Source organism: Gossypium hirsutum, chromosome D09 (genome assembly GCF_007990345.1).
Source record: "Gossypium hirsutum isolate 1008001.06 chromosome D09, Gossypium_hirsutum_v2.1, whole genome shotgun sequence".
Classification (NCBI taxonomy): Eukaryota; Viridiplantae; Streptophyta; class Magnoliopsida; order Malvales; family Malvaceae; genus Gossypium; species Gossypium hirsutum.
Window position 1 is genome coordinate 30,321,056 of NC_053445.1, and position 69,592 is coordinate 30,390,647.

Below are 69,592 nucleotides of genomic sequence, written 5' to 3' on the forward strand. Positions count from 1 at the left end.
CATCTTTGTTGCTTCTACGTCAAAACCGCATCAGGTGCGCAAGGAAAACCTGAATTTCTGTGAACGTCGAAAGTTGGAATCAGTGGTTGTCGACGCCACACGGTTGTGTGTTAGGCTGTGTGCTAGGTCTTGTGGTAGGTCGTCTAACTCACTGTTTAGAATTAGAGTCACACAAGCCAGAGACACGGACGTATGTCCAGGTCGTATAACTCACCATTTTGGAATTAGAGTCACACGGGCTAGAGACACGGGCATGTGCTAGGCCATGTGGACCACATGGGGTAGCCACCCAGACCGTGTGAATCCATACGAGTGTGTGGACCAAAAATCAGGATTTGTTTCCTAGGGTTGTAATCGTTGTTCGAGTCAAACGTGGGCTTACTGCAAGACCTATATGATCTAAAACAAGCTATAAAACTTGATAATCGATGATTGATTGACGTATAATCCATTATCTGTACGTATGTCTAATATGATATTAGCTAAGTAAGTATGATTTATTAGCGTATAAGTTGTTTCTGTTTGGACGTGTTTAAGGTATGTGATTTATTCATGTATGATTCGTGCTTTGTAAGTTTTGATGATTCATTTTTATGTTACTGAGTTAGATGAGAACATGTGATATCCGAATATATTGTTGTGTCTAGTACTGATTCTGATATGTAACCATGCAAGTGACTTCACGGCAAATATGATATGATTCATTAATATTTGATCAATCTGTCTTGCAAAGCGTGGAATCCCATGCCTCATGTTTTTGTTATTGTACGACAACATGTCCTACATGCTGATCATTCTGATTCTGAATATGCATGCCATAACATATTACATGGGTTTCAAGATGATGTGAACGGAGGAAGTTTTTTGGCAGTGTAATGATCTGCATTATCCGGTGGGTTATCCACAATTCTATCTGGCAACATGTCTGCAATTATAGTGGCTTGACCACATATATCTGATTTGGTAGTTTTAACTGCAATTCTGGTGGCACTGTCCACAATTATTTGTTGGTGTGATTTGGTTGGATGAGTTATGGGAACTCTATTTTGGTGTGTAGTGGAGTTAGGTAGGATGCTTTCTGATAATCTGCATCCTGATTTTCTGAAAAATACCGCATTGGCATAATCATATATCTTCTATTCTGTTATAAAATTGTTATGAAAATCTCTGTGATACTCTGATTTGTTCCACTCCGATTATATGATTGATACGAAATTCTCTGCTTTGTCTGACTTGTATATTGTGTTTTGTTAATCTCCGTTTGAGTTTAGTTATATACTGAGCTTCATAGCTCACCCTTTTGTTTTATCTTTGTCTGTTTAGGTAAACTTCTAACTTAGGATCGGATGACGTGTGAGAGCTCGGATATTTTCATCCTTAATGTAAATATGGTTATTTCTGTTATTATTTGTTTTGAACTTTTGGGTCTGTAATCTGTAACATCTTTTGAACTCATTTTGGGTTTTTGTTAATTCATCAGTAACTAATATTTTCAAGCGTGAAACTGCAAAATTACTCAAGTCGACAAAATGAATTTTGGTTTTCAAAAATAAAACTCCGAAAAGATTTTTCGCTGCAAATTAAGTAGTTTCCTAAGTGTTTTTTGTAAATGAACAGATAGTTTTTCAATGGTTGTTTTCCATTTTCTTATTTGCTAAATACTTATTGGGAATACTTTTCCAAACGAGTCAATGTAATCTCTTCAGATTTGGCCACAACTTCTAGGCTAGGTTTGGGGTGTTACATTTAGTGGTATCAGAGTCAGATTGCAAAAGTCGAGCTATGACTTTTGGGTTCAAAAATTTCCCTGAAAAATGTTTCAAGTACAATGAACTTCTGGTTGACTTTGATATTTTCGTTTATGAAAAGTGTGTTCAGATTTTGATTATTTTCAAGTCTATAGAAAAAGAATCCAAGACTTCGACGTCTATCATGTAAGTACCTTTACTTTAGTTATATTAGATAAGCTAGCAAAACTTTAGTGCTAGGATTACTCTATCCTAGCTAAAGACTGTGGAAATTCTGTGAAAACCACTCCTAAAGCTTTAGGCCTAGGATTTTAATAAACCTAAGCTAACTCATAAAATATTCTGAAAGTGTAGATTAGTATAATGAGTACTCATGGTCATGATGTACAAGGGCATGCTAGACAGAGTTGAGTGACTCGAGCCTAATTGTCTTCTCGGCGCAATGCAAAACACAAATAAAATAACTAATTATTATTTAAACCTAAATGATTACAACTATTATTTACAAATTTTAAAATAGGAGTTTTTATTAGTTTTAATTTACAATCCCACATAATAAAAAAATTGGTTAAAAAAACAACTTGCTTTTTTTTTATAACAAAACTTTCCATTTTCAATCAAATACTAAATGTGTGTTTTTGTTTTTCTCAAGTTGTTTCCTTTTATGTAAGTTTTCTCTTTAACTTAACTTTAGATTTTTATTGTTGTCATATTTTTTTTATCTTTTAGGGTCGAAAATGTGGATTTTCCTTTTGTGTTTGTCCGTTCTATTTTAAAAGGATAAATATACATTTTGGTATGTAAATTTGGTCTCAAGGTTCAAATTAGTATTTAAGACTTTTTTTGTCCAATTAGGTACCTAAAGTTAGTTTTAAGGTTCAATTTGGTACCTCAATTTTTTTTTGGTCCACTTAAATACATAAACTTAGCTTTTTGGTTCAAAATGATACCTGAACTTGGTTTCGTAGTTCAAATTTGTTCAAATAACTAAGTACTAATTGGACGAAAAAACTAAGTTCATGTACCAATTTGAACCAAGAAGCCAAGCTTAGGTACCTAATTTGACCGAAATAAATTTTAGGTACCAAATTGAACTTTAAAGTCAAGTTCAAGTATCTAATTGGAAAAAAAAAACCCTTAAAACTAAGTTCAAGTACCAATATGTTAATTTACCCATTTTAAAATTATATTATATTATTTACATGTACAGATAGATATTTGTAGATAAATAGAATGATGCAACGTAAAGTTCAATATTAATGTTCCTCGTAATATCAAACACTGCATTTAAAATTGCAAATATAATTGTGAATTAAGCATTGATTTAATGAAAAGTTAATGTCTTAATTCTTTATCTCAGTTAAAATCTCATAGTACATAAATATTATGCGTTGATTTTTAGTCTGTATTTTATTTTGTTTTAAATTTTATTATGTGAGAATTTTCTTTAGATATATTCCGGTTTTCTGTCTATTCAATTTTTACATCATGATAATTATAGTAATTTATTTTGATTTTGGTTATTAGAATTTATTGATTATGATTTTAATTATAACTTTAATATATATATAATTTAATCATATATGTACTAATTAAATTATAGTATATTCACGAAGTGAATAAATAAAATATGTATCAAAATTATAAAAATAGATATTAAAATCAAATGAGGTTTTGATTGAAATAATAAAATTAAAGACATTGAAAATTATGATGCTTTAGGTTTGAATTTTACAATGTATATGTTTTTTTTAATTTTATATAAAAAAATACAAAAAAAAACATCCTTAAAATAATATTTATTACATTATAAAAATAATAGATTTTGATAATTTCACAATTAAATTAAGAGCAGATAATGTCAACTCAATCAACAAATATAATATAGATACATATCTTTATATCTTTAATAATTTCACATCTAACTTGATTTGAGTTATCGAGAAAAAAAAAACACCAACATTTAACTTGACGTTACCGAAAAATTAAGATTTGTTTAACTAGATTGAACAATTATTTAAACATCAACATTGAATAACTCTAATTTCAATATATATATTTTAATTTTTCGAATCAAATATAGTAAATAACTCTAGGCCCAACATGTAATGGACACTTCTACCCGAGTCTCGATCTTTAAATCCAAAAAGAAAAAAAAACAAAAGAAAGAGGTGTAACGCTAACGCTAACTTATCTGGTCTTTATATTCGTAATAAATGTAGATAATTGGGCAATTTACCAATAAAAATCCATTTTTATAAAAAATTACTGAAATGGGCCCTCTATTTAATTATTTACCGGAATTGACCATTTTCCGCGAAATCGCGTCCATGTCAGCGCGATGTCAGGGTACGCGTCAGGAAATCGCGTACACGTAAGCGCGAGATGCTTACGTGGATGGAAATCGCTCCCTCAAGGACACAATTTCCTTCCACGTAAGCATCTCGCGCTTACGTGGAGACGATTTCCTGACGCGTACCCTGACATCGCGCTGACGTGGACGCGATTTCGCCGTTTTTCCCACGTTAGGTTTTTTTGGCTTTTAGGGTTTAGGGTTCAGGCTTTTTAGGGTTTTTAGGTCCTGGAAGAAATAATTTCGAGTTGATGTTTCTGAGCAAATAGTATAAAATCGCTTTTAGCAGGATACTATTTGAGAAGAATTTGTGAAATCGCGACCTCGTGGACACGCTTTTGCTACAGTAGGTCATGTAAGAAATAATTTTTTTGACTTTTTTGACCAAATAGTATAAAATCGCTTCTAGTAGGATGCTATTTGAAAAGAATTTGTGAAATCGCGGCCTCGTGGGCGCGCTTTTGCTATAGTAGCATGTTTGGGCTGAGGCTATAAATTAGGCATATAATGTTCTCAGAATGCATAAGTCACAGCAGAAATAATTTAGAGAGGCTAAGAAAGTTAGAGTTTCAAATATGAGTGAACGTATTAGTGCTGTTATTTATTATGATGGTAAGGTTTGCCACACCGAGAATGGTGTTATTTTTTTGTCGGAGAATACGGTGCGACTGGTTTTTAACCAGAACATAGATTTGACAAAACTTCGTAAAAGAATTAGGCGTAAAATTTTCAGAACGACACCAATGAAAGTTCTGTCCATGACGTATTGATTTTGTTCTTCTGTTGATCCGGTGACATATGACTCGTTCGACATAAAAGGTGCTCGTAGCTTGGAGGCAATGGTGAAGACTCATCTTGCTAGTGGAGCACCTTATACTGAGTTATATGTAAAATTTACATCGCCAACTGATGTACTTGCGACCGGTGTTCGAGATGTATACACGACCCCTGGCCGACACTCAGTTAGCGGGTTACAAAATTCGGAACAGCCCATGTTTGATAGCGGTGTCGAATGCACATCCCTTGCGAGACACTCTATCGGTGGATGGGACATGTACGTCGGTGACTCGACGTTTGATGCTGGAAATACGTACTGGGGAACGGCATCAAGTTCTAGTGGGTGGCAATCTACATCCAATTGGGGACATTATGAAATGCCCAGAAGAAGGGATGACGTACTCGCTACGACGTCAACCGGTGAGGGGACCTCGTACGTTGCAGATGATTGTGGGTTAGAAGATGACTCCGATGTAGATCCACCTCGAGAGCCCGGGTCGGATGATGCAGAAGTTGGCTTATTTTCTGAATCAGAGCCTATTCCAACAGAAGCTGAAGATGCTGAAAAGAGTTCAGATCAGGAAGAAAATCTACCACTCCGGTCGTGTCTGCAGATGATGTGTTAGAGTTTCCAGATCTACCACACCAGTCGTGTGATCGTACAAGTTCGGGGGTAGATTTCGGTGAACTTGAAGTTGGTAATCAGTTTACCAACAAGGATAGTTTTATTGGTGCTTTGAAACAACATAGCATCAAAAACGGCGTTAACTACCATGTCGTTAAATCAAAATCTGATAAGTTTGAGGCGAAGTGTACGGTGCAAGACGGCACATGTTCATGGAAAATCTACGCCTCGTTAAGGAAAAAGACAGGGTTGTGGGAGATAAAAAAGTACAAAGGTCCATATACATGTGCTGCAGGTACAGTATTGACGGTATCTGAATAATACTTTTATTATGCAATGTTACATTATTTAATGTACTCCATTTATAGGTGTTTCACAAGATCATCCCAAAATGGATTCAGCTATGTTAGCTAGCTTGATACTACCCACAATAAAAGCAGATCCTAGGACTTCAGTGCCGGTGTTAATTGCCAATATCCATAGCCAAATGGGGTACACGCCCTCTTACCGCAAGGCTTGGATAGCTAAGCAAAAGGCGTTGGAGAAGATGCATAGTGGGTGGGATGCCTCATAAAATAAAATATGGCAGTGGTGTCAGGTGCTAGAGAGATACGTCTCAGGTGCCATCACAGACCTTGAAACGAAACATGCGTACTACAACAGCCGATTGCTACGTAGATGCCAAGTGTTCAAACGCCTATTTTGGACCTTTAAGCAATGCCGAGACGCATTTCCATACTGCAAGCCGTTGGTACAAATTGACGGTACCTTCATGTTCGGTAGGTATACTCATCGGCTATTGCTTGCAGTGGCACAGGATGGTAGTGGGAGAATTCTTCCAATTGCATTTGCAATAACACCGGGGGAGTCGTCTGATGACTGGGATTTCTTTGTCTCTAGGTTAAGGAGGCATGTCTGCCCCCAACCTGATATATGTGTTATTTCAGATCGGGGTGCCGGTATTCTAGCTGCATTTGATCGAGAGGGAAGCTTATGGCAGCACACACCATAAATATTGCCTAAGACACGTTGCTTCGAACTACTACAGGCAATATCCATCTAAGAGCGAACGACGACAAGTGACCAACATGGGTATTTAGTCTATATCTATGTTATTTCGTTTGTCAATTTGAATTAGTTTTATTGGTAGAAGTGGTATAAATTATTCGCTATGATCTTATATTGGCAGGGTATGAAATAAATAAAGATCATTTTCAACAGATGTTGTCAATTTTACGTTCAATTAACGCAGAAGGGGCGGACTACCTTTGTAACATACGTTTCGAACAGTGGTCACAATCATACGACGGCGGCCTACGATATGGACATATGACGTCGAACCTGGCTGAATGAATAAATTCTGTTCTTAAAGGAACGCGCCATCTACCGATAACATCGGTTGTGCAGGAGACATATTTTCGTTTAGCAGCGCTCTTTCCAAAGCGAGCAGCAGGTTATGCAGGCCAGATGCAGGGAGGCCATGTATGATGCAGTAAGGTAGTTCAAGAAATAAACAAGGCTAAGGCGAGGGCAAACATCATGCACACAGTTTGTCACGATCAAGACAATTTATGGTTTCGCGTGATAGAGTTTGACAGACCGCACCAATGTGTTATTGGTGGGCAATATCGTGTACACTTGCGAAATAGGACTTGTGACTGTGGGAAGTTTGATGCACTTCGTTATCCATGCGCTCATGTTATTGCAGCTTGTCAGAAACTCCGTCTGGATCCGATGAGTTATGTGGACGAAGTGTACAAATTGGAAAACATGCACAACGTCTGGAGACACGTTTTCCCACAGGTCCCAGATGAACGTAATATCTCTTGCTCCTTTTAAGCTGTTACCGGATAGAGAATTACGTCGCAAACCAAAGGGTCAACCTTGCTCGACTAGAATACGTAACAATATGGATATCCCAAAAACAGCCAGTCAAACGAAGTTGTGCGGATGGTGTAGGAATCCAGGCCATACAAGTCGATCATGCCCTAATTGTAATTAGTTGAATGTATTTGTAAAAAAATTAACTTTGTACAATTATTCATTGATAAATTGTATTAACTCAAATTATATAAAATTATTAATGGTTAGTAAAATTATCAAATTATATAAAATTATTAATGGTCAGTAAAATTATCAAATTATATAAAATTATAAATGGTTAGTAAAATTATCAAATTATATAAAATTATAAATGGCACTACTCCAAAACAGGCTTTTAGCGGCGCTTTGAGAAGCGCCAGAAAAAACGCCACTAAAAAACGCGTCGCTAACTTTAGCGCTTTTTCCGCAAACGCTGCTAAAAACCAAGAACTTTAGCGGCGCTTTTTCCACAAACGCCGTTAAAGACCAGGAACTTTAGCGGCGCTTTTCCCACAAACGCCGCTAAAAACATGACTTAAAAAAATATTTTAATTTAATAATATTTATTTCTATCATAAATATTATATTATGTTTTATTTTTAAAATTTAAACTTTAAACTATATACTTTTAAAGATAAAAAATAATAAATTAAAATTTCTATCAAAATTTTAAATTTAAAGCTAAATATAAAAATTAATGAATTTCAATTAAGAAAATTAAAACAAGTTACATTCTATATTAGAATTACATAAGAAATTGTTTACATTCTATATTAGAATTACATAAGTTCTGTTTACAAGTTAAATTCTATATTAGAAAATTGTTTACAAGTTACATTCTCTCATGACCAACTCTCAAAATCAACTCTTTAAGGGATCTTTTTTCCCTTAACTCGGTGTAACCGAGTTACAACAGGTGGTTTTTCCATACTTTTCTTGCCATCCCACATGTAAACATCACCTATAGCAGTAGCAGTTGCAGCCCAGTACTTACCAGCAGAATTGCTTACGATTGTTTTCTCACAAAGGGAATATAGCTGTACAAATTCATCCAAATGAAGTAAATAAAAGATTCACTCCAGGGGAAGTTAAAATCAACAAAGACAATGGAATAGAACCTGTTGGCATCTAAGATGAGGATCTGAGGAAACCCAATAAAATAATGCTCCATCTTCAGTAATAGCCATGCCATGTACCATCTCGGCAGCTATTGCAACCATAGAACCCAAGTACAGTCAAGTCCCAGTTGCACGTAAAAGTTTCCCGAATGTTGAAAACTTAATATGACCATGTTTAGCTTATGCCAATACAAAATTGAAAGGAAAACACCATTAAACTTTCCTTCTGAATACTAATATATAACTTCAGCCTTGCTTGCATAACAAAAATATAAATTGACATGATCTAAAGCTGATGAAAATTAAGAAGTTAAAATAAAATGGACACAAATTTAACATACAAACCTGTTATTTTATTTCTTCCTCAGATGCACGTTCTTGTTAGTTATTAATCAAAGAATATGCAAGTATTGTAGCATGCAGAATAAAAAATTTCATCAACTTACTACCAAGCAGCTCTATGATGGATAAATCATGTTATGATCTTTAACAGTATGTTTGTTCAAAATGTAAACAATGACAAGGACATCTTAGTGAAAAAGATGCTGGAGCAAAACTCGGTCTTGTTTAGAGGAATCAAGTAAAAAGGGAAAAGAAAACTGAGCATAGTCACCTGCTTAAGCTTCTCCTCTATTTCATAGAAAAGAGAAAGATTGCCAACATATGAATTTCTGCAAAGAACATAATACACGGATGTTAAGAGAAGTGATTTTTTTAATTTAAAAAAAAGAGACCGAACATGTCCTTCAGTGATTTTAAATATGAATAACATAAATGTTATATGAAGCACATGAAAGAGGGTGAATAAGTTAAATATACAAAATACATGCTTCTTTTTCTTTGCATTTTTGTCAAATTGGTTGATGATAAATAATCAAACATGAAGAAGAGAAAAACTACTAAAGACCCTATGAAACCCTCAATGAATAAAGCACAAGATAAGAAACATGGAATAAGCTTAACCTTGGATGGTCTCAAAAGTAGCTAATAATTAAGAAAGAATTACAGTCCCTATTGCACTTCTCTCTCTCTCTCTCTCTATATATATATCTATATCCATGAACCTTAAAGTTTATTACCATGGTTTACAAAATAGAATTATGAAATTTTAAAAATACAAATTCCTTCAACAAAGCACATGCTTAATTTTCAGGAAGCTTTTACAAATGAAATTGATATCAGCAGAGAAACCGGATACAACAGTATGGGAGCTGTCCACTCACCTGAAATCAATCAAAGGACGGATATAATTTTGACCAAACATATAGTAGTCAAATGGCTTTCGCAGAGCTTTGTGGTAGGGTTCAAAGACAAAAGGTTCCTGAAAAGTTACTGTCATATTACATGCAGAAATTTATAAAAATCTGTATGCAATGAATGAAAATAAAGTGCATATATTTTCTAAACAGCAGAATCATCTTGAAACAGCATTGTAGTACAATTACCTCCACACCCAAAAGCCAATAGTCAAATGCAACAGTCATGTTTGACAATACAACCCCAACAGCTGCAGGATCTCCACTTTGGAAAACCTAAATGTTGACACATGGAAAAGAATCTTCTTTAAGTTATCAGAGGTACATGTAAAAGGTAAGTGTTGAGTGACAAGGTTTCCCAAATATTGAAATCCTCAGGTGATAAACTATTAAAACCGTGCAGTTCAACTGAATACTGTCCCACCAACTTTTTAGTGCAAATGCACCATTTTTTTTTCCTTATCTAAATTCAAGTCCAAACATAACCCAAAAGAAACTAGTTTTTTTTCCCTAAAAGAAATTAACTTGATTATGGAGCCATGAAATGAATCAAGTTTGCATGGTAACTTCTGTATATGGGTATTTCCATTAATTAAAACACGTAGTGTCAACAAATACATAATTCATAGGAAAACTTCCACAAATAAAATCCATTAATTAAAAGGCCTATGCTTTGGATGTGTATTTTGATATGAAATATCAAACACGTCATAGACACTTAAAACTTCAAGATAGTTATACAGCAATGAAACCAATGAATTCTTCCAATGAAACCAATATCAAACACGTCATAGACACTTAAAGCTGACAATCCAATTGTAACAGCAATTTCTGTTCTATCCTTCAAGCATGTGAGTTTTATAAATGCCAAGTCAGGCATATTATTCATTTATAACTATCATTCAAGAGTATCAATGTGCTTTGGCTTTGCGTTTCTTTCTTGTTTCAATTTCCTAATTTACATATGTATGTGCCACTGGACTTGTTACGTGAAGAATGAGAATCAAATTTTTGTCAATGACTGCAGGACATAAGACCAAGAGCATCAAAAGTTTCCAAACATGAAACAACTAATCTATATTAAGCAAGTCAGAAAATCAACGAGGTTATTGTTTTAGCTAACATAATTTTCTTGAACAGGGGTAAATTAAAATTTTACCTTTAAACAGTCGCCTACTGCTGTAAAATAAACTTCAAAACAGGTCCTAACATGAATATGACATATACTGAATAAAAAATTATGTAACCAGCTAAAGAGCAGCTGGACATATACTGATTGTATGTATGTCCAGCTAAAGAGCAGCCAGAAAAACCCACAAGATATCCGCATATCAGAATTAAATCAATAGATGAAGCAAAGTAACTTAAGAGGTTGCATCTCCATTAGTTAGAAGACACCACAACAGTTAACGTTAAATAAATTAAACCAATTAAATGTTTCAATTTTAAGTAAAAGGATTAAGGCAAATTTCAATGATTAGATAAATTAAATTGAACTCTATTTGTATAAACTACATCAGCTGCTATTTCAGATTTATTAACGTTAACTTACCTAAATCCCATACTTGAAACTTGATGTTGTTGTATTGTACAACCTCTACATTAAACCCAATCGCTGCAAAAAAAGAGTTCAAAAAAATGGTGCATCGAAGCTGTCTGTCATTTAGAAAAAAAAATGAAAACCCAAAACAAGAATGATAAAGAAGAATTGAGAGAGTAGCCGGCAAAGGCAAACCTACTTGGAATTGTAGAGACTACTTCACCCATCTGAAGCCGATCTGTTGGTTGAGGCTTTTTTTTATGTTTTCTTACTAAAATCCTCGATTTTTAATAATAATAATAATAATAATAATAATAATAGAAAAATCATATCAATTAAAAAAAACAAATAGCTTTAATATATAACATAAAATGAACATAGTTATTAACTAATGTTGAAGTAAAAAGCTAGCAATAAAAATATTTTCCATACACACTTCTTCTCTTTGCTTCAGTGAGCAAAAACGATTAGCAAGAAAGTTAGCAAAAGTAGCAACTAACTGCTACCTGATGAACTAATCTCAGCTTAACAATTAGCAACTAACTGTTAGATGAATTAGACAACAGTATGACATTACCTTCCAAAGATCTTTCAAATACATGGAAAAACCTAAAAAAATGGTCAATATACCATGTTGGGCATAAACTCGCATTCAATGAAGTTATTTCAAGAGATTGAGGATCAATATCAATGCCAATAACCTACCTATTCCACGCAACAAAACGCCCACATTAAACAAATACAGATAGTTTTCCTCTTTGTTCTTTTTCTCGAATTCAGATCAAGGAATTAACAAAGACAAGGGAAGAAACAATGAGAGAAAAGGATTTACTTACTCAGCGCCCAAGAAAGCAGCAACAGCACCTAGAGTGCCACATCCACAACCAAAATCTACTACCACTTTGTTGCTAATATCATCAAATGAATTCTCAGCCTAAAGAAAGAAAAACCCAAAAACAAGAAACAAGGAAGAAAAAGCTCAATACTACCCAACTAGTCATTAGCATGTGAATAGGGGAAATAAAAGAAGATTACTGCATACAGTGTAAAATGAAACATAATATACTCCCCAACGCAAAAATAAATAAGAGAAACTCTTTGTTGGGTCAATTGATTTAAGACACTAGAGTGATGGAAAATATTGGCACATTCTTTGAGGAAAATCGGAAAATTTAAAGAATAAGGAACTACCTTATGTTGTTATTTTCGTAGTCTTCATAACATTTTCCAGCATCACCTAACATTTCCCCATTGACATTTCACGCGAAAAGAGGAGCGAGAGGAAGATAGAGAATTGCTGCCCCAAGCCATGCCTAGGGTTTTCTGTTTACTTTTCCTCTTCTTGTTGATATTACTTTGATTGTTTGAAGAATTTGAATTGAAGCTTCGTTTCAAATTAGAGGAATCCGCACTCATTTTTTTCTTAGAACTGAAAGATCGTGAAATCGTTCAAAAATAAAACCACCGCCACAACCAAGAAAATAAAAAATCAGGAAGAAGAAAGAACAAAATTAGTGTGTATGGGCTGCAAACGGCTGCCGATTTGGGGAAATTGGGGGGAAAAAATAAAAGGAATCGTTTTAGGGGAGAAATGGTTTGTGAAAATAAAATGAGGAAAAAAGAAAAGAGATTTCAGGAGGGATGGGGGGTCGATTTTGGGAAAAAAAAAAGGGGGAAAAAGAAGAGGGAAAAAAAGAAAGATTTTCATTAAAAAAATATAATTTTTCCATGTGTTTTATTTTAAATTAATGTTTTTAGCGGCGCTTTAATAAAAACGCCGCTAAAGCCCTGAGATTTAGCGACGCCTTTCCAAAAACGCCGCTAAAGCCCCGAGCATTAGCGACGCTTTTTTAAAAACGCCACTAAAGAATTGAGATTTAGCGGCGCTTTTTCCAAAATGCCGCTAAAGACCTGAGATTCAGCAGCGCTTTTTCAAAAACGCTTCTAAAACCCCAAGCATTAGGCGCTTTTTCGAAATCGCCACTAAAGAACTGAAAGGTCAGAAAATGACACCGTTGGGCTTAGGTTTTTTGCGGCGTTTTTCGAAAAACGCCGCTAATGAAAATCGCCGCTAATTCTCATTTTTAGCAGCTGCGTTTTTTAAAAAACGCCGCTAATGCTCAATCTTTAGTGGCATTTTTTATACAAACGCCGCTAAAAGTGCCGCTAAAAGCCTGTTTTGGTGTAGTGTGGTTAGTAAAATTATCATATTATATAAAATTATAAATGGTTAGTAAAATTATCAAATTATATAAAATTATTAATGGTTAGTAAAATTATCAAATTATATAAAATTATTAATGGTTAGTAAAATTATCAAATTATATAAAATTATAAATGGTTAATAAAATTATCAAATTATATAAAATTGGGTTAGGGTTAGGGTTTTTAATTAAGTTTGGATAGGGTTAGGATTTTTAATTGAATTGGGTTAGGGTTAGGGTTTTTAATTAAGTTAGGTTAAGGTTAGGGTTTTTAATTAAGTTAGGTTAGGGTTAGGGTTTTTAATTAAGTTAAGTTAAGGTTAGGGTTTTTAATTAAATTGGGTTAGGGTTAGGGTTTTTAATTAAATTGGGTTAGGGTTAGGGTTTTTAATTAAGTTAGGTTAGGGTTAGGGTTTTTAATTGAATTGGGTTAGGGTTGGGGTTTTTAATTAAATTGGGTTAGGGCTAGGGTTTTTAATTAAGTTAGGTTAGGGTTAGGGTTTTTAATTAAGTTATGTAAGGGTTAGGGTTTTTAATTGAATCGAGTTAGGGTTAGGGTTTTTAATTAAATTAGGTTAGGATTAGGGTTTTTAATTAAGTTAGGTTAGGGTTAGGGTTTTTAATTAAGTTAGGTTAGGATTAGGGTTTTTAATTTAATTGGGTTAGGGTTTTTAATTAAATTGGGTTAGGGTTAGGGTTTTTAATTAAGTTAGGTTAGGGTTAGGGTTTTTAATTAAATTAGGTTAGGGTTAGGGTTTTTAATTAAGTTAGATTAGGGTTAGGGTTTTTAATTGAATTAGGTTAGGGTTAGGGCTTTTATTTAAATTGGGTTAGGGTTAGGGTTTTTAATTAAGTTAGGTTAGGGTTAGGGTTTTTAATTGAATTGGGTTAGGGTTAGGGTTTTTAATTAAATTAGGTTAGGGTTAGGGTTTTTAATTAAATTGGGTTAGAGTTAGGGTTTTTAATTAAGTTAGGTTAGAGTTAGGGTTTTTAATTGAAATGGGTTAGGGTTGGGGTTTTTAATTAAATTGGGTTAGGGCTAGGGTTTTTAATTAAGTTAGGTTAGGGTTAGGGTTTTTAATTAAGTTATGCTAGGGTTAGGGTTTTTAATTGAATTGGGTTAGGGTTAGGGTTTTTAATTAAATTAGGTTAGGATTAGGGTTTTTAATTAAGTTAGGTTAGGGTTAGGGTTTTTAATTAAGTTAGGTTAGGGTTAGGGTTTTTAATTGAATTGGGTTAGGGTTAGGGTTTTTAATTAAGTTAGGTTAGGGTTAGAGTTTTTAATTAAATTAGGTTAGGGTTAGGGTTTTTAATTAAGTTAGGTTAGGGTTAGGGCTTTTATTTAAATTGGGTTTGGGTTAGGGTTTTTAATTGAATTGGGTTAGTGTTAGGGTTTTTAATTAAGTTTGGTTAGGGTTAGGGTTTTGATAAGTTAGGTTAGGGTTAGGGTTTTTAATTGAATTGGGTTAGGGTTAGGGTTTTTAATTAAGGGTTTTTAATTGAATTGGGTTAAGGTTAGAGTTTTTAATTAAGTTAGTTAGGGTTAGGGTTTTTAATTAAGTTAGGTTAGGGTTAGGGGTTTTAATTGAATTAGGTTAGGGTTAGGGTTTTTAATTAAATTGGGTTAGGGTTAGGAATAAACTTCTATTTTATTACATGAAATAATATCAAAATAACTCAAAAAATTTCTATTTTTTTACATAAAAATAATATCAAAATATTCAAAATATTTGTACAAATAAATTTAAATACGGTAATCAATGTCTATGCCCGGGGGATTCAGTGCCACATGGCGGCCGTCGACGGTTACGCGCTGGATTCCTTCTTTCTCTAGCTTCCGACGGCAGTTGTTGTTCTTCCAGTGGGGATTCTGGTTCTTTCGGTACGACATCTGGTTGTCGGACTTGGGACGATGATCTACCTTCAAAGAATAGTGTATGTGGAGGTGTTTGCATCAGGAACGGCGACGGTGTTTGAAACCCATACGTTGGTGGGGATTGGTAAAAAGGAGAGCTCCCTGACGGCCCCTCTTGCGATCCCTAGTGCGCCGCTGGCCTATGCATCGGCGATCAACTCGGCATAACAGGAAATGGAGCTGAAACGGGCATTTGGCTCAAACCTACCATAGGACTCGGAAAAGGATACATATAAGGGTAAGGGTACATATAAGGGTTAGGAAACGGACCTGGCATCATCTGAAAAGGCGGTTGCGTGGGTATCATCAGTTGATTTGCTGCATCGTGTGACTGACTCGGTGCACTCGTTGGGCCTGGTGATTGCATGGCCGTTGATGATGAGCCAGGTGAACGTCTGAGCCTCGTTGAGGGGCTGCTTTCGTCGTCTTGTCGTCTTGGATTTAGAGGCCCGCGCCTTTCCTTTTTGACACGTATTTGCTGCTGCCTCTGCTCTGGCGTCAGTAAATACGGCTTGCCATGGATCCTAAACCATGGCATGTATTTTGGAACGCACGCTAACTCCGGAACGATGATTACTTCCCAAGTAGGTATATATTCATGCCGATCTTCCCACATATCTATGTACCCGGACTAGTATCTCGGCCAATCCGTATTCAATTACCGAAGGTCGATTTTGTGTTGCTCGTCAAACTCCTTAGGATCTATGGGAATCGATTGTCTACATCCAAACTGTCGTAGCACTCTGTCTGACTGGTGCGGCTCCACGGTTGCGTAGTTAATCAACACGACTTTCACGTGCCAGGCATTCGGATTTTGTAAAAACTCTTCCGGAATTACTGCCCGAATTGTCGGATCCTCGTATGGTGTCCATTCAAACTATATGAACATGATAGAAATATTAGTTATATACATAATAATACTAAATACTAAATACTAAATATTAATCGACTAGCGAATGTATGGAAATATCTATTTGCAATAATACTTACTTCTGCTTCCGACCGTTGGTCAAATAGAAGCCGTACATCTTCAAGAGAGGACGGTAATCCAGCATAACTTGCCGGATAGTTCCACCTAATTAAATAAATTTTTAGCATACTTTTATTTTTAAAAATCTACATAATAATTGTAAAAATGTAATATAAAATTTACCTCGTTATGAGTGGGAATGTCTATGGGTGGTTCAGTCGAGGACGTAGAAATGGAAAGCGAAACCGTGCCCATGACTGCAGTAGTGATAGGCAACCTCCGATTTTGGCTCTCCTCGGTCGCGTCGCCTCGCACATCTTCCGATATAATGTAGCCAACACAGCAGACCCCCAACTGAATTCACCGGTTGCTCTAAAATCAACGAGTTTCAGCAGCCATCATAGATGTACGTGGCTCCGTGACGTGTTGGGCATCAGATAACCTCCAATTATTTGAAGAATGTATGCCTGAGTATATCGGATTCTTTCAATCTCGATTGAATCTTCATTCGGATCAGCGAATGTGTCACGTAACCAGCCCATCTCGACCTTACCTCCCTCAATTTTCTTCAGAATTGCGCCCAAAAGCTCGTAGCACACCGCCTCCCAATTGCTAGATTGGGTAGACCCGGTGACTGGGTGCCCGTCCACCGGCAATCCCAATTGCAGATGGACATCTTCTAGAGTGATAGTGCACTCTCCACATGGAAGATGGAATGTGTGCGTCTCGGGTCTCCACCTCTCAATGAACGCAATGATCAGTTTCGGGTACAACTTGCATCCCCGGCCTACCGTCGCCACGTGCCAAAAACCCGCTTCCCGCAGGTGTTCTCTACCAACGGTGATGGAGGAGCATGCATATTCCGGATATTGCATTCCAATACCTGATCTACCTCCTTTTATAACAAATAATAAATTAATAATTATCTAAAAATGCATAAATAAAAAATTCTTAAATAATATTTAAAAATTAAATTTAACACTTACCATTTTCATTTGTTCCACCGATATGTGATGCTTATCAAGACGAGTCAATGATCCGGCCATTGATGAAATCGGAAAAATTTTTACGATTTATAAAAATATAAAAAAATGTAAAATTATTTTAAAAAAGGAAATTGAGAGAAAATTGAAATCAAATATGGATTTGAGAGAATTTTGGAAGGAAATTAAGAGAATATTGAAAGGAAATTGAGAGGAAATTGAAATTAAATATGGATTTGAGAGAATTTTGGAAGGAAATTGAGAGAATTTTGGAAAGAAATTGAGAGGAATTGAGAGGAAATATGAGAGATGATTTGTTTGTGAAAAAATAAAAAGGGGTGGGGGTATTTATAGTTTTTTTTACCGTTGGGGGGGGCAACGGTCAAATTTTTGACCGTTGGCTACTGTTCAGGCGCGGGAGGAAATCGCGTCCACGTAAGCGCGAGATGCTTACGTGGAAGGAAATCGCATCCTTGAGGGAGCGATTTCCTTCCACGTAAGCATCTCACGCTTACGTGGATGCAATTTCCTGACGCGTACCCTGACATCGCGCTGACGTGAACGCGATTTCGCGGAAAATGGACTATTCTGGTAAATAATAAAATAGAGGGCCCATTTCGGTAATTTTTTACAAAAATGGGCTTTTATTGGTAAATTTCCCTAGATAATCAGTATTGTTAAAAAAGAAGAGGAAGATAATCAGTGTGTTAGAGACACTCAAGGCTCAAAACAAAAGTCAAAGCTCTTGAAAATGGCTGAAATAAAATCAGAACCAGCTGAACAATCCATTTACAATCGGATAAACGAATTGAAGGCTTTCGATGAAACATAATCAGGAGTGAAAGGCCTGGTAGATTCAGGTTTATCAAAGATTCCGACCATTTTCATCAATGAAGAGTACAAGCTTGAGAGAAACAACAACATCCATAACCAGAAATCTGGAGGCTGCACCAACAATGGCGGAATCCCGATCATAGACTTGACCGGCGTCGACGATGATCCAAATTTACGTCGCGAAATAGTGAAGAAAGTTGTTGAAGCTTGCAATAAATGGGGTTTCTTTCAAATCTGTAGAAAAAGAATCTGAGACTCCAACGTCGATCCTGTATGTACCTTTACTTTAGTTATAATATTAGATAAAGCTAGCAAAACTTTACTGCTAGGATTACTCTATCCTAGCTAAAGACTGTGGAAATTCTGTGAAAACCACTGCTAAAGCTTTAGGCCTAGGATTTTAATAAACATAAGCTAACTCATAAAAAAAATCTAAAAGTGTAGATTAGTATAATGAGTACTCATGGTCATGATGTACAAGGGCATGCTAGACAGAGTCGAGTGACTCGAGCCGAATTCTCTTCTCGGTGCAATGCATAACACAAATACAATAACTAATTATTATTTAAACCTAAATGATTACAACTATTATTTACAAATTTTAAAATAGGAGTTTTTATTAATTTTAATTTACAATCCCACATAATAAAAAAATTTGCTTAAAAAATAACTTGCTTTTTTTATTACAAAACTTGCCATTTTCAATCAAATATTAAATGTGTGTGTTTTTTTTCTCAAGTTGTTTCCTTTTATGTAAGTTTTCTCTTTTAACTTAACTTTAGATTTATATTGTTGTCATATTTTTTTATCTTGTAGGGTCGAAAATGTGAAATTTCCTTTTGTGTTTATCCATTCTATTTTAAAAGGATAAATATACATTTTGGTATGTAAATTTGGTCTCAATGTTCAAATTAGTATTTAAGTTTTTTTTTTGTCCAATTGGGTACCAAAAATTAGTTTTAAGGTTCAATTTCGTACCTCAATTTTTTTTGGTCCACTCAAATACATAAATTTAGCTTTTTGGTTCAAAATGATACCTGAACTTAGTTTCGTAGTTCAAATTTGTTCAAATAACTAAGTGCCAATTGGACAAAAGTTCATGTACCAATTTGAACCAAGAAGCCAAGCTTAAATACCTAATTTTTTCGTATCAACTATACTAAATAACTCTAGGCCCAACATGCAATGGACACTTCTACCCAAGTCTCGATCTTTAAATCCAAAAAGAAAAAACAAAAGAATCTGATCTTTATCTTCATAATAAATGTAGATAATCAGTATTGTTAAAAAAGAAGAAGAAGATAATCAGTGTGTTAGAGACACTCAAGGCTCAAAACAAAAGTCAAAGCTCTTGAAAATGGCTGAAATAAAATCAGAACCAGCTGAACAATCCATTTACAATCGGATAAACGAATTGAAGGCTTTCGATGAAACAAAATCAGGAGTGAAAGGCCTGGTAGATTCAGGTTTATCAAAGATTCCGACCATTTTCATCAATGAAGAGTACAAGCTTGAGAGAAACAACAACATCCATAACCAGAAATCTGGAGGCTGCACCAACAATGGCGGAATCCTGATCATAGACTTGACCGGCGTCGACGATGATCCAAATTTACGTTGCGAAATAGTGAAGAAAGTTGTTGAAGCTTGCGATAAATGGGGTTTCTTTCAAACTATCAACCATGGGATTCCAGTAACGACTTTGGATGAAATGATGGATGGGATTCGGAGGTTTCATGAACAAGATAAGGAAGCTAAGAAAGAGTTTTATTCTCGAGATATAACTAGGAAAGTGTATTATAATAGTAATTACGATCTTTATTTGGCTGAAGCAACCAATTGGAGGGATACTTTGAGTTGCGCTATGGCACCTCGTGGACCTCTTCCTCAACAACTGCCCGCTGTTTGTTGGTAATTCTTTATTATTATTATTGACGTGTTCCACTGTTTCATTTCGTTAAAACTCATATACGAAGCCAACTCAATTTGCAGAGATATATTCATAGAATATTCAAACAAAATGGTGAAATTAGGGCATACTTTGTTGGAATTGTTCTCGGAAGCTTTAGGTCTGAACCGCAGTTATTTGGAAGATATTGGGTGCGGTGAGGGACTGTTTGTGATGGGCCATTACTACCCACCATGCCCTGAACCGGACTTGACATTGGGTACCAGCAGTCACACTGATTGTGGCTTCTTCACCATACTTTTACAAGATCAAATCGGCGGACTTCAAGTCCGCCATCAAAATCAATGGCTTGATGTTAATTCTATACATGGAGCTCTTATTGTAAATTTGGCCGATATGATGCAGGCAAGTCCACCTTACCTTTAACCTTAATATGACAATTACAGTATTTTTGTCGGTATTAATTATAATTAAGGCTTTGAATATTCAATTTTTTCATATTTTAAGATAAGAGTTATGATTTTCATGAATTTTAAAATACGTAATTTGATATATATTTAACCTTCATACTTAAGTATATGTTAGTTATGGTTGTATAAACTTTTCTTATACTCCAGTATATAGATTTTGAGACGTTTATATATAATGTACATTTTATTCAATAGATTCTAGATTATTGTGATTTTAGAAAGTGAATACTTTTTAACATTTTTCTTATATCTATTCTAATTGTTTTTTAACTTTTATGCAGTTAATATCTAATGACAAATTTATTAGTGTTCATCATAGAGTGCTTGCTAATACAAGAGGCCCAAGAGTTTCTGTAGCAAGTTTCTTTAGAACACATCTTCTACCAGAGAATGCTTCGAGGCTTTATGGACCAATCAAGGAATTGATATCTCAAAAAAACCCTCCACTTTATAGGGAAACTACTACCAAAGACTTTGTGTCAAACTACTACTCCAAAGGGCTTGATTGTAAAACTCTTCAATACCTTAAGTTATGAGTTGCTCATGTACCTAATTGAACTATTTTCGAGCTTATATCCATCTTTTGTCGAGTTTTATATTTTAAAGTTAAAATTACTTGAAGTTGTGTTTACATTATAAGACATTCACCATGGCTTGTTGCACCTTCATTAGCCTAGTTTGTATAAACGATGCCACGTCCTTTGTGTTCTCTCTTGAGGCTTTTTTTTCCCATTGTCACAATGCCTTGATTCTCCATCATGCCCTCTCTGTTAAGCTAAATACCAAAAACATAAATCTTTCGTTCTATTCATTCATCAGCAGCTTATGCATTTATACACAAGTCAGAAGTAACGTACTTAACTACTTCAAATAGACTTCAAATAACTTAAACCGTTCAACCAACTATTATCTAAATTGTTGCCTTAGCAGTTACTCTAACATCCTGATTTTATTTAAACATTCAACTTTGACAGTCAACACCATCAAGAGCACTGGAACGAACTCGCAAGCTTTATCTAAAAACAGTGAACTGTTTTGGCGAAATCGACTTGGTGAGGACATCAGCAACTTGCTTTGTAGACGGTACAAAATTGACCTGTAAAACATCATCCAGAACCTTCTCACGAACAAAATGATGATCAATCTCCACATGTTTCATTCTAGCATGATGTGTGGGGTTGGCAGCCATGGTGACTGTAGACGTATTATCACACCAGACCACTAGTGTCTGACATGGTGCCAGACCAATTTCATCTACCAGTTGTTTTATCCACAACAACTCTGACACACAATTAGCTAAGCTACGATATTCTGCTTCAGATGAAGACCGAGACACAACAGCTTGCTTCTTGGAACACCAAGCAATTGGATTGGACCTTAGGTAAACAACATATCCTGTGGTTGACCGTCGATCGTCAACAAAAGCAACCCAGTCAGCATCAGAATAACATACCAGCTCAAACAGTCCATTCGTGAGAAACAAACCATGATCTATAGTCTCTACAGGATACCTCAATACTCGCTTAACAACTTTCCAATGAGTATCACTAGGGGAATTCATAAACTGACTTAGTTTTTTAACATAAAAAGCTAAGTCTGGTCGTGTAATACACAAATATTGAAGCATGCCAACAACACTCCGATACAAAGGACCATCAGCAAATGGTGGACTATCGTTTGACACAACCAGTTTGGAAGTAACGACCATGGGCGTAGGCATGGGCGTTGCACCTATTATCCATGTCTTATGAAGTATATCTAAAACATACTTCTTTTGACTAAGCACAATTCCCTTTGCCACATGTTGTACTTCAATACCCAAGAAAAAACTAAGTCTACCCATGTCTTTAAGAGCAAACCTATTGTGAAGTTGTTGAATCACTATGTCTACATCTACAACGGAGCTGTCTGTGACAACTATATCATCCACATCAGTCATGAGTAAAAGTAGCTGCCCAGACGAAGGATCAACTTTCGATGCCCGAAACCTCAAGTTATTCACTAGATACTACTTTCGTGTTTGAAACCATGCACGAAGAGCCTGCCTTAGTCCATACAAGGCTTTGTTTAGGCGACACACCAGTTTCTGACCATTGTCACCAGCTACTTCGAACCTGGGTGGTTGTTCCATATATATTTCTTCTGTTAACTCCCTATTAAGAAACGCATTATTCACATCAACTTGTCTCAATGACCAGCCTTTCATGACAGCGACGGAGAGAACCGTTCGTATAGTTTTTGCTTTAACTACAGGGCTAAAAGTGTCTCGAAAATCAAGTCATGCATGCTGATAAAACCCTTTAGCCACCAAACGCGCCTTATACCTGTCCACTGTCCCATCAGCCTTTTATTTCACTTTAAACAGCCATTTACAACCAATAAATTTCGATGAACAGGTGGAGAATAGAGAGACCATGTCTTGTTTTGAATAAGCGCTTGTAACTCCTTATGTACTACGACTTGCCAACATTCCTTTTACATTGCATCATGAATAGTAATAGGAACATCATCTGATGAACAGTCTGTTGCACTTAAGTATGCTTTGGGTTTAAAAATACTCGCCTTGCTACGTGTAACCATTGCATGTGAATTAACAGGAGCAGACGGTGGTGGAGGTGACATGTGTGTTGCAACCAAATTAGAAACGTGTGGTGCAACTGAATTAGATCACATGGAGTCAACACTGTCACTAGTAGATACTACTGGACTAGCAACTTGAGGCACATAAGTCGCATTTATTAAACCAGTAGAATTAACTACAGGTACAGGAGCAGTCACAACAACATGTGCTGGACGAGCTGGTGGCACGACAAGTAGCCTGAAACTAGACCGTAAGGATGACACTGGAGGCACTGACTTGGAATTGAGAATTTTGAAAGGAAACTCAGTTTCATGGAACGTCACATGGCATGAGACATATATCCGCCCATCATTAGCTTGACATCAATATCCTTTATGACACGAAGAATACCCCAAAAATGTGCATGGTGTCGACCTATATTGCAACTTGGACATGTTGTATGGTTGAAGATTGAGAAAAAATAGGCAGCCAAAAACTCTAAACAGTGAATATGCTGGTTGTTTCTAAAATAATTTCTCATATGGCGAAACACCTAAGGGAGAGGATAGTAGCCGATTTATCAAATGAATTGCACTACTAAAAGCATCATTCCAGTAGTTGACAAGCATGGACGCGTGAGCCAGCATAGAGAGACTAGCTTCAATGATTTGTCGATGCTTGTGCTCGACCAGTCCATTTTGCTCTGAGGTATATGGACACATAACACGCTGAACAATTCCCTGTTGAGACAAGTAACCCTTCAACACTTGAAACTCTCCTCCTCCATCTGTTTACAAGGCTTTGAATCTGAACCCAAGCAACCGTTCAACTTGTCTATGAAAAATAGGAAAAATATTGGAGACATCGAAATTTTTCTACAGAAAATATACCAAGGTATATCTAGAATAAGCATCGGCAAAGGCAACATAATAACGAAAACCATTTGAGAAAATCGGGGCTGGTCCCCAAACATTAGCAACCACTAGTTGTAATGGCATAACATACTCAGACAAAGACAGATTAAATGGTTGCTTATTTGCATCAAACATTATATTACACTGTCGTAGAGCCTTTTTAAGAGTTCCATTACGTGGATGACCCAATCTAGCATGCCAAATACTTAATGGCGTTGTGATTGTAGTATGGAAACATTAAGCTGAGTCAGAAGACACCATTGTTGATGCGTAATTACTCAAGCTTAACTTGTACAGCCCATCATGCACCGAGCCTCGAATAAGAACTTTCTTGGTCTTTAGATCACGAACTAAACACTATGTAGGATAAAACTCAAATATCACTTAATTATCTTTAGTAAAATTGGATACAGACAACAGATTTTTTGTTATGCCAGGTACAAATAATAAGGATTTCATGAACAAAGGTCGTGATCGAGTAAGCAACGATGATTGACCAGAGAACATAACTGGAAGAGCAGAACCATTGCCAACATATACTTTACCTGGACCATTGTAATTCACATCTTCACCTAAAGAAGCATAAGAATTTGTGAGATGATGAGCAGCACACGAGTCAGGATACCATGCACTGTTAGCCACTGTTGTAGGAGTTGCAAGACACGCCTGAGACGAGGGAGTTGATGAAGAAGAACTGCTAGACTGTGAAGCATTATGAAAAAATAGGTTAGACCAGCTGGTAATAGGTAGAGAAGGACAAGACCAACCTAATGAAGGACCGAAATTAGTAGAGGGTGCACTAGCCACGGAAGACATCCAAGGTAAAACTGGAGAACCAAACCCAAACATACAAAGATTTGCTTATGGAGGCATGGCTGGTCTATACCCTATATTTTTGTATGAAGAATCAAATCGATAATAGCATCTATCAACAAGATGACCAGGCTTCCCACATAGCTGACACTGGACACGAGATCCATACGAGCGACCACGTCCCCGTCCTCGAGCTGGTGTGGTACATTGATACTCTGGTACAGAACCATTGTCAACCACCAAAGATTGAGACTGATGAGATACTAAATTAGTTGAACTAGGAGTCTCAAGAACAGTCATCTGTTGTCTAGCTTTCGCATCAAGAAGTATAGTAGTGACCCCTTGCACATTATAAGGTACCTGGCTAGCAGTAACAATTGTAATCACTGATTCATATTCTGGTGACAGTTCATTAAGAATAATAGTAACGTGCTCATGATCACTGATAACCTCTCCACAGCTAGCCAAGTTGTCGCAATACCCCTTGACCTCATTAAAAAATCTTTCATAGAAAGATCACCTTTTTTCTGATAATGTAGCGCTCGTCTGTAAAACATTAACCTAGACATGGTTTTGCTGCCATACAAAGTAATAGCAGTCCAAATTTGGGCACTAGTATCCAACCCTATAAGATGAGGAAGAACAGCAGTACTTACAGATGAGAGAAGCCACGAGGCCAGTGCACTATCTTTTATTCGAACTGAGCAAACTCAAGATTCTCCTACAAAACACCATCATCATCTGTAACCTATCGAGGAGGAGGAATAGTGAGCGAGTCAAGAAAATGCTGAAGCTTGTACATTTTGATTGCCAAAAGCACTTGCTGACACTATAATAGGTAATTATTATCATTAAGCAACACGCTGACTCTTTTAGTCGAAAAGAAACGACTATCTACAACACCATCAAAGAAACTCAAAGCCACTACTGGTGTAGTGGATTGCATAGCAGACGAACTAGAAGGCAAGGCCTTTAAAAAAAACTCAAGATACTAACCCCAGGAAAAAAAATGGAACAACTGATACCATGTTAAGCTGAATACCAAAAACATAAATCTTTCATTCTATTCATTCATCAGCAGCTCATGCATTTATACACAAGTTAGAAATAATGTACTTAACAACTTCAACAAACTTTAACTAACCTAAACCATTCAACCAACTATTATCTAAACAGTTGTTTTAGCAGTTACTCTAACATTCTCTTCACTACCAAATAATGCCTCTAGATCCCAAGCTTCTTCATTGTTGGAAGTAATAATATTACTTTCCATAGGATTTTTCTCCGACCAGCAAGCTCTTGCCATGTAGCCCTTTTCCTACAATCATAAAAATTTCCTTCAAAATTTTTATTGTTGTTATGGTTGTTCAAAACTCCCCCTTCATGAATGTTCATTTTGCCTTGATAACCTTTTGACTTGTCATCATATTTCCTGGACCCGCCAATGTCATGCAGTTTAAATTTCCTTTTGCCATTGCTAACACAGGGTGCCACTTCTTCATTCTTTAGCAAGACTCCTCCAATTTGTTTAGCTAATGTTTTTTTACCAACTAACAAATTTTCAAATTCAACAAGTGATGGTTGATTTTACCATCCTTGTATAGCACCAACAAAACTCATGTATTCTAGCTTCAACTAATGAATGATGATTCATTTCATTCCAGCATCATTGATAGAAGCTTCAAGATCCAACTCAGAATTCTCTCGACGTAATGTCTTTACTTTGTGGAAATATTATGTTATTAACATATTTCTTTGTGCCACTAACAACATTTCGCTATTTAGAAACTGGAGCTTTATATCATTTTTTTAGAAAACGACTTGGCGAGTGTATCCCAAGCTCCTTCAGAGTTTTGGCATCACGTATGTCCTCTAACACATCCTCTTCGACTGTTGTTTTTAAGACGAACATTACCTTACCAGCTTTTATTTTCCCATTTTCTTAGTGTGTCACTTGTATCCTCAGCTTCCAATTGTGTCACTTCATTATCGTCAACAACCTCTCAAAGGTCTTGTCCTTGCATATAAGACATTATGCAAGTTGACCAAGTATTGTACTTGTTTTTATTAAGCTTCTTCATTCTGACAACAACTTGTAAGTCTGTCATCGTATCAACAAATCATTCTCACTATGGAATACCTAAATTTATAGTGAAAGTAGTTTGTGAACAATGAGGCAGGTAAGTTCCCAAGAAAGAGAGGTCAGTCACGATGGTCAATTTTAAGTATTGAGTCTTTCCTTAGCCAGAACCTTTCCTAGACATGCAATTTCACACTACCACACTTCCCTCCAACAACTAAGAAACCAAGGATAATCTTCAAGTAGCTATGAAATTTCTTCTCTAATGTGGAATATCAAACGATATTGCAACCACGAAGCATACTAAAAGAATTTTCACTCCTCCAACCAAGCTTTGATGTTCATTGTAGAACACTCACTCCCATAACACCACTAAACTAATATTTAACTACACCTCCCAACACTCCAAAATAAGAAAATAAAGGAGGAATTATAAGAAACCAAATAGAAAACTTGATATTTGGTTTTGGTGCAAATAATACTTACAACATAGGTCTTTATATGCCCAAAGTCCATTTTCTCTTGTTTTTTAAGCAATGTGAGATATGGTCTTTTTATAGACTTGAATAACCATATTGTCTTTTGGTCCCAAGTGACATAAGATTCATTCCTAAGACTAAGTTTAACTTTAATAACTGAAAACTAAACACAAAAGTAACTTTGTACAATAATAAACACTAACAAGAAATATAAAATTAACTAATAATCCCCCACCAAATAGTATTTATGATTTGGTTTTAAAATTTTTAATTTTACTATTTAAATTTTATTTAAAAATGTACTTTAAAACATATAAATATTTGAATTAATTTTTATATTAAAACATATAAATATTTCATATATTAATATTAAAGTATTTAATATAATTAAGATTATATAAAATTTAAGTTGGTGACGAAACGAGAAGGTAATCTAATTATATTATTAACTGTAAATTTCATTTTCATCTATATTCATATCTAAATTTATACATATAAAATATAAAAAATATATAGAAATGAAAATTATTAAATTATTTAATAATAATTAATTTGAATTAATATAGTAAATTCAAAATTATGTTTATAAATTTAAAATTTTTAAAATTTTATAATATTTATTTTGATTTCATTATTTTTTGTCAGCAATATTATTTAATGGATAAATTTTCTATAAAAAATTCCCTGATCATAATAATACGAACCAATTTACACCTGCAAAAGAATCTATAACTTAAAACTTTTTTTACCATAAGTTAATAAACAACACCTTAATATTATTAGCTCATAATCACATATATATATGTATGTATAAATTAAATAATCCAAAATATTTTTTAAACATACGAGAACAATTAACATCCAATGAACAGAAAAAGGGATAAAATATGTGAACCAAATTCAACCAAGGACTAAATGAAATTACGTGCTCAACGAGTGAACTGAAATGAACTAAGGATTAAACAGTAAAATTGTCAAACTTTGATGGGCCCAAACCGAAAATAAGCCATGAACTTCAAAATATACATATCCCCACATGTTTGATTCAAAATAGGCAGCAACTTTTCTCCAATCCCATTTCACTAAAATATAATTAAGAGTTAACTTCATCATTAGTCACTACATTATAGATAAGTATTCGTTTTAGTCACTTACTAAAAAAAGTTACAATTTAGTCACTGAATTTTTTGAAAATCTTCTTTTAAGTCACTGAACAATTGAAAAGTTTTTATTTAAGTCACTATGTTATTAAGTTTTTTGAATAAAAAAGTTCTTGCACTAAGCTCCAAGTGACAATTCGACGTTGGTGTCGGGACCTTGCCAACAGAATTCTCCCAAAATTGTCTAGCAGCATTGGTGTCGCGACTCTGGTCCTGATGTCGCGATTCTGGTCCTGATGTAGCGACTTTAGCTCCTTGAATAATTGGGATCTTTCTACGGTGGTGAGTGTCCTCGATGTCACAACTTTAGCATCATAGTGTCGTGACCTTACCACTTGCTATTGCGACACTCAAACATTGGTGTGACGATTTTGTTTTTCAATTGGTTTGCTCTTTTTTTATTAGACTAAAGACATGTTTAGGTTAGTGTAGTAATATAAGTTGTCTTTTGTATTACGATCCAACCATGTAATATCGCTTAGTATTAGTTAAACATTAGACAACTAATGAGCTAATATTTGCTTCTATTTTGCTTTTCGTGCAAAAACCACATGATGACCATATACAAAGGGTATTAATGTAACCATGGATAATTTTATTAGTCATTGTAATACCCCGAAAATTTCTACAATAAGGAAAGTAAGATAATATCTCTAATATAGTAAAATAAGGAAATAAAGTGATAAAAAGGGTAATTTTGAGTTATGTCAACATTAGGAAGTATATTATGACATATTAATTCAAGAAAAGATTAAATCACAAAAGTGAGAAAAGTTTTGTTGCCCAAGAGTAAATACTCAAAATTTGAGGGGTTAAACTGTAAATACAGAAAAGTTGAAGGACCAAAGGTGTAAATATTTTAAGGGTGGAATGATCTAGAAACTAAGGAAAATGGATGGATTAGAACCAAATTAAAAAATGTGAAGAATTTTGAGGGACTAAATCGTAATTTTACCAAATTAAATGATGACTCAATGATGGAATTTTAAAAGATTATAAAGGGCAGAATGGTCAATTAGAGAGAGAGAGAGAACTCTAGAAGGTAATGATGATGTTGGTGATATTTTTATTAATTAATTAGATAAAAGTTATTTAATTAATATTTTATTAGGATTTTTAGTATTATCTTATTATTAAATGATTAATAAAAAGGAGGAAAGATGAAGAAATCATCATCTTTTCCATGCAACCAACGTGAGAAGAGAGAAAAGAAAGAAATTTTCCTTTCTTTACAATTGGTCCTTTTACCAAAAATTCACTATTTTCACTTAGAAATCAAAGAATCTTCATAGCTTCCAAGAGAGAAAAATAATAAGGAGACAATGGGGAGCTAGAATATCAAGTTAGATTCAAGAAATAGAAGCTGAAGGAGAGAGAAAATTAAGTTAAAGATCGAAATCAATAGCACAAGATAAGAACATCAAGATTTCAATATATTTTTGAGTTTGATTTTATTGAAAAAGTAGGAAATTAATGTTATAGTAGAGTTTTCTTATATAAGGTCTTGTGTTCTTGATATATTAGTGAAGGGAAATAAGTGAAAGTGATGAGAAATATTATAGAGAAAGGGAATAAGGGAGTTATAAACTTAGTAATCAATATCTTGCACTAAAACAGTTTTGGATAGCAGCAGTAGGTTAACTTTGAAAAATCACTATAAATATTGGAAATCGAATTAGAGAATGAAAAAATATGGAATAGAAGAAACGATGTAATTAATGGAATTGTAAATCATGAGATATAATAAATTTTGTGAGACAAGGTCAGAATGAATTTGGGTTCCCCTGTTCTGACTTTGGAAAATCATAAAAAAAATTGAATAAAAATAATTAGAGGCTTAAATTTATATTTTTAAAATCCTTAATTAGTCTATTTTCAATAGAAACAAACGATAACATCATCTAAATTCTGTACAAAGAGATAATTAATTTTTAGTGAAGAGGGGTCAAAACTGTCAAATAGTGAAACAGGGGAACTTTAAAGAATAAAATCTACTTATTGGCTAAACCAAAAATTCTTAAAATTTTATGGAAAGAATATATGTGAGTCTAGTTTCAGAGAAAATTTACGGATCTCAATTCAGAGTTTTGTAGCTTAAGATATAATTAATTTAGTGACTATGACTCAAGTGAAAAGCTTGTTATGAGTAAACAAGTAAATAGTGGTATTATGTATATATCAAGAATGTGAAATGGAGTGGAGGAGGAGGAAAAATATATGTGAATATTCAGCTAATATGAGTTTATTTTAAAATAGCTAATTTACATGTTTTAGATTCAGGGACTAAATTAAATAAAAGTGAAATTTTAAGGGTAATTTTATAAAAAATGTCAAAATGACCAAATTGTATGAAATGAATTTTTTTATTATAAATTGAATGAAATATTAATTTAGATCAAGATTGGGTGGAAATTCGAGGAAATGAAAATTACCAAAATGTCCTTAAATTTTGGTATTTCTGCAATTTAGCCCGATAAGTTCATGTAACTTGAATTATATTCTTAAATGCTTGAAATGTTGTTATTGATGTGAATATGATTTGAATGTTCATTGTATGAAAATTGATGAAACATTGATATATTTGATAAAAAGGGGAAGAAATCCCGGTTGAATGGAAAGAAAATTCGATGGATCTCTGAAAAGGAATTGACGGTAAAAAGGATCTAGCCCGAACGGGTGATCCTATCCTAATATAGCACTCCCAAAGAATATGTGGAAAATGGATTTAGCCCGGATGGGTAATCCGAATTAGGTTCTGAATTTAGCCTGGACTGGTAATTCAGATCCAAGCTCATTAAAGTAATTGTCATTGCAGGGGATTTAGCCTGGACTGGTAATCCAGCTGTAAGGATAAGGTTCGCGGGTGTGTGCTCTTTGAAATGAAAATGTGCGCACATGAATATGAATTAATGGACCTGGATTTGCACACTAAAATTGTATCTTTGAAAATCCATCGAATTTTTGAGAAATTCAACGGGATAAAAATGGAAAATAATAAGGGTAATAAAAAACATGGAATTAAATTATTATTGGAAATATATTATCGAATTTAATACCCAATTTTGATTGAACGCGGGATTGAGTACAATCGTTCTATGCCAAAGGATGAATTGACGGATAAGACCATAACTGAGTTATGGCATTACAAATGTGAAGGATGAATTGACGGAAAATTACCCAAGTAAATCGAGGTTCAGCATTTGTTGCGGACTTTCGTGTTTACTATCTGTTTAGCTCTCATGAGCTTAAGTTTAGCCTTCGGGCTTTTGAAAAAGATGTACTCATGTCCGTAAGTCGTTCTTCGATACAGAAAGAAACGGTAAAAGACATATGTGGTTGAATTGAAAGATTTATAGATTATTATTGGTATTGATCTAAAATAAAAGTAACCATTGATATTTAAATGATATAACGGGTAAAGTTCTGAAGTGAGATAACATGAGTTTGAAATGAACTATTACCGGTATGTACGCGAAATTCATGAAAACTATGGTACATGAAATATCGAAATAATGAAATGAATGATATATACCTATGAAAAAACGATAAGAGAATGATATGTATCATGACATGTAAATGTATGATTATCTTTAATATGTTGATACAAGAAAATTATGCATGATGGGTTTATATGTAATGTGTGCAAGTACACTAACTAGTGTTGTTGCTTGATGCTTAGGCAAGTGCTAAGCTATCGGTTGAATAGTAATATGATTATTTAATGGAAGCATTGAATTGATAAGTATTTGAGGGAAAATATGCTAGTGTTCATGAAAAAGTGGTATGGTTTAAATTATGTAATTTCTTATTAAATGACTTATCATGTGATAAATTCGGAAAAGGCTTTAGTTAAATGCACTAGCTTGTGACTATGATTGAATGATATGTTTATGACTTGTGTGTCACGCATATGGAATAAGTGTTGAAATTAAAGAAATGCAAATGAAAATAAAGAAATTATGAAGAGTTAAAGTTATATAAAGTCCTACTAAGCTTGGGATAATATGTAAGTGATACTGTGAATTTATTCACCTTGTGAGTTGATGAATATAGCTTCACGGGTACTATGGTATTAATATTGGATTATTCTTGATATGTATAGATTTTATATTTTAAATGAACTAATATGATTAAAGACTACACGAGCTTACTAAGCATCCATTGCTTACGTATTTATTTTTTTATTTATTTACCTTACAGATTATCGAAAGCTCGATTGGGTTGGAAGCTTGTCAGATATATATCACACTATCCATTGGTTCTATCGGTAATTTTAGATGATTTGATTCTGGTTATAATGGCATGTATAAGTTAATTTGGCCAACGTTGGCTCATTAATGTTTTGATTTTGGTTGGTTTCAAATATGAATGCTAGAAGAAATGAAATGTTTGAAAATTAATTTGTAAATTTTGGTAATCCTCTGTAACCCTATTCCGGTGACGGATTTGGGTTAGGGGTGTTACAACCAATCTGTTCGAAAATATTACAAGTGTACATAGACGAAAATACTACACTTAGGACACCAGATCCATCAAAATACTACACTTAGGGCACCAGATCCATCGGAATATGATGCTTTCTAAACCCAATACATAAGTTTGAGATCATAATCATAGAAAAAAAAAAGGGGTTCACCAGTATAATCAACTTATTCTTTTTTTCAGTTAAAGTAGTATGCTTAACCTCATTCTCCCAATTCTATGACAGATTTGGGTGCAAGAATACTTCTAGGGGGAGGAGTCACTGTGATAGTGGAGAAAAACTGAAATGCAACTCAGGGGTGATAATGGTTGTTGTGATTAAAGATATCATTAATAACTATAACCGTTTTCTCCTCGACTTGAGTTTTAGCTTTTTCTCCACCGTCATAGTCACTCCTTCTTGAAAGTTTTCTTACCCCCACCTTTGACATAGATTTCGGACGATGAGGTTAAAGATACTACTTTGATGGATTAAAAGAATAAGTTAATAATATTGGTGAGCCTCTTTTTTTTCCTATGATTATGATCTCAAACTTATGTATGGGGTTTATAAAGTATCCTCTTCTGGTGGTAGGAAACTTGAACCCACAACTGCATAACCACCGTCAACTAGGGGCGAGTTATACTCAAACCCTATGATCGTATAACCACCGTCAACTGAGAGCCCTAGTTATACTTCTACTTGTAACCGTATAGCCACCGTGAATTGGGAGCCCAAGTTGTAATGCGATATCTTCTAAGGTGATGGTGCACTCTCCATAAGGCAAATGAAATGTATGGGTCTTCAAGCGCCATCACATTACTGTGAATTCAAACATACTTTAAAATTATCACAATTTCTCCCTAAAACATAAATACAAATAAATATTTTTCCCCAAATTTTTAACTATTGAGTATCCTCATATTTCAGTCAAATTTGAGAGATGGTCTCTTAATTAAACTCTGTTTATTTGTTTCAATCGAACTCTGATTAGACTAGATTATTTTATTATTATTGAACCTACGAATTTAGCCTATAAGTAGGCTCTTTTACAACCTTAGAAAACACGCCCATTAAATATTAGAACTCACAACACTTCTAGAGAAATTTGTGTTTATGTTTTGAGGGTTCTTTGTTTCGGGTTTCGGGGTGTAATTTTTATCTCCATTTTTTTGTACTATTCGTTCTTTTTCCATTATAGTAAGATTATCTTTGCCGGTCATTTTTATCCTATTTGGAAGGGTTTTTCAACTTTAAATTTGTGTGTTCAATTTCTCAATTCTTCTACTATTTTTATTTGTTTGTTGCTTAATCGGGTCAATCCTCAAGAAGTGATATTAAAGCTAGTTTAATTTTTGTAGATCAGCCTGTTCAAAGATTGTAGCAACAAGGTTTGACATTGAGAAGTTTGATAATGTCACAAATTTCAATCTGTGGCAAGTTTATGGCAATTCTAGTTCAGACCAGTCTTAAAAAGGTCGTTATAAAAAAAGCTTTAGAATCTAAATTAGACAGAATGGGAAGAGCTTGATGAAAAGACCCTATATGCAATCCAATTGTACCTCTTGAATAAGGTATTGTAGGAGGTATTGATAGATAAAATCTCATCCGCCTTATGGAAAAGGTTAGGAACTTTTTATGCGACTAAGTCTCTGGCTAACCATTTAGTGTTGAAATAACGTTTATTTACGTTTTTCATGAATGAATGTGAGATTCTTGGAGATCACATTAGTCAATTTATTACTCTTTTGAATAGTTTAAAAAATGTTGAGGTTAAGATTAACAATAAAGATCAGGCTATGCTATTATTGTGCTCTTTACCCTCTTCATACAAATCTTTTAGGGAGACCCTAATTTATGGCAGAGACAAACTTTCGTTCGAGGATGTAAAGGATCATTTGTTGAGTAAAGACAAACTCAACAATGAGTTTAGTTCGAATAGCAAGGCAGATAGACAAGCTTCTATTTTGGTAGCATCAAAGAAGCAAGACAAAAGGTGTCGCTATTGTAAGAAGTTAGGTTATGTCAAAGCAGACTGTTATAAACTGTGAAATAAAAGGGCTGTTGAGAGTAAGAAGGAAGATGTAGTTGGTGCTAATTTGGTCGATGAAAGTGGTGATGATTTCTTGTTAGTGTCAAAGAGAAATAGCTCTAAGCTTACATCTGAGTGGATCCCAGATTCGGGATGTTCTTTCTACATGTGTCCCAACATAGAATGGTTCTCCATATATAGTTCGGTTGAAGGTGGACATGTGCACATACGAAACAATTCATCCAGTAAAGTAATTGGTATTGGTACTTTTAAAATTAGGATGCATGATGAGACGATTAGGACACTCTCAGATGTCAGGTATGTACCTGATTTACGAAAGAATCTCATCTTATTGAGCATTTTTTTACTCAAAAGGTTGAAAAATCAACATTGAGTCGAGCGATATTAAGATGTCTCCTAGGGCTCTTGTTTTGTTAAAAGGTAAAAGGACCGATGGTCTTTATATTCTAGAAGGTTCTATAGTGGCCAGTGAAATCGAGCGTCCTTCATCCATTACAGAGTCGAAGTCAACTCGTTTGGAGCGAAGACAACTTGGTCATAGGAGGGAAAAAGGTTTGACTGTTTCATTGAACAGAGGTGCTCTTTTGGATGCATGTTTGAAAAGTTAAGGCACTGTGTTCATGAAAATCAAACCTGGGTTAATTTTAATTTGGTAGTGCACAAGTCAAAGGCTAGAAGTCTTCCAGCTTCCAAGCACAAATTCAACTCAATTAATTCTCTGCATAGTTCAAGTTAGGCCTGTGGCGTGCTTTGGCAAAGATTGCGTTGTGGAAATATGAGTCAAGGTGGAGATTTGTTGAGTATGTCTCATATTTCAGTCAAATTTGAGAGATAATCTCTCAATTAAACTCCATTTATTTGTTTCAGTCGAACTCTGATCAGTCTCAATTATTTTATTATTATTTGACCTGCAAATTTAACCTATAAATACACTCTTTTACAACATTAGAAAACACACCCATTAAATATTAGAACTCACAACACTTTTGGAGAATTTTGTGTTTATGTTTTGAGGGTTCTTTATTTTCGGGTTTCGAGGTTTAGTTTTTATCTCCATATTTTGTACTATTCGTTCTTTTGTCATTATAATAAAATTATCTTTACCCGTGGTTCTTTTATCTTCTTTGGAGGGGTTTTTCCATGTTAAATTTGTGTGTTTAATTTCTTAATTTCTTCCGCTATTTTTATTTGTTCATTGCTTAATCGGATCGATCCCCAACACCAACACCCAACACAAAAAAATATTTGGAAGGAAGAAAACGCGACCTGCTGAAAGCGTATTCTGTTTCTCTCTCCAAAATCGACCTATTCCCTTAAATTTGAGAAAAATTGCCTAAATCCCTAATTAAGTTTTGAAAAATGGCATTTTCTGCTAATTTTCCCTTCAAAATGATGTTTATAAATTTTTTAAATTTTATAATATTTATTTTGATGCCATTATTTTTTTAGCATTATCATTTATAATATTATTAAATGAACAAGTTTTCTATAAACAATTCCCTCAATCATAATAATACGAACCAGTTGACACAAACAAGAGAATCTATAGCTTAGAATTTTTTTTACCTTGAGTTAATAAACAACTCCTTAATATTATTAGCTCATAATCACCTATATATATGTAAAAATTAAAAATTATGTAAACACAAGAGAACAATTAACATCCATTGAGCAGAAAAAAGGATAAAATATGTGAACCAAATTCAAGGAAGGACGAAATGAAAGTATGTGCTCAACGAGTGAACTGAAACAAATTGAACGATAAAATTATGATGAGCCCAAAAATTATTTAGTTGTTGGATGACATCTCTTCCATTCAAACACCGAGTCCACTTTGTAAGACCATATTATTTCCCAGCCCATAAATAAAACCAATATAAATGCAAAAAAAAAGTCCATTTACATAAAAAAATTCCAAATTACAATTACCCAAAACCCAAACCTAAACTATCAACCCAATTACCCTAGCCCAGACAGGCCCAAAATCAACCCAACTTCCAGCCAAAGAAAGACCAGAAAACCCTAGCATTCAACCTCAGCTGCCGCACGCAACATGGAGCCAAGTCCCTCCATGCGTGCTGAGCCCCTGCCTCCACGTGCGCCTCCGTACACGCCACGTCCATCGCCTCCGTAAGCCGTACCTGCAAATAGGATGAAAACAACGCAACAAAGAAAGAGAAAAACATTTTATTTTTTATTTCATCTGTATTTTTTCGAATATTTTGCTATAAAAAAAATAGAAAGCCATTGTATTTTTTTATGGGGATAGATGAAAAGCAATAGAGAAATAATTTTTTTTTCAAAAACCAGTAAAGAACAAATCATTTCAGGTGGTTTTCTGACTTCGTTTTATTATTATTCTTTCGTTTTCTTTGATTTGTTTTCATTTTAGATGCAAAAAATATAAAAGAAAAAGGGTGAGTTACCTTTGTGTGCGCCATCTAAATCTCTGCTTGCTCCGTCCCAAATCAGAGCTGAAAGTGGAGGGTCTCGAGTCTATGCGGCGGCGAGAAAAAAACACAGAAGTGGCTACTGGTTTTAGGGTTTAAAAAGGGCTATTTAAAGTAGGGAAAATGGCACCGTTTAGGGCTTGTGTCAATGGCTCTAAAACGGTGCCATATTGAGCCATACCCGATGACCCGACCCAAATGAGACTAGATCCACGCATTTTGGCAGGGGGAGGGATATTTGCGCATCAAGTCCTTTTGCTTTTGTGCCGTAGTTCAATCTAGTGTTTTTTTTGTTTTGTTACTTTAATCTTGGCCATACAATTTTCTGCTGATTGCATTTCGATCCCCATTGGAACGTAGCATTTTGGAAGGCAGGGATTAATTTCCCTTTTGACTGCTCTCTGTTATGCGTGTGTTCAATGGGGTTTGCATCTTTGTATTTATTTCGAATTGGCTCTCAAATTTCAATTTTGATTTCAAAATTAGTCTTTCTGTTGTTTTTGTACTATTATTATTATTATTATTATTATTATTATTATTATTATTATTACTCTTATTTCTTCTTTATATTTTAGATTATGTCTTAATTCTGGCTTGGTCTTTAATAGCATAATTTTAAATCGAATTAGTACTTATTTTAATATATTTATTTATAGCCTATTTTAATACTTAGTTTGACATTACTTTTAAACTTATTATTAATATAATTTTAAGATGTAGTATGCTATTATTTTTAAATTATCATTAACATGTTTTAAATTTATCATGCATTATTTTTAGTCTATTATATACTTTTATTTCCAAACTTAACATGTTATTATTTGATTCATTATTTATTAATATATAGTTTTTATAAGAATTTGATATAATTTGTATATATTTTAATGTTTTCTTTTAGGTTATATCTTAAAATTCATTTTTGTATATCTATATGCTAAATTTTTGCATAATAGTTTTTCTTTTTAAATACTATTATTCAATGTTGTTATTTTTCTCCTTAAGTCTATTTGGAAGTCATGCATATAATTTATTGTAAAATTTTTATATATATAATATATTGATTATATTGCTTTTTTTTTTGTCTTAGTATACCTTTCAAAATAGATGATAGATTTATTTAGATTTCGAGTTTTGATATTGTTATTTGTATAATGTGATTAAAATCATTGTTGCTATTCTTATTTGCATTTATCTATTGCTCATTCAACCATCTGTACATCATACATCGACATTGAATCATATTACATTTGTTTTAAAAATGGTGTTTCATTGAAGCATTCAAATCATTTTATTTCCATAAATTTTTAAAGTGCTTGTTTTTCACGATTCTCGAGAAGGTTGTGCCCTAACTTATTGAGATTCAATTCTTTACGATAAATTTAGATAGCCAAGTATTTATTTTACAATAAAACCATACAAATTTTAAATAAAAGTTTTTCGGGATTTCAAAATGTTGGATCCTAACTCACTGGATATGACATTTTGCTACCTCGAATTAAGGATTTTAAAAATAAAGGCAATATTCGATATTTAGGAATTTCAAGAAATTGAACCCTAACTTACTGGGTTTTGATTTTTCATTTGACCCAAATAACCAAATATCCTTCTCAAAATGCATGGGTTTTAAAAGTCAAAAGATAAACTTAATTTTGAAGATTAAAAATGTTGTGCCCTAACTCACTGGGTATGACGTTTTATTTCTTTGAAATAAGAGTGTTTTATTTTTTTATTTATTCAAGTTAAAAGGATCGTATTTTAAAATATTTTCAAAATTTTGACACTAAGACATTAAACAATCAATTTGGTAACAATTTTGGGCGTTACGAGGGTGCTAACCCTTCCTCGTGCGTAACCGACTCTTGAACCTTTTTTCTCAAATTTCGCAGACCAAAATCATTTTTAAGGTGAGCCGATCACACCCCAATAAAGGATCGGTGGCGACTCCAATTTTTGTTTTTAAAGTCGACAACTAACTTTTGTTTCAAAAAAGTGGTTTCGACAGCTTGTCGACTCCGCTGGGGACATTTAGAGAGTCAAGCCGTAAAATTGATTATTTTCTGTCTTACTATCGAAAATTAAAAATTTGATTTGAAAAATTACCTCCTCTCATTGCATTTATTTATGGTATGATTACTATAAATTGAGTTTCATATCTTGGCATCATATTGCATAAGGACCATTTGGTCTTACCTTTTTAAGTGGGAGTGGGAAACTATTCCTTCGTGAGGTTTTCACCTCCGTATAGGATAGTGGATCGCTTCCGAGATACATCCGTACCTATGCCTTTGTGAGATTTCATCTCCGTATAGTCATAGAGAAATGTATTCCCCTGAACCGAACTCAGTTCGCATGAGCCTATAATGGGTGAGGATCGAGAAATCTGCTGGTTCAGGTACCTTTGTCCTAGAAGCCAAACCTCATGTAGTGAACCTTAGGAACTCACCCTAGATAGAACTGCTCCCAAACTCTAGTAAATACCCGAATAAGTGTTGTATTATTTATTGATTGTATTGGTTTCTATGTTTATACATGCTACTGACCTTTGGTGTTTTACTTTAATTGCATGGCATTTTAACCACATGGCATTTCATTATGAAAGGCGTTGGTTCATATTCGGTTGCTAGATAGAAAGCTTATCATGGAAAAAGGGTTTCTTGATAAGGTAGAGGATAATACGGCTATCCGAACTTGGCCCGAGGGGACACAACATGAGAAAGGTGACAGTTTGGCCGAAGGATATGTATCACAATTATGGGACTTTACCCGTATTAGCGTAACTCAGAATAGTCTACAGGAGTTGAAGGAAATCTGGGATTAGTGGAACGATGAGGTTAGACAGCTATTCTACTCTAAATATGGAGATTTGTCTTATCTGTTTGATATGAAGGTAGACAAGAGTCTGTTTCGGGCTCTCACCCAATTTTGGAATGCTGCCTATAGTTGTTTCACGTTCGGGAAAGTCGATCTAGTGCCTACGATAGAAGAGTACACGGCTTTACTTTGGTGTCTGAATATTTAAGTCGACAGAGCCTACTCTCGAGCCGTAAGTGTACCGACCTTTTTGAAAAAGTTAATGAACATAATCAGGATGAGTGAGCAATGGGTTGCAGCCCGAATCAAACACAAAGGGGATAGCAAATGCATTCCTTGAAAGAACTTGAAGGATCTAATCCTAGCACATCCAGATACGAAGAAGAAGGTAGATGTCTTTTCTTTGAGTATATACGGCTTAGTTGTTTTCCCCAAGGCTTTGGGACATGTGGATGAGGCGGCCACTGACTTGTTCGACCGACTTGATAAGAGGGTTACGCCAATTTCAACAATTTTGATAGAAACATTCAGGTCACTAAATGCCTACCGGAGAGCGGGTAAAGGCAGATTCATCGGATGTGCATACTTATTACTCGCATGGTTCCACAACCATTTCTGGAAAGTTGATAAGGTTTCGTATTGGGGCTTCTCTGAAAACTATTCGCCACTAAAGGAGATAGTAGCTTCACCGAGGAGGGACGACATCTCAGAGGAGAAGTGGATGGTCATTCTTCAAAATTTGTAAGAAGAGGACGTTGAGTGGAGAGCTCCGTGGTTGCTTCCGGATATGATTTTGTATCGATGCGGTGATTTTGACTAGGTCCCTTTACTTGGAATTTGGGGAGCTATTGGTTATGCCCCGTTGCTAGTGCTTAGGCTGTATAGGTCAAGGCAGTTTATACCCACAACTCAGGGACTAGATGAGTGTAAATTCCCGTACAAGGGTGATGGTTGCAAAAAGAAGATTCGAGAGATTTCCAATGCTTGGAACCAGACTCGTCGGATGAAGAGATTAGCCGTAGGTCCAATGATGACACCCGAGTATAATGAGTGGTGGGTTATAAGAATCAATGAGAATATCCCCAAGCAAAGTCAAGAAAACAGTTAGTTAGTAGAGGAACATTTGTGGGTTGTCTCATTTGAGCTAGAAATCATAAGACAAGATTTTGAAACAAGAAATGCAGAATTAGAAAAAAAAGATAGAACAAATGGAAGAAGAAAAGATGGACTTGAGGTTAGACATAGATGTTTAGAAACTCGAAGCCGAAACTTTAAGAAAAGGGAAAAATAAGGCTGAAGAGGATTTAGATAGCTTGAAGACAGATTATAAGAAGCTGTGCCTATCAATGAGAGCTGTCGGGTTAGGAAAAACTTCAGAGCAGTGGCATGAAGAAATTCAAGAGGAAAAGGCTAAGGTTGATAGATGGGAAAGGAAATTCCGGGGAGCCTAAACGCGAAATGAGACCCTAGAGAAAATTTTGTCAGAAAGCTAAAATGGAAAAGGGGAATTAAAGGCCAGAGTGGCTGAATTGGATCATCAATGCTGAAATCGTAATTCCACAAGGGAGTTGAGAGCGAGCTTAAGTAAGATGGAAGGAATGAAAAGAAGAATAGAATAATTAGAAATGATACTACAAAGATATGAAAGCAAGATTGAGCTCCTTGAGGCAAGCGAAGAACGTCAGAATGAACAACTTCACTATTTTCAGAACCAAGTTAGAAATAGGGATTAAATTATGGAAGAGGCCGTGGTTCAGATTTGAAGGGTAGCCAATCACTTGCAGACCTTGGCAGTACAGGCCAAACGCTGAGTGTGAAATATGAACTTGAATTAGATTGGGGGCAAGAACTAGCTTCATTACTTAGGAAGATTAAAGTTTTGAGCATTAGGGTAAAGACTTATTTGTAGTCCATCTTATGTAAAGGAATTTGATTTCTAGTAAAGTTTTCTAAATGAAATTGAATTAGAATCGATGCCTTTTTGCATTCATTTCATGCATCGCATCATATGCATTACATACCATTGAAAGAGCCTAATTGAGTAAAATATTTCAGTTAATTTGGAAAATTAACACCCTTACGGTACCCAAGCAAAGACTAGAGAAATGGACCAAAGGTTGGAGAAATTAGAACGAATGCAAATATAGATCCAAGAGCAATTGACCAAATTTCAACAAGATATGAAAGACCAGATGCTAGAATTCTAAGGAAATCTGATGAGCCAGTTAACCCAGTTATTGGCTGGAGGGCTGAAAAAAGGAAAAAATCCATTGGTCCACTTTGGGTAGGATAAGGAATACCCTGCACATCCCCCAAGTTTTACCCCAATAAGTGTCCAGGTCCAGCCAGATGCGCGTCCACAAGGAGTACCCCTTACTATCAAACCCCAACAATATCATACCGGTATTTCAACACCAGTGAATTGCCTGACAAGCCCAAGATCCAAACTGAGGGACAATTTAGCTTATCCTGTTGCTCTTGATAATCCAGTAGAAATAAAACAGGCGAGGGCAAAGTACCCAGATACTATAAAGGCCCCAAAGAAGAAGGGGAATAGGGGGGATAATGCAGGCAGATATAACAAGGGCCACTCAAAACAATCACGGTGGGTCGGCCAAAGACAGAAACCACCAGCCATCAGATCCCTTTAAAGCAAAAATCTTACACGAAGACAAACACTAAGAAGCTCCAGTTCACGCTAATTCCGATGTCATATAAGGAGCTATATCAAAGCTTATTCGATGCGCACGTTGTTGCCCCTTTCTACTCAAAACCCCCACAACCTCCGTACCCCAAATGGTACGACACAAATGCACAATGCGATTATCATGCGAGAATTATGGGGCATTCCATAGAAAATTGCATTGCCTTTAAAAAAGTGATTGAAAGGCTTATTTCATCTAGTGCAGAAAATTCGCTACCCAATCACATTGATAATGGGGTGAATATGATGTATGAAGAAGTGTTGGGAAGCGCTCACATCAATGTTGTACATGAAGGCAACTGAAAATGGGCCTTGTTAGATATCCACCCTTATAAACTTGGGAGTGTTCTAAATAATCAGATTGTAGAAGAAATCTCTGTAGTATCTAGAGCTTACTTAGAGTAATGTTCAGAACATACTTGTTGCTTTTAGCCTAGAGGCAATAAGAATTCCTTTGTGAAATAGGATCATGTCTGAACGCCATTATTTTAATGAAATATATTATTGCGATCATTTTGGAGCCAATATTCTTTCATTCTTTTCGAAAAATTATTTGATTCTTTCATTCTTTTGGATTTTCTTCCGCATCATTCTTTCATTCACTCATAATCATATTGTAAAAATAAGTATTCATAAATTCATACATTCTTTTTTATATTCTTTGGTACCTACTATGAGTTCCCAGATATCAATAACATGAGCGATGCTGCTATAGACTCAAAATCTCCTTTTGAGTGAGACATGTGTTTAGAAGGATCTCATGACTTTGAAGATGACATAGATTGTAGTTTTTCTCCGGACTTGTTGATGATGGTAGAACAAGAGGATAGACAGATCCTACATCACAGGGAATCATTAGAAATTGTAAGCTTGGTAAAGATTGGAATTTACATGATCGCATAGATGAAGCGAGACCTCATTGAGTTACCCCAAGAATTCAAGGATGTCTTCACATGGTCATACCAGGATATGCTCGGGTTAAGCACTGACATTATAGTGCACCGCTTTCCTATAAAAGAGGATTGTAAACCATTTCAGCAAAAGCTCAGGAGGATGATACCTGATATTATGCTAAAAAAGAAGTCAAAAAGCAATTTGATGTTGGGTTTTTATAAGCAATCAAATATTCAGAATGGGTAGCCAACATCGTACTAGTCCTTAAAAAAGATGAGAAAGTACGAATGTATGTGGATTGCAGGGAATGCCTTTCTCTTTGACTTATCATAGCTTTACCCTTTGAAGTCGATTGCTCCGTATTTTTATTGGATTTCATCCTAATTGAAGAGGAAGATCCAAAATTTTTTCGTCACAGTTAAATTTCACCCCTGAATGCTCTATGAAAGAAATCTGATATCAAAGAAGATTTTTTGCATATAAGATGAAAATAGAAGATCTTATGTGGAAGACTTTATATAGAAAAACATTGGTTCTGATCGAAAGGGATAACAAGGACTTGCCTAATCCTATGAGTGTAGATTCAATCACAAAAAAACAAAAAAAACAACAAAAATAAATAAAAACCTCTACCGGGGCAATGCCTTTCTCTTTGGCTTATCACGGTTTTTCCATTGAAGTCAAGATTCGTTCTCTCCAAATTTTGTTAAAACTAAATGAGGCAGAATGGATAAGGTTGAACTTGATTGAAGAAAAAAGGCTAAGAGTTATTCATTATGGTCAGATGTATCATAAACGAATGATGCGAGCCTATTACAACAAGGTTCATCCTAGAGAATTCCACGAAGGTGACCTAATGTTGGAAAAGATCCTTTCTCTACAAAAAGATTTTAGAGAAAAATGGATACCAAATTGGGAAGGACCTTATGTTGTAAAGAATGCATTTTCCAGAGGAGCTTTGACTTTGAGTGAGATGGATGGAAAACCCACCAAATCCTATAGACTCAGATTAAGTCAAGAAATACTTCACCTGAAGAAGGAGAAGGGACCAAGGTGAAAACCCGCAAAAAGGCGCTTTGAGCTTCAAAAAAAAAAGATCAAGGTGAAAACCCGCAAAGGGCGCCTTAAGACCAAAGGGGATTTGAGTTGAAAACCCAAAAAGGACAGCTCAAATTTTGGATCAGAATGGGGCACGAGGCGATCAGAGCAACTCAAAATTTGATCAGGTTGGGGCATGTGGTGGTCTTGCTATACTTGAATCAACAGGAAAGGGTATGCGACATCTTGGGGCATCGACTGAGCACTGTAGATCTCCTAAACACATGTCAAACTCAGAATGGTCTTCAAAAAGTTTGCACAGAGAAGTTCAAGCTGCGATATCTGGGGCACCTAGTTTTCATACTATTTATATTGAATTTTTTGTTCTTGGAATACTTCATTCTTTTTCAAGATACATGTTCCTAATTAATTCCTCTCTTATTCATATTATCCTTGATAATGTATTCATTTCAAGCTATGCTCTCAAATCAATTCTATTTTATCCATCGTTATGTTCTTTTCGCAAGCATGTTGCATTAGAATAATGATTAATGGACTAATAATACTTTCACAAGGGAAGTTTTGCATATTACTCTGGAAGTTTCTAAATAATACGGAAACCTGAAACAGGACTATAGTTTAGAACGCACAAAGTTTAAAGGTTGAAAATCTAAGAGGGAAAATTCTAAATTAAGACTATCTCATTGGATTTTGTTGCCAACACATTGATTGAACAAAATGACAATGTGTCATGGTGGTGATAACCACGCAACGAGAAGAGGTTTCCTCGGAGAAAAAACTTCTTCATTTGTGCATGAGCATTTGGTATGACACCCTGGGAATGGTGTAAAAGACCAAAGAGTTTCACATTCTGTATCCTTGAATTATGATGGGAGAAGTTTGAGAAAAAGCCATATTTTTCTACCCTTGGGTTACAGTGGGAGAATGATGGTACAAATTTTGCGTCCTAGTGGATTAAACTTTGAAGTTTACAGTGGGGGAAATCTGACTAAGTGTTTTTTTGGAGATGCCAATCAAGCAAGAAGGTGTTATAGTACGTTAGTGATAAAGCCTTAATAAACTTCGAGAAATGACAACCTAAGAGATAAAGAAAGAGCATCCTCGAAAAATGACATTTTGCATCCACACAAACATCATTCATATGTGTCTAGTTAGGAGCATTGGATTCATTTTGATCATGTCATCCTAATCACTAGGCATAATTAGGTTCATAAAGTGGATTATACAGGTCATGTTCCTCAGAGAATAGATCGGTGAAACCACAAATCGTATCTCCCTGAACAGCAGTGGAATAGGTTGAAGATTGCAAGTCCTATCTCCCTGAACAGCAGTGGAATAGGTTGAAGATTGCAAGTCATATCTCCCTGAATAGCAGTGGAATAGGTTGAAGATTGCAAATCCTATCTCCCTGAACAGTAGTGGAATAGGTTGAAGATTGTAAGTCTTATCTCCCTGAACAACAGTGGAATAGGTTGAAGATTGCAAGTCCTATCTCCCTGAATAGCAGTGGAATAGGTTGAAGATTGTAAGTCCTATCTCCCTGGACAGCAGTGGAATAGGTTAAAGATTGCAAGTTCTATCTCCCTGGACAGCAGTAGAATAGGTCGAAGATTGTAAGTCCTATCTCCCTGGACAGCAGTGGAATAGGTCGAAGATTTTAAGTCCTATCTCCCTGGACAACAGTGGAATTGTAACACCCCTATACCATGTTCGACTTAAGGAACCTGATATAGGAATATTACATTTGGTGCCAAAATAATTCTTAGCTAATTACTAATATAATTGAACATAAAACTAATACTTAAAACATACCTAATATTTTTTCCTAAGTACATGCCATTCTAATAAAAACTTTAAAACATACTCTGTTGTTTGAAGATGTGATGAGATGAAAACTTGCAATCTCAAATTCAACTCTTCAAAAATTTCTGTACCTAATCTGCGCACGGAAACAAACCGTACGCTGAGTATACACCCAGTGGTATTACTAAAATTCAAATACTTAAAGTAAAAACATTATATATATATACATTAACTCTTACCACTAATTACCATTAATAAACCATTCATGCATTTAAACTTAATTTTTATTTTAATAATATATATTTTAAATAGTTTCTCTTCATTGTAATTTATATATCTTCTTACTATATCAATATCCATTTCATGCATTTCTTCGATAACTATTTCATTAAATCATTATTTCATATATTTCATTTCTATATCTCAATTTAATAACTTATTCTATTTCATATCCAAAACCCTATAACATTAGTCTTTCGATGACTATTTCACATTCATTTCAACTTCCCATTCCATTTTAATAATTCATCCATCATTGATTTCCATTGTAAATTCGTTCTTTTATACTCAATTTACAATTGTAGTCTTTAAATACTCAATTTATACATTAAATCCATAAATATATTTCAGTAACTTGTATTCAATTAAATTCAAGTATTATTTCATTATTTCAAATCATTTTATTTTCACTTATCATTTATACATAATTTCATGATATCAAGAACTATTTCATAAAATTTATCATCATCTATTTCTTGAACCATAATTCTCACATTCCATTATCACATCTCAATTCAATGTCTCATTTCAAATCAATTTAGTTCAATTCAAATCGCTTGAAATTTCCAATTAATATACCTTCAAATATTCATATAATTCATAATTCAATTTCATTTCTTACTTCGATTCTTTTATTTTCCCCTATTAACATGACTCGCACTTTGACGGATACACGGATCCAACCATACACACCAGAATATCCAACCAAACACACCCGGACTAGTATAAATCCTCCATAACACACCAATAAGGCATTAAATGCCTCTTTGGATAAACCGAAGCAATAATAACATAATCATCTTCTCGACCGAATTACAAATCTCCTCATCACATTACAAATCTTATGGCATGCCATATATATCCAACTCAGCCCGACTAGTTAATAGGGTATTCAAATCATTTCTCTATTTGAAATTCACTTTCAGTTCCATCACAATTCAATTCAAATTCACTTTCCGCTTTCTAATCAATATACAATTCAGTATCAATGCATATTCCAGATATTCACATGTAATCATACTTCTATTCAATTCATACCAATTTTCAATCAATACTCAATTCACGTATTCACACTTATTCCTAATTTAATTCACTTTTATTCAATTCATATATATATATATATATTATTCAATTCAATTTAATTCAAATTACTTAATTCAAATCATTTTTAATTTCTAATTTGTTCACATTCAATTTCAATAGTCATAAACATTTTTGAATCAATTTCGTTCAAATCAATATTATCTTTTCAATTGCTTACCTAATTGTACCTACCATGCATTTTAATTAAAATATAACATTTAATAATAAATAGATTTGAATCATAATAATACAAACCCGAATCTCGCAATTACTCCTCGACGACCTTCTCCTTCCTTTTTGTGTCGATACCTCGAATTCTTTATTAGCTACGAAAATTAAATAATTTAAACTATTAATACAATACTAAATTATATTAAATAATTGAATTTCTATTCAATTTCTACCTTAATTTCAATTTGGTCTTTATTAAATTTACTTACTTTTCTATATCAATTCATACTTTATTTCTACTCAATTTCCTACCAAATTCAATTAACTATCTAATGCTCATGAATAAATCCTAACTCCAAATTTCTTTCAATTTAATCTTTCAAACACAAAGCTTATAGCTTACTTTGCAATTTAACCCCTTTTATCAATTCTAATTAGAAATTCTATCAATTAAACCCCCAATTCAACAATTTGTTCAACATAAATCATATTCAAAAATCTAAAAACTTTCATAATTTTAACTTAAATTCAACTAAACTTTGTTTTAAGACCTCTAAAACATCAAAATTAAAAGAAAAAGACTTGATTGACTTACCAAATTAAAGCTTAAAGCCTCAAACTCTAGTTTTTCCCTTTTCTTTTCTTTCCCCTTTCCTTTCTTTCTTTTTCGTCTGTTCTTTGTTTCTTTTTGCCTATTCTATTTCTTTTACTTCTTTTCTTTCTTTTATTTCTTTAATTTCCTTTACTTACTTTATTTTATTTACTTGATAATTTATATAATATCTTATGCTTAAATATTAAGTAAACCAATTATTTAATTACACTTGTACATATTTATATTATTACACTTGTATAAATTTTGTACCATTTATTTGTCAATTATCTTATTTATTCAATAAAAATATATTTAACAACAAATAGTAATATTACAAATGTACATATATTTTATTGATAAATGTACAATATCATCTCTACCATACATTTGGCACAATATAATATCATGATAATAATATTAATTAATATTATAAATATCTTTTTACTTAAATTTTAAGCAAATAAATAATTTTAATACAAGTGTATATATATATTACACATGTACCACTTATCACCCTACATTTGTTATGTCTTAATTTATTTATTTATTTTATTTTAAAATGTAATAATTAATATAATTTACAATTTAATAATAAATAAAACCTTAATAATAAAATCATATAAAAATCTTAGATTTTAAAGGCTTATGCCGCCTCACTTATGCTAAATGGCTTATTTGTCATTTTGGTCCTTTTTATTTTCTTTAATCTATAATTAGACTTTCATTCTTTATTCAATTTGATCTTTTTTCCTAATTACTTTAAATTAGGCTAAATTCACTAAATAAAAATCTAATTAAACACACCATTAGACTCATAATTACTCCTAATATTTATTTACTAACTCAGTTTACTAAGACAGGGGCCCGATATTGCACTTTTTTCGATGTCCGTGAATTTTGGGTCATTACAGGAATAGGTCGAAGATTGTAAGTCCTATCTCCCTGGACAGCGATGGAATAGGTTGAGGATTGTAAGTCCTATCTCCCTGGACAGTAGTGGAATAGGTTGAAGATTGTAAGTCCTCTCTCCCTGGACAACAATGGAATAGGTTGAAGATTGTAGATCCTGTCTCCCTAAGCAGTAGTGGAGCAGATCAAAGACGGTGAATCTTATCTTCCCAAGGTAGTAGGGAAGCAGATTTAAGTCACCAGTCCTATTTCCATGGGCAGCAGTGGAGTAGGTTAAAACCACAGATCCTATCTCCCTGAAGTTGCAGTGGAGCAAATTAAAACCATAGATCTCATCTCTATGAATTACAGTACAGCAGATCGCATCAAACCTCAGTGGAACAAGTTGAAGCTACAAGTCTTGTCCCCTCGAAGTTGCAGTGAAGCTGACTGAAGATAACAAATGTTCCCTCGAAGAGTTACAAATCCTATCTCCCTGTCGTCACAATGGAGTGGATCAAAGCACCAATTCCTATACCTCTGAAGATGCAGTAGGCGGAATGAGGCTATTTGAAGAATAGAAGCACCAAGAGAGGTCAAGACTCAGCAAGACCAGGCAAAATTGGCTCTTTTTAAGTCTTTGCTCCATTCTCGTTTCACGACAACGAGTAAAGAGGGGCAGCTGTAAGGCCCAATTATTGTCCGGCCCATAAATAAAATCAATATAAAAGCAAAAAAATTAAAAGTCCATTTACATAAAAAAAGTAGTCCAAATTACAATTACCCAAAACCCAAACCTAAACTATCAACCCAATTACCCTAGCCCAGACAGGCCCAAAATCAACCCAACTTTCAGCCAAAGAAAGACCAGAAAACCCTAGCATTCAGCCTCAGCCGCCGTACGCAGCATGGAGCCAAGTCCCTCCACGTGTGCCAAGCCCCTGCCTCCATGTGCGCCTCCGTACATGCCACGTCCACCGCTTTCGTACGCCGTACCTGCAAATAAGATGAAAACAACGCAGCAGAGAAAGAGAAAAACATTGTATTTTTTATTTTATCTGCATTTTTTTCAAATATTTGGCTATAAAAAAACAAACAAAAAGCCATTGTATTTTTTTTACGGGGACGGACGAAAAGAAATAGAGAAATAAAAAATTTTCAAAAACCAATAAGGAACAGATCATTTTAGGTGGTTTTCCAACTTCGCTTTATTATTATTATTATTATTATTATTATTATTATTATTATTTCTTTCATTTTCTTTGATTTGTTTTCATTTTAGATGCGAAAAATATAAAAGAAAAAGTGTGAAATTACCTTTGTGTGCGCCATCTAAATCTCTGCTTGCTCTGTCCCAAATCAGAGCTGAAAGTGGAGGGTCTAGAGTCTGTGCGGCGGCGAGAAAAAACACAGAAGTGGCTACTAGTTTTAGGGTTTAAAAGGGGCTATTTAAAGTAGGGAAAACGGCACCGTTTAGGGCTTGTGTCAATGGCTATAAAATGGTGCCGTATTGAGTCATACCCGATGACCCGGCCCAAATGCGGCTAGATCCACGTGTTTTGGCAGGGGAAGGGATATTTGCGCATCAAGTCCTTTTGCTTTTGTGTCGTAGTTGAATCTAGTTTTTTTTTGTTTTGTTACTTTAATTTTGGCCATACAATTTTCTGCTAATTTCATTTCGATCCCTATTGGAATGCAGCATTTTGGAAGGCAGGGATTAATTTCCCTTTTGACCGCTTTCTGTTATGCGCGTGTTCAATGGGGTTCGCATCTTTGTATTTATTTCAATTTGGCTCTGAAATTTCAATTTTGATTTCAAAATTAGTCTTTCTGTTGTTTTTGTACTATTATTATTATTATTATTATTATTATTATTTCTTCTTTATATTTTAGATTATGTCTTAATTCTAGCTTGGTCTTTAATAGCATAATTTTAAATCGAATTAGTACTTATTTTAATATATTTATTTATAGCCTATTTTAATACTTAGTTTGACATTACTTTTAAACTTATTATTAATATAATTTTAAGATGTAGTATGCTATTATTTTTAAATTATCATTAACATGTTTTAAATTTATCATGCATTATTTTTTAGTCTATTATATACTTTTATTTCCAAACTTAACATGTTATTATTTGATTCATTATTTATTAATATATATTTTTTATAAGAATTTGATATAATTTGTATATATTTTAATATTTTCTTTTAGGTTATATCTTAAAATTCATTTTTGTATATCTATATGCTAAATTTTTGCATAATAGTTTTTCTTTTTAAATACTATTATTCAATGTTGTTATTTTTCTCCTTAAGTCTATTTGGAAGTCATGCATATAATTTATTGTGAAATTTTTATATACAGAATATATTGATTATATTGTTTTTTTTGTCTTAGTATACCTTTCAAAATAGATGATAGATTTATTTAGATTTCGAGTTTTGATATTGTTATTTGTATAATGTGATTAAAATCATTGTTGCTATTCTTATTTGCATTTATCTATTGCTCATTCAACTATTTGTACATCATACATCGACATTCAATCATATTACATTTGTTTTAAAAATGGTGTTTCATTGAAGCATTCAAATCATTTTATTTCCATAAATTTTTAAAAGTGCTCATTTTTCAAGATTCTCGAGAGGATTGTGCCCTAACTTACTGGGCTTCAATTCTTTACAATAAATTTAGATAGCCAAGTATTTATTTTGAAATAAAACCATACAAATTTTAGATAAAAGTTTTTCGGGATTTCAAAATGTTGGATCCTAACTCACTAGATATGACATTTTGCTACCTCGAATTAAGGATTTTAAAAATAAAGGCAATATTCGGTATTTAGGAATTTCGGGAAATTGAACCCTAACTTACTGGGTTTTGATTTTTCATTTTACCCAAATAACCAAATATCCTTCTCAAAATGCATGGGTTTTAAAAGTGTTGCGCCCTAACTTACTGGGTATGACGTTTTATTTCTTTGAAATAAGAGTGTTTTATTTTCAATTTATTCAAGTTAAAAGGATCGTATTTTAAAATCTTTTCAAAATTTCGACACTAAGACATTAAACAATCAATTCGGTACCAATTTTGGGCGTTACGAGGGTGCTAACCCTTCCTCGTGAGTAACCGACTCCTGAACCTGTTTTCTCAAATTTCGCAGATCAAAATCGTTTTTAAGGTGAACTGATCACACCCCAATAAAGGATCGGTGGCGACTCTAATTTTTGTTTTTAAAGTCGACAACTAACTTTTGTTTCAAAAAAGTGGTTTCGACACACTTAAGTGAAACTATTCTTTGTTTGTTTATTTTCTTTTTACTCTTATAATGATGCGAAAACTAAAAATTACTTTGTTGTGTAATAAATAGATATAATAATAAGAGAGGTTGGAAGGTTTAGGTAAATGCATTCTCATGAGATTGATGGGTTGTAAGATTTAGGTTATTTTACCTAAATAGTCTAAAAAAATATTATATTTATCAAAATAACACAAGTTTAAAAACAATCACCAAAATAACCTGAAATGAACAGTAAAATGAGGTTGTGGCCTGTCAATGGCCGGAACCAACTCGTATTTTAGACCCATGATTGTCTGATAATTGTGTCAGACTTAAAAAAATGATTTTTTTGGTTTTGGCCTGTCAATGGCCGGAATCAGTGTATTTTTTTTAAATTGTATAATACTGATATACAAAAATGAAAAATAAAAAAAATTTTGAGTTTTGGCCTGTCAATGGCCGGCACCAAAATACGAAAAAACTAAAAAAAAAAATTTGGTGGTGGCCTGCAAATGGCCGGCACCACCTTTTTTGGAGGAATGTTTTTTTTACTTTTTTAGTGTCAATAGTAGGTATTAGTATACGAAAAAAAAATTTTGGTGGCCTGCCAATGGCCGACACCACCTTTTTTGGGGAAAATTTGTTTTTTCACTTTTTTCGTGTCAATAGCAGGTATCAGTATACAAAAAAGTAAAAAAAAATTGGTGGTGGTCTGCCAATGGTCGGCACCACCTTTTTTAGGGAAATTTTTTTTTCACTTTTTTGTGTCAATAGCAGGTATCAATATACAAAAAAAAGTAAAAAAAAAAATATTTTTGGTGGTGGCCTACCAATGGCCGGCACCACCTTTTTTGTGGGAATTTTTTTTAACTTTTTTCGTGTCAATAACAGGTATAAGTATACGAAAAAAGTAAAAAAAAATTTGTGGTGGCCTGCCAATGGCCAGCACCACCTTTTTTGGGGAATTTTTTTTTCAATTTCTCGTGTCAATAACAAGTATCAGTATACGAAAAAATTTAAAAAAAATCCCCAAAAAAGGTAGTGCCGGCCATTGGCAGGCCACCACCAAATTTTTTTTTTTACTTTTTTCGTATTCTGGTGCCGGCCATTGACAAACTAAATCTTGAAAAAAAAATTCCGTGTACAGGAGTGCCGACCATTGACAGGCCAGCACCCAAAATTTTTTTTATTTTTTTTCTTTTTTATATATCAGTATTATACAATTTTAAAAAAATACGCTGGTTCCGGCCATTGACAGGCCAGAACCAAAAAAATCATTTTTTTAAGTCTAACACAATTATCAGGCAATTATGGGTCCAAAATACGAGTTGGTTCCGGCTATTGACAGGCCACAACTCCATTTTACTGTTCATTTCAAGTTATTTTGGTGATTATTTTTAAACCTAGGTTATTTTTGTAAATATAATATTTTTTGGACTATTTAGGTAAAATAGTCACCCTTTTAATTAAATAAAAATTACATTTTTAGTCTCTTCTAAAATTAGTAAATCATTTTTTAAGGACAAATAAAGTGAAATAAATTGAATCTTAAATGAGTTAAAATGTTTTTAGCACCTGTTTTTCATCTTTAAAATTTAAACTCGAAATTTTATTAAATTTTAATCTGTTCAAATAATTTAATTTACGCTTTTAAACTCCTTGATAAAATGAAACAAATATATCATTGGTACCTCTGAAAAATAATAATTACATTAAACTCTTTCAATACAAAATATTTAATTTTAACTCTAAAGTTATATATATTTTGTCTATTTTTATTCAAAATCTCTAAACCCTGAAATCCATTTTGAATTCACATTCTCTTAAATGTTTTAATAACTATAATACCAATTAAATTAAAACTCGATTTGTTAATCCCAAAATTTTAATACAAAATAATTATTGTGTTATATTTATAAATTATTTGGCCAACAAATTAAAACAGAACAAAGTGGATAAAAGTATTTTGCAGGATCTTATACTATGAGTTAGATTGCATTTTGCTCATTCTACTAAAAAAGGGACAAATTAGTCTTTGTAAATTAGACTCAAGAGCAAATTGGTTATTCTGTTAACAAATTTATCCTTTATTGTTAATTAAAACTGATTCTTATAGGTCAACGTGAGGTATATGGGATACGCCACATGTCACTAATTGTTTATTTTGTTAGCCATATCAATTTTTAATAGTACAAATGGATAAAATTTTAACAAAAAAAGATCAATTTGTTCTTTGATATTGTATATAGAAAAAACAAAATGTAATCCAATTTTTAATATAGGGACCTCTACGATAATTTTTCAAAATAAAATGACATGTATGTAGAAAAATGAATCAAAATTTATTCAAATAACATTACAAATATGATTATCACTATCATAGTAAAACAATGGATCTCATCTCACATAACATCAAATAACAAAAAGTGCAAAATGGAATTAATAACATAATCAGCACATCAAAACTAAGGCAATGGCCATGAAGAAGACAGGAGACAGAGTAGAAACAAGGGAAGAAGCTGAGTTGGTCTCAGAAGGAGGACTTGAAGTTCCAGGCGAGGTGGGCGTCGCAGCGGTACGGTTGTTCCCATTTCTGACTTCGACGTGGAGCTTTTTCCCGCCGGAACAGTGACCGGGGACAGTACAAGTGAAGTAAAAAACTTCGGGCCTGTTAAGAGGAATACTTGCCGGTCCGGTGCTGACGGTGTATATATTATTGGTAGTGTTGCACGCATCGTAAGCAGTTTTCGTTACCTCTGCAACATCATGTAGTTGTCCGGTAGTGAATTGATTACCTCTGCAACATCATATAGTTGTTCTGTAGTGAAATTGAACACTGCAAAACCACACGCATAAAAATATCAAATTTCGAATCAACAAGCTCAATTAACAAAGATTTTAAAGCTAAAAAACTCACCAAGAACATCTCCAACAACGAAGACCAAAACTCGAAAAAAAAAATTCCATGGGTGCTTTTTTTATTTTTTTCTTTTTTTATATAAGTATTATACAATTTTTAAAAAAATACACTGGTTCTGACCATTGACAGGCCAGAACCAAAAAAATCATTTTTTTTAAGTCTGACACAATTATCAGGCAATCATGGATCCAAAATACGAGTTGGTTCTGGCTATTGACAGGCCACAACCCCATTTTACTGTTCATTTCAGGTTATTTTGGTGATTGTTTTTAAACCTGGATTATTTTTGTAAATATAATATTCTTTTGGACTATTTATGTAAAATAGCCTAAGATTTATTATAAATTTGGATTATATTTGTTTTATATATATATATTGTTTGGAAATATTCATATTTCTTTTTCAACTATTAAATAGAAAGATAATATATTTCAACGTATTTAACTCTATATCCTTTTATATTGATGATAATATTGATACTAATTAACTTAAGATTCAATTGACTTTACAATTATATTTTTAAATGTAATAAGTCAAAATTAAAATATTGTTGGTTTTAATACTATTATATCATACTGAAATCAAAAGCTATTTTATCAAAACAATCCAAAAAAAATTATATTTACAAAAATAACTCAGGTTAAAAAACATTCACCAAAATAACCTGAAATGAACAGTAAAATAGGGTTGTGGCCTATCAATAGTCGGCACCACTTGGTATTTTGGACCCATGATTGCCTGATAATTGTGTCAGACTTAAAAAAAATGATATAGTGAGTGGTTTGAGTTTTGATAGTGTATATGGAATGAGAAAAATTTTTTTGAGAGCCATCAAAATGAGAGTGTTTTGTAGTATATCATCAAATAAGTTTTTTTGGAGTGGATTGTATATGGAGTTTTTTGTAGTGTACAACCAAATTTCGGGGTTGAATTATATACTGTCATAGTTTATTCGAGTTGAATTATATACTGTCAAGTCCATCCTAAAGGTTATGCTATTAAGGGTTAGATGATTATTTCACTACACAAAAACAGGTTTTTAGCGGCGTTTTTTTATGGCTAAAAGTATTTGCGGCGTTTTTGAAAGCGCCGCAAAAAATGCCGCTGTTGTTAACGCTGCAAACGTTTGAGGCGTTTTTAGAAATAAACGCCGCTATAGATCATGACTTTTAGCGGCGCTTTTCCCACAAACGCCGCTATAGATCAGGAGCTTTAGCGGCGCTTTTACACAAACGCCGCTATAGATCAAGACCTTTAGCGGCACTTTTCCCACAAACGCCGCTAAAAACATATATTTAAAAAAAATAATTTTTTTTCAAATAATATTTATTTCTATGATAAATATTATATTATGTTTTAAAGATTTAAATTTTCTACAAAAATTTTAACTTTAAAACTAAATATAAAAATTAATGAATTTAGAATTTAAAATTTAAAATAATACATTAATAACACAATTAAAATCCAAAAGTTAGAACTCTTAAGTAAAAATAAATATCATGCTTATAATGCTTATTGAATTTAAATTTAGAATTTAAAATAATAAATTAATAACTGTACAAATGTTTAGAAAATATTAAAGAATCTTTCATATCATACTTATAACAGGGATGCTTTTACAAATATCATGCTCCATAATTAGTGTAAGAAGAGCAAATCCTTATATAGATGGCAAATCCACTTCTGTCAAAATGAGATCTACATTATGTGGTCTTCCTTTCAGCATCTTCCATGCCTTCAAGCCATCAGGAACAGCAGCAACTACTTAAAAAGAAAACCCATTTTCAGTCACAAATGTACAAGTTAATATTGCAAACAGTTTCTTATTTTAAGCAAGAATCAACAGGCAATTTTCCAGCCCCCCAAAAAATGTAAAAATAATAAATTGAACCACAATGCTTGCAATGCTTGCAATGTGATCGTTGTCATTTTATTTAAAAATAAAACATTTTATTTTATTTAAAATTAAATAAGACATTTTATTTCTCGGTTACCTTGTGCACAATGTTTGCAATATAATCGTTGTCATTTAAAAGAACATTCGGATTAGAATCCATGGAGTGATCGGCGGTCGTCGGTGATGGTTAAGCGTGAACAGCGGTAATCGTCGACAGTGGATGAGGGTGGCGGTGGACGGAATGGCCTATTTACAGTGGGGGACCATTTGAAAGGGGGGCAAAATTGGAAAAAAATTAATACTTCTGACACACTATTTTTTTCATTCAATCTGATTTATTTCATTTAATTTTAAGCATTCAATTTTATGACCCACTTTTTTTTTCTACCAATCTAATTTACTTCATTTAATCTGACACTTTTTTTTCTTCATTCATTTCAATTGTTTTTCTACATCTAACACCCTTTTTTTTCCATTTAATCTCATTTATTTCAATTTTATTTTTCTACATCTAACACCTTTTTTTGTCATTCAATCTCATTTATTTCAATTTTATTTTTCTAGATCTAACACCTTTTTTTTTCATTCAATCTCATTTATTTTAATATTTTGAATTTGGTTTTTTTTTACATAAAGGTGGTGCTGGCCATTGCAGGCTACCACCAAAAAAATTTTGAATTTCTTCGCATACTGATATCGGCCAATGACAGCCAAAATGTAGAAAAAAATTTTAAGTAAAGGTCGTGCCAGCCATTGCCAGGCCACCACCAAAATTTTTTTTTTGAATTTTTTCGTATACTGGTGCCGGCCAATGACAGCCAAAATGTAAAAAAAAAAGAATTTGGTGGTGGACTCGAATGGCCGGCACCACCTTTATGTAAAAAAAATTACATTTTGGGTTGTCATTAGCAGGCACTAGTATACGAAAAAATTCAAATAAAAATTTTGGTGGCCTGCCAATGGCCGACACCACCTTTACGGGAAAAAAATAAATTTTCGGGTGCTGGCCTATCAATGGTCGGCATTAAACATTATATATAGTGAGTGGTTTGGGTTTTGATAGTGTAAATGGAATAAGAAAAAAAATTTGAGAGAGCCATCAAAATGAGAGTGTTTTGTAGTATATTATCAAATAATTTTTTTTGGAGTGGATTGTATATGGAGTTTTTTATAGTGTACAACCAAATTTCGGGGTTGAATTATATACTGTCATATTTTATTGGAGTTGAATTATATACTGTCAAGTTCACCCTAAAGGTTATGCTATTAGGGGTTGGATAATTATTTGCACCATAAATGGCTAATCGAGTTGTCTAATATGCAGATGGACATTATCTATGGTGTAATAGTGTTTATTCCACAACTAGGTTCTGATTGGAACCGGTTGGTAGAGTCTCCATGCGAAGGTATCTCATGGGACCTCATGGGACGATGGAGGAAGAAAAGGTCTAGAGTAGAAGACGATTAATTGTGAAGAAACTAGTATCGATGCCACGTAGACCTGATTCAAGCAAAAGACGATTAATTGTGAAGAAACTAGTATTGAAAATAATTATATTATTTCTTAAGGATGTTATATTTATCGTTTTAAAAATAATTTAAAAGAATATTTAAAATTAAATAAAACATTTTATTTCTCGGTTACCTTGTGCACAATGCTTGCAATGTGGTCGTTTTCATTTAAAAGAACATTCGGATTAGGATCCATGGAGTTATCGGTGGTCGTCAGCGATGGTTAAGCGTGAACAACGGCGATCGTCAACAGTGGTTGAGGGTGGCGTTGGACGGAATGGCCTATTTATAGTAGGGGACCATTTGAAAGGGGGGCAAAATTGGAAAAAAAATTTAATACTTTTGACACATTTTTTTTTCATTCAATCTAATTTATTTCATTTAATTTAAAGCATTCAATTTTATGACACACTTTTTTTATCAACCAATCTAATTTATTTCATTCAATCTGACACTTTTTTTTCATTTAATTTTAAGCAAGCCAACATCTGACACACTTTTTTTTTTCATTCATTTCAATTTTTTTCTACATCTAACACCTTTTTTTTCATTTAATCTCATTTATTTCAATTTTATTTTTCTACATCTAACACCCTTTTTTTTCATTCAATCTCATTTATTTTAATTTTTTGAATTTTATTTTTTTTACATAAAGGTGGTGTCGGCCATTGCCAGGCCACCACCAATTTTTTTTTTGCATTTTTTCGGATACTAGTGCCGGACAATGACAACCAAAATGTAAATTTTTTTTTACATAAAGGTGGTGCTGACCATTGCCAGGCCACCACCAAAAATTTTTATTTTTGAATTTTTTTCATATATTGGTGCCGGCCAATGAGAACCAAAATGTAAAAAAAAAAATTGGTAGTGGCCTGGCAATGGCCGGCACCACCTTTATGTAAAATAATTTTTTTTTACATTTTGGGCTGTAATTGGCAGGAAAAAATTTTTTTTTGGTGGTGGCCTGCCAATGGCTGACACTACCTTTACGCGAAAAATTTTTTTCCGGTGCTGGCCTGTTAATGGCCAGCATTAAACTCTATATATAGCGGGTGATTTGGGTTTTGATAGTGTAAATCGAATGAGAAAAAAATTTGAGAGAGCCATTAAAATGAGAGTGTTTTGTAGTATATCATCAAATAAGTTTTTTTGGAGTGGATTGTATATGGAGTTTTTTGTAGTGTACAAACCAAATTTCGGGGTTGAATTATATACTGTCATATGTTATTCGAGTTGAATTATATACTATCAAGTCCACCCTAAAGGTTATGCTATTAAGGGTTGGATGATTATTTGCACCTTAGATGGCTAATCGAGTTGTCCAATGCAGATGGACATTATCTATGGTGCAATAGTGTTTATTCCGCAACTAGGTTCTGATTGGAACCGGTAGGTAGAGTCTCCATGCAAAGGTATCTCATGGGACCTTATGGAACAATGGAGGGAGAAAAGGTCTAGAGCAGAAGACGATTAAGTGTGAAGAAACTAGTACCGATGCCACGTAGACCTAATTCAAGCAGAAGACGATTAATTGTGAAGAAACTAGTATTGAAAATAATTGTATTATTTCTTAAAAATGTTATATTTATCGTTTTAAAAATAATTTAAAAGAATATTTAAAATTAAATAAGACATTTTATTTCTCGGTTACCTTTTGCACAATGCTTGCAATGTGATCGTTGTCATTTAAAAGAACATTCGGATTAGAATCCATGGAGTGATCGGTGGTCGTCGGCGATGGTTAAGCGTGAACAGCGACAGTCGTCGACAGTGGTTGAGGGTGGCGGTGGACGGAATGGCCTATTTATAGTGGTGGACCATTTGAAAGGGGGGCAAAATTGGAAAAAAAATTAATACTTCTGACACACTATTTTTTTTCATTCAATCTGATTTATTTCATTTAATTTTAAGCATTCAATTTTATGACACACTTTTTTTTTCTACCAATCTAATTTATTTCATTTAATCTGACATTTTTTTTCTTCATTCAGTTCAATTGTTTTTCTACATCTAACACCTTTTTTTTTCCATTTAATCTCATTTATTTCAATTTTATTTTTCTACGTCTAACACCTTTTTATATCATTCAATCTCATTTAATTCAATTTTATTTTTCTACATCTAACACCTTTTTTTTTCATTCAATCTCATTTATTTTAATATTTTGAATTTGTTTTTTTTTACATAAAGGTGGTGCTGGCCATCGCCAGGCCACCAAAACAAAATTACATTTTTTCGTATACTGATGCCGGTCAATAATAGCCAAAATGTAAAAAAAAAATTTAAGTAAAGGTGGTGCCAGCCATTGCCAGGCCACCACCAAAAAAATAATTTTTTGAATTTTTTCGTATACTGGTGCCGACCAATGGCAACCAAAATGTAAAAAAAAAATTGGTGGTGGCCTGGCAATGGCCGGCACCACCTTTATGTAAAAAAAAATTTACATTTTGGGTTGTCATTGGCAGGCACCAGTATACGAAAAAATTCAAAAAAAAATTTGTGGTGGCCTGCCAATGGCCGACACCACCTTTACGGGACAAAAAATAAATTTTCGGGTGCTGGCCTGTCAATGGCCGACATTAAACATTATATATAGTGAGTGGTTTGGGTTTTGATAGTGTAAATGGAATGAGAAAAAAAAAATTTAGAGAGCCATCAAAATGAGAGTGTTTTGTAGTATATTATCAAATAAGTTTTTTTGGAGTGGATTGTATATGGAGTTTTTTGTAGTGTATAACCAAATTTCGGGGTTGAATTATATACTGTCATATTTTATTGGAGTTGAATTATATATTGTCAAGTTCACCCTAAAGGTTATGCTATTAGGGGTTGGATGATTATTTGCATCATAAATGGCTAATCGAGTTGTCTAATATGCAGATGGACATTACCTATGGTGTAATAGTGTTTATTCCACAACTAGGTTCTGATTGGAACCGGTTGGTAGAGTCTTCATGCAAAGGTATCTCATGGGACCTAATGGGACGATGGAGGAAGAAAAGGTCTAGAGTTGAAGACAATTAATTGTGAAGAAACTAGTATCGATGCGACGAAACCTAATTCAAGCAGAAGACGATTAATTGTGAAGAAACTAGTATTGAAAATAATTGTATTATTTCTTAAGAATGTTATATTTATCGTTTTAAAAATAATTTAAAAGAATATTTAAAATTAAATAGGACATTTTATATCTCGGTTACCTTGTGCACAATGCTTGCAATGTGGTCGTTTTCATTTAATAGAACATTTGGATTAGGATCCATGGAGTTATCGGTGGTCGTCGGCGATGGTTAAGCGTGAACAGTGGCGGTCGTCAACAGTGGTTGAGGGTGGTGGTGGACGGAATGGCCTATTTATAGTAGGGGACCATTTGAAAGGGGGGCAAAATTGGAAAAAAAATTTAATACTTCTGACACACTTTTATTTTCATTCAATCTAATTTATTTCATTTAATTTTAAGCATTCAATTTTATGACACATTTTTTTTTCAACCAATCTAATTTATTTCATTCAATCTGACACACTTTTTTTTTCATTCAATTTTAAACATGCCAACATCTGACACACTTTTTTTTTTCATTCATTTCAATTTTTTTTCTACATCTAACACCCGTTTTTTCATTTAATCTCATTTATTTCAATTTTATTTTTCTACATCTAACACCCTGTTTTTTCATTCAATCTCATTTATTTTAATTTTTTGAATTTTATTTTTTTAAATAAAGGTGGTGTCGGCCATTGCCAGGCCACCACCCAAAAAAATTTTTTTTTAAATTTTTTCGTATACTGGTGCCAGACAATGACAACCAAAATGTAAATTTTTTTTACATAAAGGTGGTGCCGGCCATTGCCAGGCCACCACCAAAAATTTTTATTTTTTAATTTTTTTCGTATACTGGTGCCGACCAATGACAACCAAAATGTAAAAAAAAAAATGGTGGTGGCTTGGCAATGGCCGGCACCACCATTATGTAAAACTTTTTTTTTTACATTTTGGGCTGTCATTGGCAGGAAATTTTTTTTTGGTGGTGGCCTGCCAATGGCCGACAGTACCTTTACGTGAAAATTTTTTTTCCGGTGCTAGCCTGTCAATGGCCGGCATTAAACTTTATATATAGTGGGTGGTTTGGGTTTTGATAGTGTAAATGAATGAGAAAAAAAAATTTTGAGAGAGCCATCAAAATTAGAGTGTTTTGTAGTATATCATCAAATAAGTTTTTTTGGAGTGGATTGTATATGGAGTTATTTTGTATTGTACAACGAAATTTCGGGGTTGAATTATATACTGTCATATTTTATTGGAGTTGAATTATATACTGTCAAGTCCACCCTAAAGGTTATGCTATTAAGGGTTGGATGATTATTTGCACCATAGATGGCTAATCGAGTTGTCCAATATGCAGATGGACATTATCTATGGTGCAATAGTGTTTATTCCGCAACTAGGTTCTGATTGGAACCGGTTGGTAGAGTCTCCATGCAAAGGTATCTCATGGGACCTCATGGGACAATGGAGGAAGAAAAGGTTTAGAGTAGAAGACGATTAATTATGAAGAAACTAGTACCGATGCTACGTAGACCTGATTCAAGCAGAAGACAATTAATTGTGAAGAAACTAATAGTGAAAATAATTGTATTATTTCTTAAGAATGTTATATCTATTGTTTTAAAAATAATTTAAAAGAATATTTAAAATTAAATAAGACATTTTATTTCTCGGCTACCTTGTGCACAATGCTTGCAATGTGGTCATTGTCATTTAAAAGAACATTCGGATGGTTAAGCGTGAACAGTGGCGGTCGTCGGCAGTGGTTGAGGGTGGCGGTGGACGGAAGGGCCTATTTATAGTGGGGGATCATTTGAAAGGGGGGCAAAATTGGAAAAAAATTTAATACTTCTGACACACTTTTTTTTCATTCAATCTGATTTATTTCATTTAATTTTAAGCATCCAATTTTATGACACTTTTTTTCTAACAATCTGATTTATTTCATTCAATCTGACAGACTTTTTTTTTCATTCAATTTTAAGCATGCCAACATCAGACACACTTTTTTTTTCATTCATTTCAATTTTTTTCTACATCTAACACCCTTTTTTTTCATTCAATCTCATTTATTTCAATTTTATTTTTCTACATCTAACACCCTTTCTTTTGGGTTTTTTAGGCGTGACATCCCATTTAGATAAATTAAATTTGTTAAAATAAATCTAATTTTATTTTTTGATTTTAATATTTGATTTTAATATTTTAATTTATTTATTATTTTTGTCAATTGAAAATTTAAACTTATTAAAAAAATATCTGAGTTTTTTTTCTAGATTTTTTGAGCCTGACACCACATTTATCAGGCCTGATAACATTTATTTTTACCTCATTTCATTTTATATTTAAAATTTCTATTTTCAATGCAAATTTATTTTTACAAGAATATGCGCTCAATAATATTTCAGTCGTCATCTTGGAGTCCAGCATTACGAGACGATTGGCCAGAAACATAGACACGATGTGGGCATGTTGATCGGTTGTGTCCGGATGTTCGACACACAGTGCACAATTTGGGTTCACCCGTCTCCCTAACGTCCATGTCATTTCGAATTCTCGTCGATTGTGGTCAACCTTTAGGATGTCTGCGGAGACTACTGTCAGGCACCATCTCGAAAGCAGGCGGTGAAACTTTCCAGTTTGAGACATCGGGCATTACAGGAAATCCGTTCCCCCATATGCGTAATGTGTGTTGCAACGTGTTGATCTCGTCTATGAATTGTTCAACATTTAAGTTTGCTCTCGCACACGTTGCATGAACATGCGCACACAAATATCGAAGAGTCTAAAATATCTTGCACTCGCATCGCTTGTTTCGCAGATCAACTGCGCACACAGATACCAATTGTTGTGCGAAAGCGTGTAAAATAGTAAAATTATTGTACTAAAAAATCACACTAAGTTCAATTCCCAGGAAAGAGAGGTGGATCACAAGGATTGCCTAAGTACCAGGTCTTTCCTAGCCAGAATATCCCTAAATCGTAATTTAATAGCACAATAAATCATTACAATCACACTCACAATTTATGCAAAATAATATAATAAAGAACACAATAATTTAATGAGGTTCAGCAAATTTTGCCTACGTCCTCGGGCACTACCAAATATATTCCACTCCAGAATACAAGTGAGAATTTACAAAGAGAGAGAGAGAGAGAGAGAGAACAATGCCTTAAGTAGAGAATGGAAAATATGGGATACAGAATGAGAGATAGTTATGCCTATTTATAGTTGAGGTTCAGGGATCAACTTGCAAAGTCACTTTACAATTAAGGACCAAATATTGCAAATATCTCAGATTTCTTATGCCAATATCTCGATACCCATATCTTTGACTTTCTAATATTTGATACCCATATCTTTGACTTTCCATTATTTGATACCTATATCTTTGACTTTCCATAAATATGGATGATTACCAATAATCTCCACATTGAAGATTTGATTCGAATAATCTTATCGTCACACAATTCTCTCTGCCTTTGTCAACAACACTTGATAGTGCCTTCTTCAACTGTTAAACATGCATAATATTGATCAAGTTCAAACAATGTTCGAACTTGATTGTTGTTACCACCTTGGTCATCATATCTGTGGGATTATCTGTAGTCTTAATCTTCTGAAGGTGAATTTTTCCCTCATCAATAATTTCCCGCACAAAATGGAAACATGCATCGATATGCTTTGTACGTGCATGATAGACTTGATTCTTTGCTAAATGAATAGCACTTTGACTATTACAATACACATTAATATGCTCCTGAACCAATCCCAAGGTTTTAACCATACCAACCAAATAGCTTCCTTTACAGCCTCTGTTACAGCCATGTATTCAGCTTCTGTGGTTGACAACGCAACTGTAGACTGCAGTGTAGACTTCCAACTTATTGGTCCTCCAGCAAGTGTAAACACATAACCAGTGGTTGATCTTCGTTTATCCAAATCACTGGCATAATCAGAATCAATGTACCCAATAACACCTTTACCAAGTGTAGTATCTTGCTTGAACAGTAATCCAATATCCATGGTATTCTAAATATACCGTAGAATCAATTTCACAGCTTGCCAATGTCCTTTTCTAGGATTATGCATATACCTGCTCACTATACTAACTGCCTGTGAAATGTCGGGTCTTGTACACACCATTGCATACATTAAGCTACCTACTACATTAGAATATGAAACTTGTAACATGTATTCTTGTTCCGTATTTTTCGAAGGAGATAGTTGTGCAGAAAGCTTGAAATGAGAAGCCAACGAGGTACTTACAACTTGTGTCAGCTCGTTCATGCCAAATTTCTGTAGTACCTTCTTCAAATATTGCTTCTGAGACAAACTAACTCTGTCATGAGCTCTAACCCTACATATTTCTATGCCAAGAATCTTCTTAGCTTCACCTAAATCTTTCATCTCAAACTCAAGGTTGAGTTGAGTCTTCAATCTCTCAATTTCAACTTTACTCTTAGATGCTACCAACATATCATCAACATATAAGAGCAAGTATACGAAAAATCCTTCTTGTAGCTTCTGAAAACACATGCAATGATAAATTTACTTCTTGTGTACTTTTTCCTTTTCATGAACTGATCAAATCGCTTGTACCATTGCCTCGGAGATTGTTTCAATCCATAAAGCGACTTGTCAGTTTGCAAACCCAATTTTCTTTATCAGCAATCTTAAATCCATCTGGCTGAGTCATATAGATTTCCTCTTCCAAATCACCGTGTAAAAATGCGGTCTTCGCATCAAGCTGAACTAGTTCAAGATCATATTGCGCAACCAAGGCTAGCAAAATCCGAATAGACGAATACTTTACAACTGGAGAAAACACTTCATTGTAGTCTATTCCTTCTTTCTGAGCGTAACCCTTTGCTACCAATCTAGCCTTGTATCGAACTTTATTTTTACTAGGAAATCTTTCCTTCTTTGCATATACTCATTTGCATCCAATTGCCTTCTTTCCTTTGGGTAGTGTCACCAACTCCCAAATCTTATTTTTATGAAGAGACTGCATTTCTCATTCATAGCTTGCTTCCACTTTACACCATTAGGGTTACTTCTTGCTTTTGTGTAAGTAGAAGGAACATCATCATCTGCAATTGAAAGTGCATAGGCTACCATATCATCAAAGCGAGTAGGCATACGAATCTCTCTTCTTGGTCTCCTATATGCAATTGAATCATGTTGCTGTAGAAGTTCTTGGGTCGAAACTTCTTTATTATTTGTTCCTTCAATATTAGCTAGATCATCATTAACCTTTTCAAGCTCCACATGCTGCAAAGTGCCACTGGTATTGTTATCCTTTTGTAAATCCTTGTTCTTCATCATGGTTGATTCATCAAAAGTCACATCTCTACTGAAAACAATCTTCCTTGTATCACGACACTAGAGACAGTATCCTTTTACTCCACCAGTTATACCCATGAATAATACTTTCTTTGCTCTTGGGTCTAACTTAGATTCTTTTACATGATAATATGCAATGGAACCAAAAATATGTAAAGAATCATAATCAGTATTAGGTTTACCAGCCCACCTCTCATAGGAGTTTTTCCATTTATTGCAGCTGATGGCAACCGGTTAATTAGATGGCACGCATATGTAACTGCCTCAGCCCAAAATTCCTTGCCCAATCCAGCATTTGACAACATACATCGAACTTTCTCTAGTGTAGTCCGATTTATAGGTTCTGCCACCCCATTCTGTTGTGTTGTATTTCGAACAATGAAGTGTCGCACAATGCCCTCATCTTGACATACTTGTAGAAATGGATCATTCTTGTACTCGGTACTATTGTCTGATCGAAGTCGTTTGACCTTTCGACCAGTCTAGGTCTCCACTATCTTCTTCCATTTCAAAAATGCATCCAAAACTTCATTTTTTTTTCTTTTCATTAGATACACCCATACTTTTCTTGAATAATCATCAACAAAAGTAACAAAACAGTGCATACCTCCCAAAGAAGCCACTTTAGTAGGTCCCCACACATCACTGTGAACGTAGTCTAGAATTCCTTTTGTATTGTGAATTGCTAAACCAAATTTTATCCTCATCTGTTTGCCCAGAACACAATGTTCACAGAATTTCAATTTGTAAGAATTTTCACCTTTCAACAAGCCTTGCTTTGCCAAACTCTGTAAAGCTTTTTCACCAACATGTCCCAATCGTATATGCCATAACCTAGTAGCTTCTGAATCTGCATCTTTCGCAGAAGCTGTTGTTGATCCAATAATTGTAATTCTATTTAAATAGTACAGATTATTCCTTCTTATTCCTTTCATCACCTTCAATACCCCAGTTACTACCTTTAGTAATCCATCTCTCAAAGTGATTGTAAGCCTTTTAGATTCTAGGACCCCTAATGAGATGAGATTTTTCTTCAAGCTAGGTATCTAGCGAACATCTGCCAAGACTTGAATTGAGCCATCGTGATTCTTCAATTTGATTGTACCTACTCCCATTGTCTTACAAGCGCTGTCATTGCCCATAAAAACTACTCCACCTTCTAGTTCTTTAAGACTAGAAAACCAGTCCTTATTAGGACACATATGGTAAGTACATCCCAAATCCAAAAGCCACTCATCTGTATGACATGCCATTGCCATGCCAACCAAGCTAAAGTCTGGCTCCTCATCATGCTCCGCTACACATGCATTAGAAATAGCCTTGCCCTTTTGTAACTTAGGACAATTCTTTTTCCAATGCCCTTTCTCACGATAAAAAGTACATTCATCTTTGGCAGGTCTCCTTTTGGACTTACTCCTGCTACTAGATTTGTTGCTGTGCGAACGACCTCTTACTGTTAAGACTTCTGTAGTTGTATCTCTGTGATCTTTTTTATCTTTCTTTCGAGTCTTAAATCTATACAACGCATTACAGACTGCATCAAATGTGATCGTATCCTTCTCATGAAGCGATGTGGTGGTAAGATGATTATATTCATTAAGAAGAGAATTCAACAACAGTAATGCCTTGTCTTCATCTTCAAATTTCTCATCCAAATTTAGCAAGTCTGCTAAAATTTTATTAAATGAGTTCACATGGTCATATATCGACATACCGGGTGCATACGTGAATCGATAAAGTTTTTTTTCATATAAAGCCTATT

General features: G+C 33.9%; 1 protein-coding gene, 3 long non-coding RNA genes and 1 pseudogene across 9 annotated transcripts; 1 reads left to right on the forward strand and 4 right to left on the reverse strand.

Moving 5' to 3' along the window:
- Positions 1-8,074: 8,074 nt before the first annotated feature.
- LOC107891903 (glycerol-3-phosphate acyltransferase, chloroplastic) lies at positions 8,075-12,989 on the reverse strand. 6 transcript variants are annotated; one of them, XM_041100297.1, is made up of 9 exons: positions 12,472-12,952; positions 12,117-12,214; positions 11,480-11,551; positions 11,293-11,355; positions 9,930-10,016; positions 9,708-9,805; positions 9,098-9,155; positions 8,485-8,573; positions 8,075-8,403 (listed from the first exon to the last, which is right to left on the reverse strand). In XM_041100297.1, the coding sequence occupies exons 5-9, from the start codon at positions 9,966-9,968 to the stop codon at positions 8,373-8,375; spliced, it is 315 nt and encodes a 104-aa protein (XP_040956231.1). In that variant the 5' UTR covers positions 9,969-10,016; positions 11,293-11,355; positions 11,480-11,551; positions 12,117-12,214; positions 12,472-12,952; the 3' UTR covers positions 8,075-8,372. The 6 variants fall into 6 exon arrangements, 4 of the variants coding, with proteins under 4 accessions (XP_040956231.1, XP_040956230.1, XP_040956228.1 ...); XM_041100296.1 differs by having other exon boundaries at positions 11,480-12,214; positions 12,472-12,989; XM_041100294.1 differs by lacking the exon at positions 11,480-11,551.
- A 6,500-nt stretch (positions 12,990-19,489) lies between these two features.
- Positions 19,490-21,101, forward strand: LOC107892648 (1-aminocyclopropane-1-carboxylate oxidase homolog 1-like; annotated as a pseudogene).
- Positions 21,102-36,826: 15,725 nt separating this feature from the next.
- On the reverse strand, positions 36,827-38,167 carry LOC107892962 (uncharacterized). Its single transcript, XR_001682678.2, has 2 exons — positions 37,513-38,167; positions 36,827-37,227 (listed from the first exon to the last, which is right to left on the reverse strand). It is a non-coding gene; the product is annotated as an uncharacterized lncRNA (long non-coding RNA).
- A 17,265-nt stretch (positions 38,168-55,432) lies between these two features.
- Positions 55,433-56,149, reverse strand: LOC121220804 (uncharacterized). Its single transcript, XR_005917987.1, has 2 exons — positions 56,027-56,149; positions 55,433-55,945 (listed from the first exon to the last, which is right to left on the reverse strand). It is a non-coding gene; the product is annotated as an uncharacterized lncRNA (long non-coding RNA).
- Positions 56,150-57,594: 1,445 nt separating this feature from the next.
- Positions 57,595-65,393, reverse strand: LOC107891902 (uncharacterized). Its single transcript, XR_005917988.1, has 4 exons — positions 61,090-65,393; positions 59,572-60,945; positions 58,024-59,427; positions 57,595-57,790 (listed from the first exon to the last, which is right to left on the reverse strand). It is a non-coding gene; the product is annotated as an uncharacterized lncRNA (long non-coding RNA).
- Between the last annotated feature and the right edge of the window lie 4,199 nt (positions 65,394-69,592).

Excerpts from the sequence above, each read along its gene's own strand:
- LOC107891903 (XM_041100296.1), bottom strand. The coding sequence starts at position 9,968 with ATGACTGTTGCATTTGACTATTGGCTTTTGGGTGTGGAG. Across the intron at positions 9,806-9,929 it reads ATTGGCTTTTGGGTGTGGAG|GAACCTTTTGTCTTTGAACC; the intron begins GTAATTGTACTA and ends GTAACTTTTCAG. Across the intron at positions 8,404-8,484 it reads CTCATCTTAGATGCCAACAG|CTATATTCCCTTTGTGAGAA; the intron begins GTTCTATTCCAT and ends GAATTTGTACAG.